General features: G+C 40.2%; 1 protein-coding gene across 1 annotated transcript; it reads right to left on the bottom strand.

Moving 5' to 3' along the window:
* Window positions 1-11219: 11219 nt before the first annotated feature.
* LOC104360371 (chondroitin sulfate proteoglycan 4-like) lies at window positions 11220-53804 on the bottom strand. Its single transcript, XM_042804843.1, has 10 exons — window positions 53536-53804; window positions 42697-42860; window positions 38517-42086; window positions 37193-37663; window positions 36185-36361; window positions 31015-31213; window positions 27388-27519; window positions 22067-22239; window positions 17493-17676; window positions 11220-16979 (listed from the first exon to the last, which is right to left on the bottom strand). The coding sequence occupies exons 1-10, from the start codon at window positions 53621-53623 to the stop codon at window positions 14926-14928; spliced, it is 7212 nt and encodes a 2403-aa protein (XP_042660777.1). The 5' UTR covers window positions 53624-53804; the 3' UTR covers window positions 11220-14925.
* Window positions 53805-72089: the final 18285 nt, after the last annotated feature.

Genomic DNA, 72089 nt, shown 5'->3' on the forward strand with positions numbered 1-72089 from the left:
CCTGCCTTTGCAACCCAGGATGCTGCTGAGTCCCTTGCAAGGACCTTTGCTTTCACACCAGTTTTTACTCTCACTCTTACATTCCCCTATTAACAGCAATTCACTTTCCATAATTTCCCGCTTTCCCAAGAGTGGAATATGCTTGAATTCCACTGCTTTATTCAAAATAAAGAACTTCAAAATCCTTTTAAAAACATGAATGTATAAACTTTTGTGTCAGTTCAGTGAAGATGAAGATTATTGCTCAGAGTCAATAAATTTGGGGCAAACAGAAGATAAGGCATAGGTGTTTATTTAGCCATGTGTTTGATATCTTCATTTTTAGGCCCTGAAGATGTGTGCAAATGGTCCCTCCACTAAAGCAATTCACCTAAAGACATTGACTAAATCCGTGCCAGTTAGGATTAGAAGCTAGGGTTTCTAAAATATTGATCTCCATATTTAGCGATCTCTTATTATCTAGTTTCTCATTTTCAGAACATGTGATCACAGAGGAACCATAGATCTACACACTTTTCAAATGATGTTAAAATAATGAAAATACTTGAATTTATATTGAAGTGATATGTGAGGAGCATATGGACAAAATTTGAGTTGCTTCCCTTAACGTTCTTGCATGCTACTAAACTTGAATCCTTGAATCCTCCGCTCTCTTAATTGACACTAGGATATGAAATGTTCTTTTTGTTTAAAAAGTCATCGCTACATCGACTTCAGTTGAAGTAAGCATGAATGAAACAGAAGTATATATATTCCTGTGAAAGCAAGTGACCGTCAGTAGTTTCTGGGTAATGAAAGGGGTAGGTTTCATGATAGAGAGATCTCAGGCAGAACTAACCACAAATATGTGTCATTTATTCCCCACTGTGACGCTGAGAGGGGAAAGCTAGTCTGCCTTTCAGATCTGAAAGCTAAAGGTCACATTCAAAATATTTTCAAGTTATTAGTAAAATTAAGGTTCTTACAATTGCTAGAACCTCCCAAATATATAAATACTCTGCTTTAAATATGTACATCAAAATATACAGTTCTTGCTATTACCAATGTAATGTGAGTATTTCAGAGTGTTGAAAAACACCTCATTTGGAGTAACTTATCTTTCTAATTGAACTGCAAATAGGTTTCTGCTGGGATGGTATTATCATCTAATGACTCTAAAAAGCATAAAACTACTGAATTACTGAATCTAATTTAAATTCCACTTAGGAAAAAAATAGAAAACCCACTACAAATCTGTTCTTGCTCAAAATATTTTTTTGTTGTTAATTTGTGATTAAAAAGTTAGAAGAATTTTCTCAATCCTGATTTTATTTATTTTACTGGCATATCATGCTTATTAAGATACTGCATATTTTTTCTCCTGGGAAAGGATCACCTTTTTGACTTCTTAGGCTGCAACCTAATAGTGTCATTCCCCTGTTACTTCTCCTATTACAATAATTTGCATTGTTTTCACCCTAACAGTTTAACTATCTACAATTCAAAATAGCAGTGTTGAAGGATAAGTGAGCTTTTAAAAAAGGAATTAGCTTGGGTTTATTTGTATTTTGGCTCATTTAATCTGTCATGTGCATTTGTTTCCAGAGTATGAATCTCAGGACAGGCATACATCACCCATTCTGTGTGTCTTAATATTAGAAATACAGCAATACCAAAAACTTGACATTAGGGTCTCACAACACTTTTGCCTGAACAAAATAAAACAAAACAAAACAGAAACCCTCCACAGGTTATTGGTCTAAAAAAATAAATCGAGACCTTTCAATATGGAAAGGTTAGTTAGATTGGATATCCTCCAGAGATTCTGGCCTCTTTATCAATTACTCTGGTAATTTCCAACGATACAGACACCTGTTCCCTAGACACACAGTTCATACTACCATCCTTATTTCATCGAGGACACTAAACAGCAGCCAGATGGCTGCTTATTATAAGCCTTTTAGAAATTTGAACCCAAACTGAGAAACAAAGTGTGCCTTTCTCCATTTTCCAACAACATCCGCTACATAGATACTATGAAAATGGAGGACAACACAGCTATAACATTTTCCTCCAGTGTCATAGACATTTCCTTGCCTTAGTCTTTAAAGTAAAGTAAGAATTTCATTCAGGAACAAATGCCAGGGTCATATCCTTTTGAAAAGGAATATTAATTTAGTTTGTTTAGAAACGGGCAAGCACCTAAAGTGCCTCCACATTGGGCAGTAGGAGAACTGCTGTGCTCTCAGAGCATGGCACTGTGAGGACCGCCCTTGCTGGGCTCTGCACAGGAAACTGGATGAAGCCAGATGGTTCCTTGATTCTTCCAATAAAAGTATAAGTTAGCAAAAGCCTAAGGAAGTATAAGGCAACCCTTACTGCTCTGTTCTTTCCTCCCAACCCCTTAATTCCCATCCCAAACCAAAGCCTCACTAGATTTTGAGAAAAACATCTGCGATGACACAGACTGAGTGCACTGGGGCCAACATTTAAAACCTAAGGTATCTTTTGTGAAACTTCAAAATGCCTAAGAGGTTAAGAACATACTACAGTTCTTTTGCTATTTTAGGAGAACTTTAGGTACTAGTCTGTCTGTCAGAGCAAGGTAGGCAAGACCCTAATGATCATCCCACCACCTGAGAAATCCATGTATTCAGGCAGGCAGTATCCACCACTCCTGAAGCCAGAGACTGGAGGCTGTTAGGATGGGAGAAAGTAGAGGCCAGGAAGGAGAGACTTGATGTGCTGTGCCCAGAAGGATGTGCTTGGGCATCAAGACAGGGCAGCCCGTTCACTTCCCCTTCCCCAAGGAGATGAAGTGGGTAAGGTCTCTTTGTCTGGCCGCAGGCATTCCTTTTTTTACCTTATCCTTTCACCAGGGCACTTCTGCTCGGCAAGGCTTGACCTAGTCCTTGAGTTCATAAATTTTCAGACTTTACATCTGTTTAAGCCTATTAATGTTGTTGGGTTACGGTACATATTTAAGAAAGACTTTCAGGCTTAATTTGAAGACTTCCAAATAAACAAAAGCACAATGATGTTCCCAAGTAAGTTTTTGTAATAGTTAAGCTGTGGGCTCAGGAATGTTTCCTGCTATTTCTAAATTTCTTAACAGTCAGCATTAAAGTTCTCTCTGCCTTTTTTTGTTACCTGTGTTACCTGTTACCTGTTAACCTTCCGTACATCATCATCAAGCCAGACGTAAAAGCAAAATAATTGCAGCTTATTAGTCTTCTCATAAGAGGGAGAGGTTTGATTTTCTCAAATATTCCCCTTCGATCTGGGTAAGTTCTTTTCCTACTTCAATTACTTTTCCAAACATAGATATCAGTACTGAAAAATCTGCTCCTTTTTGCTCCCATCAATGCAGTACCAAGATAATACTTCTTCCTTAAACTGCCAGAGCCAAGGATTATCCTCTTTGATCTAAAACACTGTACTGCAGATCCGGCTGAACTGGTTTTCTGCTGTAATCAGTAGGTATTTGTAGTTCCTGTTCAGTGTCACTTCTGTGTAGGATGAGGCAAAATCCACTTTGACTTACAGTCTTTCCCCTCAGATATAGTTGTATGTGAACACGGTTCGATGTTTTCCAGAACCCCACTCTCCCATTACAACTGAAGCACAGCAAAGAAAAAAGGAGACAAAAGTTAAAAAAAAAAATTTAAAAAGCCCAATAACTAAGAGTACCACAAGGAAGAGGAGGAGGAGAGAGAGGAGAAACTGTAGCAGGGTGTAATAACATTTATCTTTGACAGTCACATAACATGTTTTAAAACATAATTCCTCATTCTTCAGTTATCTACAAAACATCATTTTACCCAATTTCTTCCTTGAATTGTTTCACACTTTTCAGTCTTTCAATATATGCAACACTGGAAACTTCTTTGAACTCTGAATTAATCTTCTTCCTTTCTAGCCCTGTTTTCCAAGGGAACAACCCCTGTGCAACTATGCCATCTGCCTGTCTGCCTCCCAACTCCGGTTTCAGTGCAACAACTAGCTTGAGCCAACTTTGAGAGATGTAAAGTTCTCAAAGACGATAAGTTCTTACAAGTTCTCAAAAATTGGCATCCAAAAAGAGGAAAGAAGCCCAATTTAGTACATCATGGTGAGTGAAAGACAGACCCAACTCAGCATCTTCTCTATTTGAAGAGGCAGCAGCCATCTGGCCAGTGTGTAGGCACATTTTGGCTGTTTTGCCAGGACACATGTAGCTCCGAGTCAATCATAGGACGCACTGAAATTCTTCTGTGTAAGATATGTGGGAAGGTGCTGAAGGTGAACCTGAGGAAGAGCAGAACTAGGGCCTATAAAATACACATCCATGGGAAAATAGACTTGATTCATCTTGTTGCTCCTCAACTTCCAGTGATTCCTTTTAAAGAAATGACCACCTTGTTAATGAGGACAAGGAGAACCACTGATAATTGTGGGGATCAGTGCCAGATCATCAGTGATTTTCATTAGGTCTTTTACAACAAGGAGTATTAGCACAGCCAAGACACTAGGAAACACCACGAGATCCCAAAAAAACTCAATGAAGAGATGACAGCATTATACTAACACACAATTTGTGCCATCTTGTCCCAATGCATACTCATCACTTTACATTATCCTCACCATATGTAAAAGATGACTGTGTAGACTGCACGAAATATTTGAGGTGATTAAATTTCATACCAGCTTCCTGTTAAATACGATTCTCATTTATACTTGATATGGGGCCTTTCTTTGTGCTTAGAAATATTGTCCCTAACGTATTTGTAGCTTAGACACATGCAGCTGTTTGTATCACTTTCGGATGAATACAGAACCAGGTTTTGAAATGCCCTAGCCTGAGAAACCTGATGGCAAATCACAAAGGATTTTTAAGTTGAGCCCTGCACCCCTACAGTAATTCCTACACTCTTTAAAGCAGCATTTAATAAAAGTTAGTTCTGCAGCAAGTTCGGGCAGTGTTCTGTGAAGGCTGTCTCCTGAATTTTTAAAAACAAGCCAAAATACCTTCTTGTAAAGTGGTTCCAAAACATCATAGGTTATAAGAAAGAGTGTGATTTTGTGTTGTACACATCTGAGAAAGAGAATCTGCCAGAATAGATTCACATCTGCTGCCAACTGGGTTCTTTTATCAGATGTTAGAATAACAGTAGAAGCTGGAGCAGCAACAGGGAAACAACTCATCAAGACAGAGCAGGCATAGATTAATATAACTCATCAAAACTTGTAAATAAACTAAGCATTGTTGTAAAAGGAATGGAAAAATATGTCTGTCAGGTAAATGCTGTGTGATAGTAAAATGTCAGAAAATTTGCCTTACCTGAGACTACAGAGAAAGACATTATATGGTTTCTGTGGGACTGTTTATCTGAGAACTGAAAACAAAACAAGAGACCCTTGTAAAACAATAGGAAAAACCCCCCTATCATTAACATCTAAGGGCAGTTCTCTGAAGAAGAAAATTTATGCTATGTTTTTGTCCGAGAGGATTTGAATGCTTAGATAACACCACACAGGGAGTCAGTGGTTTATATAAAAAAATCAAAAATAAAAATTGCGAGCTATTGAGTTAAACACACAAACTCATCCGTACAGTACAAAAGAACATTAGATACCTGAAAAAGGTTTTCAGAGTAGCTACAGAAATGTGCCTGAAGGTCAGTTAGCAGCCGCAGGCTGCAAGACAGTGCCAGTCTCCACTCAGCACAGTCTCCCAGCACTCCTCGGTCAGAGACTCAGGTAACAGCTAAACCAGGTCAGCTCTTTTCCCCAGAAAGCCCAGAAGGTTCCCCTGTAGGGGAACATACTTTTCCCTTGCTCTTTGCACAGAGTAGTGGAAAGGGCAGATCACTCACCTGACTTACTGTAGTGCTGACCCTACTTCTCTGGAAAGCACCCCAAATGATGGCTTCGTCCCTGTCTCCTTGTTCATTTGGTATTTTTGCAAAGAGCACCTACGGCTCACAGGTTTGGGCCGTCTCCTGGGATTAGCGGGGGACACCTTTCTCAGTCAGAGAGGAACAGGTTTAAACCTGGATTTCTGCAATATTATATGAATGCCCAATCGCCATCCTTATCTGCCACCAACTCTTCCCCAGAGTGTCTGAGGCTTGCGGACAGAGTGGTGAGTAAACATGCAGTTTAGTTTATTAACCTAGACAAGTTGTAGGCTAGAGCCAGATCATTTTCTACCCTGAACTGCCAGCCCTGGGCTCCCTCCTCCATCACTGAGGAGAGTGTAAATCCAAGGCAAGCCCAAAGAACAGCCAGTCTGATTTTGGCACCTCCCAGTCAAACCAGGCACTGCCTGGACTACGGCTACTGGAATTGTTGAAGGTTTTGTGAATACTGATGTATGTCATCAGCTAAACAGGTGTGGTGATACTCAATTCCTTGTGATTTACCTTGGAGTAAAAGAGATCACTAGATGTTTTTCTTTTTTCTCATGGCAATGGCCAACCCACAGGATTCCACAAGCTGAGCAGCATCCTGATGCCAACAGTGTTTGCCCCCCTTACATTCCATGTGAGAGATCCCTCTATCCCTCTCAGCTAGGTTTGAAGAAGCAAATTAGCACAGAGAATCACTTCCAACCAGACAGGCTACAGATATGCTGTGTAATCATCTGCACTTCCAACAATCTGTTATTTTCAGATGATGTAGGAGTCCTGTGTGTCTGCCCTGAAAGTAAGAGAGGCTGCGCTGTTTCCTGTGCCTGGGGAATATTCAAAGGCAGATTGCAGAGACTTTGAGTCAGGCATCTTCTCTCCAAATCACATGCTTGTGTGGAAGCTATTAGTCACTTGTGTTGTCCATTCCAGCATGGGACAAAAAGTTGAGCTCAGTGCAGTACTTTGTAAATAAAAATATCTCCTAATAGGAAAATAACAACTTCCATGGCCCTACAGAAACTGTAAACAAGAAAATAAAATAGCTTATTTAGATGCTTGCTAGATCCACCTCTGGTATTTCTTAAGCACGTGTTGTCCATGTAACCAGTAGGCTGATTTCTCCATACAGCCTCCAAAAGACATTTCAGGTACAGCTGCTCTTCATCTGCTAGAGAAAGGCAGTCATAGTCTCAGTGGACCCTGCACTGGCCACACAACCAACCAGCCTCATCATTTTTGCTGCCTTTTGTTTATGGTGTCAATAGCTAAGAAAGAAACAGGTCCATGTCCCATGTCATCAGAAAAGAGTGTGAAGAAGATAGGGCAAAATATATTTTTCTATTTATTTTACACTATTCTACAGTGTTACCCATATGTAACAGCAGGGTTGTGTTTTTTTTTTCCCAAAGCAATAAAAGCTGGAGAAGTTGCCAACAGCAGCTATGCTACTCCTTGAAACACACTTATCAGCTCCAAGAGCTCTTTGAGCTACAAAGACTTTCAACCACTTGAAGTACTAGAAACATCCTGTTCCAAAATCTATGTACTGGAATAGCTTCTTGCTGAACTTTGCCATAAACTAAAGAAACACACATTGGTGACTTGAAACCAGTGAGCATTAAACCACGTAACAGTTCTGTAACAGAGACAAGTAAATCTCCTAGAGAGTCAGACTTGTTTGAAGAAAATGACATCCATAACTGCCAATGACATAAACTGACATAACGGGCAAGGCTGGGTTCAGGTGTGTACATCTATCTTATATAGATTGCAGCTCTAATGCCTAGCAGGTGACGCACTGTTTACAACCAAATTATTACAATTGCTCCCGGCAGAGACTCTGATTTATGTATGTGCTTATATATTCTTGTTCTGGATTTATTTTTCTTAAAAATATATATTTTTTTTTTTCTTTTAAAAAAGGAAGTTAAAACTCTAAAGCAGAACATGGGTATGTCTAGGTTTCTTAGCAAAGTACTGCCCTCTGCTCACAGCTGCCAGCTGAGAATTTCCCAGCAGGGTGGAAGTGGGGAATCTGTGAACCAGAGCAGAGCTCCGCTACCCAACAGCCCCTGAGAGCAAATCCTTCTTCTGCAGCTGTGCTCAAGACACAAGGGAAGACCTCTCCCTGACAGCCGAAGCAGTGCAGAGAGGCCAAGCAGAGTGAAGGCTCTCGCCCTCTGTCTGTGACACAAAATAGGGTGCCCAGTGACCCAGGCCTGCCAGGCACAGTGCGTGCTGCAGCTGAGCTGGGTGTTGGGGGAATAACCAGATACTTCCTGACCTGTGGCATCACCCAGGGGTATCATTAACCCACTGCTTTAGAAACTTTCAGGCTTTCTGGGGAACCAGTGAAATTGAAATGGGTATAATGTGTCTTTTTGTGGGTTCAGATTAGAGTGGGCCACAGCACAGATCAGTGCTGACAAACTGTTACCACCCCACTGCCTCTTGAGCAGCACGCACAGAAGTACTGGGCTTCTGAGGGCAGGTCCCATACTCAGAAGCAAGGACCGCCAGAGAGACATCTCAGAATCCCAGAAATTAGCACAAGGAAGGCTAAGTGAACCTCGGTCCTACAACCACTAGCAAGGTAATTCAGGGAAGGAAAATGGGCAACCTGTCTCACTGATGGTTATACTGCAGCATCCCTAGCAGCATATAGGACCTGGCATAGACAATACAGGTTGACTATGACATGCTACGAAGCAGGCAGTTGTTTGCTTTTCTAGCTAATTTGTCCCACTTCTGCTTGCTTCTACACCTGGTCTAATCTTAGTCCTAGAGCTGCTCTTCAACAGTATTTTTGTGCAGCCATGTGAAAAGGAGATCAGTCCTCAAGCTACTTTCATTTCTTTCAAGAGCTAAGTTCAGGTCCATCTTTATCTGCATTAGTTAGCTCTGCTCAAAATAAAGACCTCTGTTGCCTTATTTATAAATACTTTTCAGAGTCTGCAGATAACTAGATTTAGCATTAATCATTAATTGAGATTACAATGACTCAAAACCTTGGGCAAGTTCACCCTGTTCCTTTCTGCACTTTGACCAAGACACTAAGAACACTGCAGCTCTATTTTTAAGGCAATATTCATACCAACAGGCTTTAATATCTGGGCCACACCCCAGGCAACTCAGTTTAGCCAAACTGGGAAATGGTTATATAAGGAAAGATTTTAGTGCTCTGATCTGATGAATCCCCAAAACTAGACTTCTTAACAGGCTGACACCTTTGTAAGCCAACATTCAAAATGTCCATGCCATAGATTTACTTCTACTAGGTCTCCTGCCAGCTGCAGAGGAAAGCAGAAGAAAAAGCAAAGAGAGCTCACCTGTTGGTGTCTTGCTACCCTCCACCCACAGCACAACTGTCCCCTCTAATGGGAACAAAACTTGTCATCTTGATTCTTGCTGTTCCCTTTCTCTGGCAGTGAGGTGAGTTCCTCAAGCAGCATGATCGATCATAGCCCGCTTCCCAGAGGCACAGCCCAGCACATCACCTGTCTTTCAATCAAGCCCATGGGTCTGCTTCCGAATGACCTTTCCCTGGTTTTTGAAACTTCAGCTAACCCCAGAAAACTTGGTTCTGTCCCATCCTCCTATCTTCCCCGGCCTCTCTAATCAACCTCCTCCTCAGCACCCACTGCCAGCAAACCAGCTTCTTTGGTGTCTTTGCATGTCTCAGACCAACTTCCTATGTGCCTCTCCCTTATGGCTTCAATTTAATTTATATGTACTCAAATATGTACTTGTATACGAAATATGAACTTTTGATTCCTCTAATTATTTTTTATTTTCTTGACAATTTCCTCATCAATGTTCTTTCATGCACCTTACATAAAATTTGCTATGAAAAATGGAGTTGTACAAAGTATTAGCTGGAGCAAATCACTGTGATCAGTCACACTCTATAAACTGCATATTATTTATTCTGATCTATTGCCTGTGTTCTTGCAGGAAGTTCTGATGCTTGGTACCATCACATACCAATGCTCAAACTGCTCAGTCTTCATTCTCCCCAACAAATTTATGAGACCTGATGTCCCTTTCTCTGTGATGCCATGCAAAGGTTTCGCAGCTAAAAGCTCAGTCCATGAACAATTTAATGTCTAAGTAGTGTTTACCAGCACATACAAATCATTGGCACAAAAATAACCAAGCAGCAAGACTGGAAATGAGGAAATGATCACGTAAAACAAGCATTTCACCATACAGAGTCTCCCTACAAACAGATGTGAAACTATAGATTTCACTAGTTGCAATGAAAGAACATTTTGTTCTGGGACTGCATTTGGGATATGCAAGCTCTGGCAGGATTTAGCTTGAAAAAAGTGAAGATAAATTATAATAGAGTTTCCATTGAATATGCCAGGACAATTATTTTCAGCCTGTTCAAAAATATTCACAGAATGTACTTCAACATAACATCACAAAGACTGACTTGAAAAAAATGGTCCAAGCAGAATGGAGGCCTGTAGCTCCGGACACATAAGCAGATTCACTGCTGAATTTGGCCTTGCAGGCAGTAACAGGCTACTGCAGCAAAACTAGTAGCTGGCCCTTGCTAACATTTTAATGAAAGGAAAAACATGAAAGCTTTATGACATTTTATGTCCTACTTTCTTCTCTTCCCAAACCAACATTTTCTGAGTTGTAGGAGGGCTAGGGGAGGGGGACACAACCCTGGGACTGAGTGCCACTACTGCTGACACCGATTTCTGCGCTCAGACACTGAGTCATGCACAGGGGAAGCTGCTCCCCCAGGTCACCAGCATTTCTGACGTCTCAAGAAGAAAGTTCCTTATTTCAAGTTACAGTAACAACTTCAAACCAGCTAAATTTTGATTAACAAAAAGTAAAAATCACGTCAAACAATGTATTTAGTGTGAATCTGGAGGATGTGTTTTTGATCAAGGATACAAAATAATCTGATGAACTTTAAATATGAAAAAAAAAAAGTAATTTTTTATGACAAAACAGCACTAATGTATTAACATTGAAGAATTTGTTATTTTAAAATCTTCCAGGCATGTGTATTTAAAAAACAGAAAAAACTTCCTGAAATGAACCCAGTGCAGTCTTGTTTGAGCAAGTTCAAATCAGTGCATCTATTTTGATGTTAGATTCATGCAAGTGCTGAAGAGGTGCATGAGACATGTCTCCTTTTCCAGTCATATGCATTATGTTAGAGGCACAATGCTGGGCACAGCACAACAGTGCAACACACATGCAATTTAAAAAATAAACACCAGAAAACTTGGAAGAATGCTGTTACTGGCAATCAGATCCTGTTGTGTTCCTACACTGACCACAATACTTTACAGGTCTTTAAAGAAAGCACAAAACCGTAAGTGTGTGAATTATAAACAAAACAGTTTATTGATTTTATATATGTTTTCAAGGCACTTTCATGCTGCAGTTTAGAACTCCCATTTGGTAAGAAAGGGAATCCTTCATATACCCTATCTTCACTAAATAAAACAGAACTTCAAGGTTAAGTGAAGCAACCAAAAAATTCAAACCTGATTGACCATAAACTATGCAAGTTCCTGGAATCACAAAAAGAATGTCTACGTACAAAACGTTTTTCTTAGGCATTTTCTAATGGATTGTTATTTGGGAAACCCGGGATGAGATTCCTCTCAGAGTGTTTTCACCATCTCAAAGCTGGACTTCTAGCTAAGTCAGTGATCTTAGTTCATCCAGAGTTAATTCCTCTCATCTATATTAAATAGCTATGTAAGAACAAGATGAATTGTCCTCTGCCACAGACCATCTCCACTGGCCACAGGGAAAGCTTACATTAAAGCAACTAGATTTTTCATTTTTTTTTTTTTCCTGGGGATTCAGGGTAGGATATTAAAGCAAAATCTATACATAGTTTTCAGTAATAGTATTACCTTTGCACTTTGTATGAAACCCATTAATCACTGATACCATATGCTTATATCCATATAAAGTTCTCATCAAAACATTCCATAACATGGCAGACATTTTGGCACAGTTGTCTCACAGCAGCACCAACTGAGGGAGAAAACTGCTGGCACACTTCTCTTATTAATTAGGCATTTAGGCTGTTTTTATTTAAAAAAAATAACAAACCAAAACAAAACCAAACAAAACCCCCCCTGAATGCTTTAAAAATTTAGCCCCATGCTCAAAATAAAATTCCATAATGCCTGACTTGAAATGAGCACCTGTTTTTAACCAAAAGCATTTTGGAAACAGAGAACAAGAGTTCAGCTCATTATGCTGAAGCCAAAAAAGCCAGCACAAATTATACCACCTTTTCTGTATTTTTCATGTACGGTTTCTTGCTCAGAGCATGCAAATGCTAAATCTCATGAACGCCCATTTGATTGTGGAGTTCTGACTGCACTGCTGTTTTTTTGACTCAGTCACTATTATGTCATGGTCCCAATTTTTATCATTGTCAGCACTACAGCAGCCCTATGTTCCATCTCCACTGCGCACTGAGCACCACAACTTTGGGCACACCCACCTTTACGATACATTTAGCAAAATCTTACTAAGCACACATTTCACTTCCATGTTTCTGTTCAGCCTGTCACAGGTCCACAGCATGGATTCTGTCACCAGACTCCAGCAGCTTTCAGCATGGCAACATTTTGGTAATGAATTGGAGGCATATTGCTTGGTCTCCCAGAAGGTATTAGAGTATGACACCTCTTTTGCTGTTGACAGGAAGGTCTCAGTGGTAAGGAAATAACAGACAGGCTTCTTCATGTGCCAAGAAAGTGTTGGGGCTGTAATTCTTTACTCCTCCTTGGAGTGAGGCTTTGAAGGAGTTATAAAAGGACCAGGTTCCTGCTACCAGCTGGAAGGCACTGGAGGCAGGCTGTAGCTGACAGCTGGGATCTCGAGGAAGCTGCTTTCTGCTCAGTGTTAGTAGAAGAGGTCTCAGGAAATGGCAAGAGATGTACGGCTGCACCTCCACAAAGGATCCTGGGGTGTCCCTGTGATAGCTGGCAGCATCACTACTCTGGCTGAGAGTTTCTAAAAGCAGTCGAAAAGATTTTCTTTGGAAAAGCAGAAAAGGTCTACATGCAGGTCTGCAGCGGTCCACCCAGGACACCTCAGTGCCCCACAGCCTTTATACTGACTACACTGCTTGAATTTAAATCTGCTCACACTGCCATCAGGAAAAAATTGATGGCATATAATGACAGGGAAATAAAAACTATGTATCAGGGTTCAAATATATTCTAGTTTAAGCATACAAAGGGTTCGTATCTTCAGTCTCTAGTGGCCGACTAACTTGACCAGCTGAAGATGTGGCTTGTATATTTTTCATTGACATGCACTACTGTCCTTGAAGCGGGCTCTGAAAACTGCATTGCTTCAAAATGCACCGCAGTCACAGCTGACCTTGGCAGAGGTGGTAAAGATGAGAAACAGTCCCCACTGCTCCTGTGGTTAGTTCCCAGAACACAGCAGTAAGCAGAGATTCAGTCTGGCCCTCCTCACAGGTGGAAATTTCCCAGAACTTAAATATATCACAGAAACACAGCTAGTCATCATCAACAACAAAAAAAAAAACATCCAAAGTAGGGTGAAATGAATAGCACCAAGGATGCTGAGGCCCAGCCATCTGTTCTATAAAAGAGAAAACTGCAGTACCTAAGCTCAAACCAAAATGGTATTTCAGTGTTAACTGTGTGGTGCCGAGACTGCACCCTGACAGTAAGCGTGGTGTTTTTACAGAGAAGCTATCTGGAAGCTATAACAATACAAAATTACAAAAATAGACAAGAAGGTCAGTGTTTAGTAAAAGACTGGTTACAACGAAAGCACCATTCCCTTTAAGCCAGTTTGTTCTCTGAAGTCAACAAAAATTTTGCTGCTGTCCTCAGTGGAAGAAAGACCAGACCTTAACCAGGGACTGCACATCACTATTGAGCTTGGATTTCCAAAAATAGCAAAATTCCTTTGCAGGGAAATTATTGCACATTTCACCAACAAAGCAAACTTAGAGTAGGTAGTACTTGTCATAGTGTGTAAGGCACATGTGTTCAATGTTCTGGGAGGTGACAGGGTAAACCGTGAAACTTTAGAAGGGGATACATACTTCCTCACAGGATTGTTCCTCTCAGTAGCTCCACAACACATGACAGTATGCAGCAGTGGACTTGATTCTACTGTCATTTGCTTGAACGCCCAGACTCCAGAGAGTTGTGTTTGGTTCACTGAAGACACAATTTAGCCCTCTGTCAGGAGCAGGAAATTCTATATGCACTTCCAGACATAACCAAAGCCTAAAGATAATTCAGCAGACAGGCTGACTGGCAGATAAACAGTTTTTGCCATGTGGACTAGAGGCCATGCGTACATTTTAGCTGTCTGCAGACATTAAAGGCTAGAGTTCAATATCAAATGAGGAAAAAGAAAAACAAAAGAACAAACAACATCTCACAGTATTTTACTGGAATCCTTATACACTGTCACTGTTGTACTGTTGTTGCTAAGCTGAATTCTAGATTTCCAGTTCAGTGACCTGAATGAACACCTGTCAAAATAATCACAGCTTTGTTTCTTTAGTATTGGCCTCTGAATAACTCCGGGGTCAAAATGACATTATTGAGATTAGCACCTTGGCAATTACTTACAGAAACAGCTGGAAGTCCTTCAAATAGAAGTGGTAATTCAGGAAAGAATACAAGACCTTCATAGCAAACTTGGTTCTTCAAAAAAAGTAATTATATTAAAAACATATAATCCATGACAGAACATTCTATTTTACCCCTGTCATGGGAAATAAAAAATATTGCATACACAAGTGCATTAAAAATCTACGGGGCCAAATTTTGAGCTGAATTAAATGGGAATTTTGCTGAAGTACCAACTGGAAATCTTATTTTATGGCCACCATAATCAGTAGGACTATTATTATTATTTCACAGGTATTTAGATTTCACCTAACAAACAGTGTATCATTTGACTTACAATAAGTAAGTGTAATAATGAACAAATTATATGTCAACAGCGTATACTCTCTTTTCCATACAACATAAATTAGCATGACCAAAATGGGCCATAACTAGACCCAGTATTGACTGCGCTTCAAAGTTGGGTTTGTTTTTCGACAATACTGGATCATTTCAGGATCGAGGTTTAACCAGCTGTTTTGCAATGGCCGTTCTACAGTTGCAGAAACGACTGCAGGAAGCAGGTGTTCATGTCTTACTGCCGTGAGTGTTGAGGATGTACCTCCCTCAGCCCCCTTCAGGAGAGGAGTCACTGTAACACTGGGTACAGTCAAGCTCCGTTCCAGACATCCATCTGGACTACTGAGGACTTCATCTGTTTGACTTCGGACGAGTACCTTTGTCTTTGCTTTCTTCTGACATATTAACAAAATACACACAGAAGTAACAGCAACCATGAGTAGCACAGACACCAGGACCAGGGAGATAATGATGTACCAAGGGTTGCTGCTTTCACTCGCCCACTCTCTGGGACTCCTGACATTAACCTGAGTTGAGGTCTTAGTCCCTGCAGATCCACTTGCTCCCATTGCCAGATTTAGCAATAGACCTTCCTCATGTGGATTTCCCCAGTGATTCTGCTCTGGCCACATGGTTGGCTCAGTCTTACGTGGTGCTACTGCAAGCTCTTCATTCGGAGAGGAGGCTGGTGCCTTGTCCTGTGAGGTAGTGTGAATCTTTGAAGTGGTGATGCTGGTTATGGAAGGCACTTTGGTTGTAAAAACCTCCATGAGTGCAGGACTGTATGGCACAATGGAATACTGAAAACAGCCGACAGCAGGCTGTACAGCATCTGCCCTGAGTATAAATGTGAATGAATCATTTAACAGATCAATGCCCGTCATATTCGTATCTATGTTTAGAAGCACAACGCCACTGTCAATGTCAGCCTGGGTGAACGTCTGAATATCTTCAAACACTGCATCATTCACAAACCTTTTCTTTACAATCCTTCCATGAGATGGGGGCACTATCACTTCAAATCTAGGATTACTATTTGTCAAATTAGCTAGCTCAGAAGCATCCAGGTCACTGCTTCTGAATTTGTAAGCTGCTTGATTTGAAATCTGCATGTCACGTACAACTTGTACTAAAGGCTTCACTGTGATGTTCATCACTTGTCCTGTTAGATTGTCTTCCGCAGTGAAAAGCATAAACTCCAGTACTTCTTTGGACACAGTGAGATCTGTCAGGTGGTAAGATAGCCTTCCTGAGTACAAATCTGTCTGCTCAAATTTAGTAACCTGCTCATCTCCAATCATCAGGTGCCCGTATTTGAGTGGCTGAGTTACTTCATACATGATATTAGTGCTCCTTCCATTTGTGACAGCTGAAAGCTGCACGTTAGTAATAGTGACAGATGTCTGGCCCTGTGGAAGTGCAACATTGGTAAGGTTGACCAGGACTAGAGCAATTGGTATGACTTCAACACTGAAGAGTTTGTATAAAGGGCGATGTTTACCATCAGTCACACTGAAATAAAACACCCCAGAAGATGAACTTCCATCCTGTACAAACCAAACGTTACCACTGTCGACATCAGCTTGTGTGAAATCTTTTATAGAGACACTGAGATTGCTCTTCATTGCTAAATAACCATTATTGGGATTGCTAACAATGGTGTATTTGAGCTCGGATGGGGTATTATCTAGGTCTTCAACTTTCAGATTTTCTGACCCCAGCACTGACACATCTCCCTGCAGGACTTTCAAGTGCAGCCTTTTAGTCTTCAATTCTGGAGGTTGGTCATTCACTGGAACAACAGTGATATTAAACATCTCCTCTAAAACTTCACTATGAGGCTTTGTTGCAGACTTGCTCTTTAGGTTTAACCAAACAGCAAAAGTGAAATTGTCATTAAGAGATTCAGAATTATCATGTACGTACACAATTCCAAATTTATTCAGTATGTATTGGGAGAAGTTAGGTTTTTCTTTGGTAATGTTTCTTTCTCCAACAACAATCGTGCCATGTTGGGGTAAAGATACAACTTGATACCAGACTTCATACATGGAGCGTTGTTCCTCAGGTAGCTTAATCAATACATTTGAAGCATCTAAATTTGTTTTGTTGATCAATACTCTACCTCCTTCCTGGACTATGGCACCTATCAGGAAGGAAAACAGAATCTTAGAAATTGACTATTTTATAGCTGCAATGTTTCAGAAATTAGATATAAAATGCTGATAATGCTCAGAAAAGTTTCTCTGTCATGGTATCCTTCATTTCCATACGTCATAGCTAAAAATATATTGCCACAATTTAAAAAATAGAGTCACATATAAGAGACAAGATTTTCTATTGATGCATACATTAAGATTAAAGAAATATCTCAAGAAATATCAGTATCTCAAAACTTTTAATGCTGCTTTCACCTACTGTTATAGCAAAAAGGAGAATACCCGTTACAGCAGTAGGAAGGATCAAACATAGGTAGTTAATCTCATTTTTAAAGACACAGTGGTGCAGTTTTTCAAGATTCTATCTACACTACATTCCGTAACAAAAGTATTCTGGTCATTTGTTACTGAAGAGAAGGTAGTCTGTTTTTTCACATTTGTTCATTGGAACCCTGACAAATCTAAAGCAGTCTGGACCCCAAACAGCACAGCAACTTTACCTGTATTTGCCAGAAGACGACTGTTCCGATCATGCCTGGTAATTTCATATGAAATGACAATATGGAACACCTGGAGGTCCAGAGCCGATGGTGGAGAGGAGACAGTAAACGTAAAGATATCTTCTGCATTCCAGCTAGCTGACTCAGCATGCAAGTGCTCATACATGATCACACCTTCATCCAGCTGGTTTGGGTAAAGACAAGCCATAGGTATAAGAGGACAATAATTTTAAACACAGACGTGTAAAGAGAGAAAAAGTATAATCTTAAGAACATTGTTCAAGAGAGGCCTTTATATCTTAGTCTATGCACGGTATGTATAGATGAACAGAATTGTTCAGGTTGGAAAAGACCTTTTGGAAAAGATCATCAAGTCCAACCATTAACCTAACACTGCCAAGTCCGCCACTAAACCCTGTCCCTAAGTGCCACATCTATACGTCTTTAAAATACCTCCAGGGATGGTGACTTAAGCACTTCCCTGGAGAGCCTGTTCCAATGCTTGACAATCCTTTTGGTGAAGAAATTTTTCCTAATAACCAATCTAAACCTCCCCCGGTGCTACTGGAGGCCATTTTCCCTCATTCTATCACTTGTTACTTGGGAGAGGAGACCAACACCCACCTCAAGACAACCTCCTTTCAAGCAGCTGTAGAAAGCGATAAGGTCTCCCCTCAGTCTCCTCTTCTCCGGGCTAAACAATCCCAGTTCACTCAGCTGCTTCTCATAAGACTTGTGCTCTAGACCCTTCACCAGCTTTGCTGCCCTTCTTTGGACATGCTCCAGCAACTCAATGTCTTTCTTGTAGTGAGGGTCCCAAAACTGAACGGAGTATTCAAGGTGCAGCCTCACCAGTGCCAAGTATGGGGGACAATCACTTCCCTAGTCCAGCTGGCCACACTATTTCTGACACAAGCCAGGATACCCTTGGCCTTCTTGGCCACCCGAGCACACTGCTGGCTCATATTCAGCTGGTGGTCGACCAACACCCCCAGGTCCTTTCCCACCAGGCAGCTTTCCAGCTGCTCTTTGCTGAGACTGTAGTGTTGCATGGGGTTGCTGTGACTCAAGTGTAGGACCTGGAATCGAGCCTTGTGAACCTCATACAGTGACCTTGGCCCATTGATCCAGCCTGTAAGGAACTTACATTGAGATTATCTTGTATTTCTCTTTCTCTTAAGATGGACTCTGTGTTGCCAGACAAGCTTACTTGAAGGTAGGTGAAATGCTACTGGGCATCAATGCTTAGTAAAGGTCTTGTGTGAAGAACAGACATATAAAGCATTGCGAAACTCATCTCAAACTAGCAACGGTAACGGTAAGCATGAGCTCAGCTGGACTGTGTCTTTAATGAACCAGAGTATCATAAGTCTAGGGTTTTTTCTTTATAAGGATTCCAGCGGCGCTGGACTCATTGCCCTGAAAAAAGCATATGAAAGACTGAAGGCTTGAAAATTACTCTGATGCAGGTATTTCATGTTGAATAGCAAAAGATAGTTGGTAAGAGACTGCAGAATCCAAAAGGAGGTGTAATGACCATTAAAATATACTCTCCTTTATAACCAAAGAGCTGATGGGATTATTCAGTGGAAAATTTCTACCTCACAGCAAGAAGGGGATTCCTAAGGGACAGGAATGAACTTGACTTGCCCTATACCTGCCTTCACTGACCTTGCAGATCATCATACCCAAGAGAATCCCATCAGTCCCACTGTGAGGATTTAAGATCTGAAGTACTGCAAAATACTGCAGTAAATCTTCAGAGAAACACATATGTATACAAGACACAATCATTTATCTCTTTAGGCCTCAAAGCAAAAGGCAGTATTTTCAGACTAGGATTCTCACCAGTTGGAACTACATCCGAACTTTAAGATCAATGCCATAAGACCGTGAAACTGCAACAGGATTCCTAATAAAAGCAAGGCTAGAACACCTACTAAATCTCATCCAGGAGATTCAGCATGTGGTCTGCTTGACAATTCATTCACTGACCTGAAGAGAAGACAGCTATACCTATCAAATCCTTGGCAACTTCCCAGACAACTACTGACCCAGCTGGCATGTGTTAGTTTATAATTGCCAGAGAGATCCCTGTCTGAGATGGTGCTGGTTCTAAGTTTAATATTTGTAACATGCTCTACGTAGCTTGCAAACACCCTGAAGGAACTCAATTAGCACATGTTCCTATCACATATGCTTGAAAAGTGTGACAAAAAACAAAAAAAGCCCTGCTGCTTTCACAGATGAAGCACTTTAGCAGTATAGAATCTGAGCTGTGACCACAGAGAGCTAATCACAAAATTACTGCAACACACCCCATTGGCATCACTAGGGAAACCGTGCTTTCAGGGTCAGTTTTTTCAGCAGCCTGAAAACCATCCCATCTTATTGTCTAAAAAATTCAGACTGATGTGACAAAATCCTATATGCACATTTCCAGGTTTATTATTTTCCTATACTGATTTAATTCTTAATGACTATTATAGGACAAAACAAACAAAATTGATATTAAAAGTTGGTTCAGGATAACTTTCCAAAGCATGCCTCTTGGACTTCAAGTTGGAGAAGGCAAATATTTGTAACAAGAACAGGCAAACCATGCATTCTTTAAATTCAGTAGCATTTAGTATCAGTCTTAATAGACTTTTTTTTATTTTTCAACTGCAAGCCCATGCTAACATCGGGGCTAAGAAAAGCATGGCATTGGTGAAGATTTCTGTGTTTACCTCTGTAATGACTTTAAATATGATGAAGAAACGGTGGCGTGCTGCAAGATGAAAATACTTATAAGATACCATGGAAAACACTGGCAGAGAAAAGAAAAACAAACACCATGTTGACAACTACTGTGTCATTCAAGTGTGTTTAATGGGCAATTAATTTTCTTATGCTGGCTGAACAATAGCTATCCATGAAAAAATTTCTTGGAATGTAATAACAATTTAGATTTTTTTTTTTTCTTTTTTTCTTTGACAACTAAGCAATAAACAACAGGGCATAGGGAAGAGTTCAGAACCATAGCAAAAGTGCAAACTACTTTTATAAGCTAGCTGCCTAGTACTTTTCAGAAGTGAAACTTCAAGTTCTACAATACAGAATGAAGTCAATGAAAACCCAAAGAACTAAACTAGCCCTAAGACTTTTCAATTCAAATTAGATTTACAAGCTTATTACCAGACAGAAATTAAATGTCTTATGCTCCATTACATGGAAAATACACAAAGTTTGTATTAGCAATGTCATTTTCTCACTGATATTTAACTCCGTGTGACTACAACATGCTAGACAGTGAAAGTTTATTTAAGATGTCTTTTCTCTCCCTTATACCTCATTCCCTACCAGAAAAAAATAGAAAGCTGGTTAGGATACTTTAATTCTACATTCAATAAGTCACTTGGTTCTACTTGTCTGAAGTGAAAATGGCCAATATAAATACCTCCGACAGTGAAGAAAAACATACACATTTTTACAACTCAAATCCTTATACAATTTACATAGTTCAAAGGAAAGTTAACTATCCATTAGTAAGAACTAAAGCTATAGAGTGGCATGTTCTGACATTGCACTGTCTGATAAACATATGTAAAGATCATATCCATAGGCAAAAAAACAGAACTTCAAAACCTTAGCTGAAAGATTTTCTGACATGCTCAACTGTTTCATCTAATGCTCATAAAAATCACACGTTTTAGGAACAGAAGGCAACAGTGTCATTATACAGTTCATTGCCCTCACAATGTAAAACAAAACTCAGCAACTATTTCAACAAGATCAGTAACATAATGTCAAACTTTTTCCAGGTTTTATTGGTCAAGTTTAAATTTCTGGCCAATAGATTTTCTCATTCCTTCATATACTAAATCAAACAGCCACTTTTAAAATCTGTAACCTTAGATTAAGACCAAATTATCTCTTAATTTTTCCTGCAGTGAAGTGAGAAGATTGAGCTCCTTTCACCTCCCCCCACTTAGATTTTCTGAGAACAACTTACCGCATGCAGAGCAGTTATATTCAGATTCTGCACACAGACATAAGCAATTTCTTTTCAGTTACTTAAAAAATGATGAGCTGCCACGTTTTAGTCGCTCAAGTATGAGACCTTGTATCACTGTTAAGATTCTTTAAACACTTTACATGACTGCCAATCAAGACAATAAATATCCTCTTGGGGACACCCATGAGAACTGTGTTCAGCTGAAATTAATACGATACTTGAACTTTTCATAGAGTAAAAGGCTACTCCTTCTGTAAAAAATGAAAGGCTTCCAAACTCGGACTGCTGGTTAATGGCACCGGAACAGCTCTTCTTGAAAAATACTGTTACAAGAAAAACAGTGGAAATTGCCAAGACCCTGCTAGTATCCACTCAGAGGGGAACAAAGGCTCCTCTTGCATTCATAATTACATGCCAGATACTTAATGACATAGCAAATCTGTGTGATTGCACTGATGGGTCACATATGCCTGGTTACTTAACAGATATAAATGGATCAGACAAAGAACAAGCAACTGAGATGCCCTTTGAAGTAACAATCTACCCCTAAACTTGTTATTATAAAGTAAATGCTTACCATGCACTGCGTAAAACTGAAGATTTCCTGAGTGGTATTATCAGAATTTACTCTGATCAGCCTTCCAAGTTTTGGGGAAGTTACAATCATAAAAGTTATAGTTCTGTTTCCTGCACTGGCCACATCATTGGTTACAGCTTTCAGATCACGTTGTGAAATAGATTTCCTGGAACCTAAAAAATGGTAATTGTAAGTAACATAAATTTGCAACAGCAATTTTTGCCAAAGGATAAGTTTTGTATGCACAATTCACTCTCTCATCTAGGTATTTTACTTAGCATTTTAATAACATCTTATAAGATCAGTAGGTCTACTAGTTACTTTCTACTTACAACTCTTTCACAGCTTTTTTTAATCAAAAAGCCCATCATTAGGATGTACCTTTGTTTTACAGATGAAGAAACTACAGTGCTCTTCAACACATGTAATCACTAAATACTAGCCTCTGAAAAAAGCAGAACAAAACCAACCCAAAGTAAGGAATAGAGCATGTATAACAAGCCCTCTTCGTATCTTGTATGTCTAGAACTGAATTCAAACTCCAGCTGAAGTCACCACTGTTAATGTTTTTGGTAATCCCAGCTGCCCACAGAAGGCAGGGCGATTTGTCGGGGAGAAGCCTTAACAGACTGTAGTTTCTAGTGAACACACAAACCAAAACTGATTATTACCAGAAGCTTGAACCACAGTTTATCAATATGAAAGATGATTTTCATTAAAGGAAATTTAAAAATACTGAATTAATCTAACTAGGAAGAACATCACACAACACAAATAACAGCCTGAGCAGAAATAATGTAGTATGAAGATGTATGGAGACTGGGGGGTAACAAAATCCTTTTAATACATAGCACCACACCAACCAGTATCTTCTGGATTAAATATTATAAAGAGCTTTCTGGCATTTAGTCATACCAAGACAAACTCTGACATAACTCTGACAAAACCAAACCTAGTAATTTCCTAAAAGAGAAAAGAAGTTTTATTTGGCTTCTTTTTGATGCAGTTTCATGGTACACACTCAGCAAACTAAATCTCATGTTTAATGATACTTTTGGAGGAGCAATAGATTCCCATAATCCTATTCCCTATGCCTCCACTTCTGCGTCCATTTTCCCGTTTTCCTTCTTTCTTGAGCAACAAGCTTTTACAGGTATCAATACATAATTTCAGATACTAGAAGTATATATCCTTGAAATCTGAATTATCAATCCATCTGCAATAAAGCATGAAGTTTATACAGGAATAACACTAATAACGTGTTCCTGCTATAATATTCAGAAGAAAAAGTAAGGTAAACAAACTGAAGAATGGGGATGTTTCGCAAGCCATTAGTAATGTCATGATTCTGCCTCTTTACATGTAGTCATGCCCTGGTTCAAACTACATCTACTCTGAAAGAGAGTTGTTATAAAGGAGATAAAGATATGAGAAAGAGATAAAGAAATGAGATCTTCTGGCTCTGTTTGTTTAACCCTTTTTACCTTCCCATGCCTCTCTATCAATACTGCTTTGGGAAGTGAAGCAGTGCCTCAGGTCTAGAAAGATTCTCCCACACTATATCTAATTCTGTAAGTCTCCCTGCTCTTCCTCTCCCCTTTTCCCTTTTTGTGTGACAGGAAGAGAGGGAAGCACGACCATGTGTTGTGTGTACAGCAGATGTGGTCAGGAATGTACAATTGAAAGCAACAGTTAATCACACCACGTGTATCTGCAAACACAGTTATTTCTCAATAACCTCCTAGTTATGAAAATCAGGCCTCATTGCCTTAACAGAGTAAGACAGAGTAACTCTAAAACATGGTCACGCTGCAGTGATGAAAGTTAGTGCTCCAATTTTCCATAACCATACCAGGTTATCATACCACCACCACCACAGTACAGAGACAAGGGGACAAAGAATGTGTGCCATAAAGCCCCCATTTGTTCCTAACAGACCTGCTCTGGTCTGACATCACAACAGGGAGATGAAGGTTATTTGCCAGTCCACAGACTGGATGGAGGAAAAGGGAAGTGAGAACACCGCCTGCTTGTTTCCAGACAGAGGAGCACAGAGGTCACAAAACCAACCCCACCCAAACACAGGGGAAAGGAACAGAGGGTGGGGAGGAAGACACACTACAAGGACAGGTGATGCAGAATAGGGCCAAGCTAATCCATGCAAGTAGAAGGCAACACCATAAGGTTATTATCAGTACCTAATAATAACAGTATCCATTTTTACTGCCTACCTAGAATCACAGAATAGTTTGGGTTGGAAGGGACCTTAAAGATCATCTAGTTCCAGCCCCCCCTGCCATGGGCAGGGACACCTTCCACCAGACCAGGGTGCTCCCAGCCCCGTCCAGCCTGGCCTGGAACCCTTCCAGGGAGGGGGCAGCCACAGCTGCTCTGGGCACCCTGGGCCAGTGTCTCACCATCCTCACAGGAAAGTATTTCTTCCTCAGATCTAATCTACATCCACCGTCTTTCAGTTTAAAACTGCTACCCCTCATCCTATCCCTACACTCCCTGATAAAGAGTCCCTCCCCACCTTTCCTGTCCCCCCTGTAAGCACTGGAAGGCCAATGTTAAGGTCTCCCCAGAGCCTTCTCTTCTCCAGGATGAACAGCCCCAGCTCTCTCAGCCTGGCCTCACAGGGGAGCTGCTCCAGCCCTTGATCATCTTCGTGGCCTCCTCTGGACCCCCTCGAGCAGGTCCATGTCCTTCTTGTGTTGGGGTCCCCAGAGCTGGACACAGCACTGCAGGGGGGGCTCATGAGAGTGGAGTAGAGGGGGAGAATCCCTTCCCTCAACCTGCTGGCCACACTTCTCTCGATGCAGCCCAGAGTACAGTTGGCTTTCTGGTCTGAGAGTGCACATTGCTGCCTCATGCTCAGTTTTCCATCCGCTAATACCCCAAGTCCTCCTCCACAAGGCTGATCTCAATTCACTCATCACCCAGCCTGTATTTGTGCTTGGAATTGCTTTAGCCCATGCATAGGACCTTGCACTTCACCTTGCTGAATTTGAGGTTTGCACAGGCCCACCTCTCCAGCCTGTCCATGTCCCTCTGGATGCCATCCCTGCCCTCCAGCGTGTCACTGCACCACACAGCTTGGTGTCATTGGCAAACTCACTGAGGGTGCGCTCAGTCCCACTGTCCATGTTGCTGACAAAGAAGCTAAGCAGCACCAGACCCAACACCAACCCCTGAGGAACGCCACTCGTCACTGCTCTCCACTTGGACATCGAGCCATTGACCAGAACTCTTTGTGTGCAATGATCCAGCCTATTCCTTACCCACCAAATGGTTCATACACCAAATCCATCTCTCCAATTTAGAGACAAGAATGTCATGTGGGACAGCGTCAAATTGTTTGCACAAATTGAGGTAGATGACCTCAATTTAGATTTAAGATTTGGAAAGTGTTTTGGCATTAGCATTCTATCACTGCTAAATAGTTATGAATCATCTCACCTAAGGACTGTTTAGACAGCTCTGCTTCTGAATACCTGCAAGTCAGGCTGCCTCTCCTTCTCAAAGAGCAACTCAGCTCATTCCTTCTTTGAGCAATTGCTTCCCCAAAGAGAGCAAATCTTCACATTGTAGATATCTAGCATACATAAGAAAAAACTCTTATGTCTAGCAGTCAATTTACTGAGCACACTGAATAAAACAAGTTTCTGTTGAACAGAAAAAAATCCATAAATTGTATAAACAAATCTGGTATATCAAACACAAAAGAAAACAGCAGTACATGCTCTTACAAAATTGCAGAGGAATATGCTTGAGAGAATAGTTTATGCCCAGTCATGACAACATGACAAATTCTTCATGATATATTCAATTTTTACTTCCCTAGAGAGATGATTCTTCAAGTTGTCTCAAAATTAACTTGTCCTGCAGTGCTACAGAATGTAACAGGACACTGGCTATTGTTTTCATGTGTATTAACCATTTGGCACCATCATTGTTGCAACATTCATTTAATTATGAGAAAGTACAGCTGAAACCCATACAGCTCCAGAATGTCTTTTAAAAGTATCATAAAGAGAACAGATGAAAAACTACTAATACTTTTTAACACCAAAAAGGAATTTTGCTAACCCAAAGTAAGCAAGAATTCAGGAAAAACTGTAGGCTTAGATGAATACAGCTTGCAGTGCTGAAAGGAATACCGTATTTTGCAAACTGGAAAACTGATTGACAGTCTAGAGACTCTGCCTCCTGTGAAAGTATCAGATCTACTTTTCTTACAATTATCTTTGATTTATGATAGAATGCCTGTAAATCCCTGCACCTGAGGCAACCTTACACACCAAAATCACAGATTAATAACCTTTGTAAGTGGATTTATGTGAATCCCATTTATATCAACTGACTTAGAAGATCATGCTGCTCCAATCTCATTTTTTGTTGCCTGTGTTTAAGAGGCTTTTGTTGCAAGCCTTTGCTTATGCACCTTATATTCAGGAAGTTTAAGAAACTAAAGTATTCATCTTCTGTATCAGATTAGTAAATCAAGGTACATATACCTATAAAACTTTACCAATTCTAAATCTCTCTTTGGCTGTACAGATCATACTCGTCACAAAAAGAAGGTAGCACAAACAAGTGTGATGCAAGACATTGCTGAGAGAAGACTAATCTTCATTTCTCCTTTAATCCTGCAATTAACATTATATTACTAACTCAATGAGGGGTTACTCTTGCCAATGTAAAGCAGTAAATGGCTCTGGTGACTATCTTAACACATCAACTCCTGCAGGAGTAGGATTTCATTAAAAAAACCACTCAGCTGATGATTCAACTAATTCCAAATACACAAATATGAATCAAAGTCTTCAGTACTTCTGTTTCATCAGTGAGTCTCTGTCACTCTCCATAACTCAGCTCAAACAATACGAAAGTGAACTAGCAATCTGGCAAGCTTACATGTACTATTCAGAATCTGGCAAACACAAGCTTCACTCTGCTTTTACCAGGCAAAATCACAACCAGCTAAGACACCTCTAAATAATATTAATATACAGCTTTTAAACAAATCTGAATGGAGAATGTTCAGACCTTAGGCAGGTAAGTGTTATTGTCACACTGTGCTTATGTATTTCACTACCATTGTCCATGACTCCAAGCACACACGCATATCAACAAGTAAAAGACATAAAACAATAAAGCACTATGCTGTCTGAGAAAACAACTGATCTTTTAAAATTCAGACAGATAAATGTTCCCAGGTGCAGTTTTCTACAGTTTAGCCATCTAGCTACCTAACAAATAACTGTATATTATGCAATTTTCTCAAGTGGATGAAATCATGATAATATTTAAAAACAGACCTGGAAAAACTCTGAGTCCTTTGTTCACTTCAAGACTAATGACTAGTGTTCGAGCTGTGATGCTGAAAATTTGTCGAGGCGCAAAGTTCAAACCATCTGTTACCTGAAAGTTGAAGCCTCCAGACATTGCTCCTGTAGAAAACAAAAACATAAATTTATTCTTGCATTATTGTTTGTTATACAAACATACACTGGATTTCTTTTGCTCTTAGCTACAGTGAAATATATCCAAAGTCATCCTGAAGAAATTTTTGATCAGTACCTTTGGATTGTCATTAGAATTAAATAAATTAATAATGCTGATAACACCTTCCCAAGGAAAAACTACTGTCTGTTGTTTATACTGAAGGCCAGACATCCCTTGGATGTTAATCAGCAGGCTGCTCCTTCATTTTTTCTTCACTGACTCCAGTGGAGCTGAAATCAATTTACACTTAGGGAGACAATGACTCCCAGATTTCCTACTCTTTTTGTATCTTAGGAGGGACCGAACCACTTAAGCAGTCACATTTTGGCAAAGAAGGAATCTGGGGAAGAAAACAACTAAAATGTTCTTTCATTTTGATTTACACTTAAAGGACTGAATAAATTCTCAGGTTGTTTCCTTTGCCTCTTCACTCCATTTTAGCTTTTCTGAAGAGTGTATGTTGTCACAGCTTAAACTATTTCAGAGGTTATGTGTACTCATAATAAATGCATATTTTTTTCTTTAATCTTAGGATCTGTATGTACTTTGGCACAAGCAATAGCAGAATACCTCCAGGAGTCTGAGTGGATTCCTGTAAAAATACATCTCTCACAACTGACTTACTGCTTTAAGTAGAGGCTCCCCAGATTGCTTAATTAGTCAGAAAGAGAGAATGAAAATTTGAAACATTAACTGTTGTAAACCTTTACCACTGCTCTTCTACTTGCTTTGCCCAGTTTAGCCATGAGATATTGCTACATGAAAATATAGCCTGAAAGTGAGAGGATGCCATGTACTTTCACATAAAGATCAGCACTCCTTCCCTAACTATAAATTAACATATCAGAAGAATAAAATGTGGGTTCTGAGTTTATAGTTAACAACTCCCCTAGGCAATGCTCTTATATCAAGGCAGGCACTGAAGCAGCTCTGGAAGATGAGGTCATATTGGTTTTATTTTAAAAGCTTTTATTCCCTGATGTTTTCTCTTGATAAAAATGCACAAGTAGTTGCATATTTCAAAAGGTATTGAGCAGTCTATTATTTGCCTCAGTTTGGAAAAAAAAAGCTTACCTAGCCTCACTTGCTTTTTTTGCTAATGCAGGTCAACTGTCCGATTGACACAGACATTTTGTCACTGGCAGAGTCAGGAACAGAACTAAATCTTGAAGTGCTGCTTGGGTGGAGCATGTATTATTTTATTGCAATTAATTTTTAAAGGCACATCAGATCAGAGGTGATAAAAAGGACAAAAGAAAGAAGATTGTAAATCTGCACTGAAAAGACACTGATACTTCAGCACCAGCAAGAGTTCAGCTTAGTACTGCACTAAGGAAAAGGTTTAAGGGCACACCCCATACTGTAAAAGCGAGATGGGAGCACACTGGAGTAAAGTGATTGTGGAAAAGGGAAGGAATTCTCACAATGAAAGAGGAGTACAGAAAAGGAAAGGTATGTTCTGGTGTTGTGTTTATGCTAGTGACAGCACAACTGGGGATTACAGAGGCAACAAACACAACATTTAAGGTGAAAACATGAGACCAAAAATTTGTAACTCACTGCACTGAATAAGCAGTGTAATGTAACTTGCAAGACTGAGGAAAGATGAAGGCAAAATTTTGTAAGGTCTAATGTTAGATGCATAAAAGCACAGTATGGTAGTACTTTCTCTGGCAGGACAAAAGACCCTGAGGATGAAGAGTCACTGCCATGTACAGATATAAAAGATCTGTGTTGCCATGAGGAACAGACAGGGAATGGAAGAGCTGCCTCAGCCAAGACAATGCTGTTCTTCCACTTGGAAAGGGCTAGAGTGAGTAATGAAAGAACTGGCTCCACCAGGCTGTGGAGAACATGAAGTAGAGGTACTTTCCAGGAGGAGCAAAAGAAGCTAGCACACACTAGAAGACTGAAGATGAAGGACAGAGCTACTGAAAAGGGGTAAAAAGCTGAATGCTAGCAACCAGACAAGGAAAGGTCCTGGGACAAGTCTGGGAGCAAGAAAATGAGAGTAACAAGTACACTTCTAGCAACAGTCCAAGATCAAGGAGGAAAGAAAATCACAGACTGAGAAAGTAAAAGGAGCAAAATGTCCAAAGTACTTTCTGTAACACTGGAAGCCATGAGGCTGAGTGGATGGCAGAGCCAGAGCAGCTGCAAGAGCCAACATATGACTCGGGCAATATTATATTTCAAATTTACTGTATAACCTACACTCCCACTCACTGGAAAAGAAAATTTGCTGTTCTTTTTACTCTTATTAATCAAGATTCTCCTCCTAAAACTACAGATGTGCACTTGCCCTTTCTGGAAGAGAGTGGGTTCATTTCCTCACACTGAGACTACCACTGTCCTATCACCACAGGGGTTTTTCAGTGTCAAGGTCTCCCTCAGAACAATTTAAACAGCTTGCCTCACTTTTACCAACCCCTTGACCTTTCATTTCCTGACAAAATTATTTGAGCAGGATACTTACAGCTCATCAGCAGCTGCTTGTAAAGCAATTTCAGCAACACACATACACTCTGCAAGACAGTGCATAGAAGTCAGAGTACTTTAACCTGCACCAAGCCACATGAAGACACAGCAGAGATCTGGAGTGACTGTTGCACCCAAGAAAGCAGTCAAATAATTCCAGCCTGTCTTGGGGCTTGCAAGAGAGTCCTCTTCCATCTTTCCCAAACCCATTTTATTCCTTCTTTAGCACCTCCTTTCTTCTTTCAGCTGAGCTAATGTAATAATAGAGCTGGAGCAGGACAAAAGCAGCTATGGCCCTGTGTTCCTCTGACTGGAACCCCACTGGGATGTTCATTCCTGTGGTTTCCCAGCACTGCCACTCAAGGATGCATAGAGCTGCCTTGACTTCTTTTTATATTGCTCACACATTCTCTCTGCAGCAGCAGCACAAATATCCAATCGCTAGCTCTGGCCACTGGCAGAAGAGAGTCAACGGTTAAAGCTGAATTCCTTCACAGCCTGAAAGGGAGGTTGACATCACACAGATGAAGCATAACCTCATTGCCCAGAGCTGCTCAGGAACACAACTACACTGTAGTGGGTATGTGAAAGACTGTTGGTCCATGAATAGCTCTGCACTGTAGCAAGACAGAAAGGCTTCAGGAGATTCTCAATGGCAATGGTCAAAAAAGTGGATTTTGTATCTCCAAAAGCTGCATGGCAACGTTCCCCTACTGCAAACCTGCATTCCAAAAGAAGACTGCTGTCAACTGAACCACTAATACACCAAGGTTTCTTGGTGAGCACACATTTAAGTAGTCATCAGATCCTTTCCTGTTTAGTTTGTTAGATCATGTATTGCATAACCATTGTTCTGAGATTTTTGTGACATTACAAGGAGATCTTCAAAGGATTACAAACACACATATACTGAATAGGAGCACTATTTTGGTAACAGAGGTGGCATTTTTAAAACCACATACCATTATGTACAAACATCACCTGCCCTTCATTTATATGAGCCTGGGTGAAACTAAGGATGCTTTTATTTGAAGAAGGCTTCAGAGCCAAGTGCCCATTGCTAGGTGGAGTAATGGTATATATAATTTCTGATGGTGAGGAGTCATTGTCTTCTGCACAGAGGACATCGATAGTTATTTCTGTGACTGAACCCACCCAGACCTAGAAAAGCAAAAATAAAAAAATAATAGTAATAAAGAAAATGCATACAAAAGAAAACCAGGAGGAAAAAAAGCTCAAATAGAAACAATAAAGATTTGTGCTCTGCAACATTAGCAGTTATGTCAGGTTTCCTTACTGTCCATCCAAATCTCTGATCATAAACTGGAATAGTTAATGATGGTGAATGGTTTTCAAAAAACAAGACCATGAAATAATACCAGCAAACATTCCCTACACCACTTTGTTTTAGACAGCTGCAGCATGAGTGTTCTATTTGTCAGGCACTATCCAAACTCTTACAAACATAACAAAATTGGATTATGATAACTGAGTCAAGGAGCTCTTTTCCAACACATACACATGAATATTAGTGTCATGTACTTCACAGCAGGCAAGGCATTCAATATGCTCTACTTTCACCAGCAGAAAAGAAAAACAGACCAGAAACAGTGCAATCTCTAATGCAAATGGAACATTTCTTGTAACTGCATTATTTCCTTCTAACAACATGCACTAATGGACCTTTTTTAGTGCACCAAATAACACACAGAGGTGCTCAGTCCAGTGGGAAATGAAGGCATCAACACCAACAGATGCTTAGCACTTTGCAAGGTCATGCTTCCAGACAAAATAGCTTACTGCTTTTTAGAAAGATGGTATAAAACCCACTACTTTTTTTTTTTTTTTTTTAGTTTAAGATTCACACAAGCTAGATGATCCTTCTTTCAGGAAGAAAGGACTGCTGTCTGAGCTTCATCCACATCTTACTGGATAATCTCGTTTGGAAAGGTTAAGCAACAGCCCATTTTACTCTTCATCTCTGCTGTATTTATTAGGAATTACAGATGAAAGTACTAAGACTAAAGAACAATACATACTTATCTCAACATGAAATGGAATTCCTAAATATTCAGTATATGAATACCAACCCTTTCTATGGAGAGTTTATATCATAGCACACAATCTTAAGAGCCTGAGCCTTTAAAAACCTCAGCTTGAACTTCAAAACACATACTGCACGTGCCTTCCTGTCTTCCTAGGGTCTTAGTACACTTAGTAAGTATCTGGTAGTAACATCACACCAAATGGTTGAAGAGGAGAAACATGATCCTTGATAAAGGGCATTATTTTACCTCTGCCAAACCCAAAAATCAGTAATCACAGATTTTTCCTGAAATATTAATTTTACTTTTTAATAAATAACATGGAAGAAGGCCTTTTAAAACCACTGGGATTTTTGCCACAACACTTCAATAGGGGAAAGATTTCAGACTACATTGTCTCACAAAGTATGTGCCATGGAAAAACAGATACTCAAATTAAGTTATGCGTGTTTTCTAATTAGAAAAAAAAAGTGTGAAAAAGAAGCTGTGTTACATTTTATAGTAGCAAGTATCTTGCAACCAAGAAATAGTTATTTTCTCCCTTGAAATATGTATTTCTCTGTAATGTAATTACTACTGCTGATGTTTGATAAAAGACACCACCTATGAACAGACAGGACGATAACTAATAGCAAAGGCTGACTTACAAAGCAGCACCAAATAAGCACATTAGTGTCACTGGTTTTGTCCTGAGACCCTTTAACTCATCTCTGTATCACTTGATTCAGATTATTCTACACAGAAAATAAAAGGTCACATACAGAGTATACAAAAACATAAGAAATGACTATGCAAACATGTTATTACTAATGACTCATTAAATGTCCTAGAGTTTCAAAATCTTTTCTCCTACTAAAGGAAAATAGGAGCTTTTTTTCTATGAAGCCAGTGTTTATTTCTATTGTTCCAGCACACTAACACACAATGCTTTTCAAAGTACTGTACATGACCTGCAACATGATCCTTGAGATATGAAAGGAGATCCAAGAGCTGAAAATGGCTGTAGGAAAGCAAACACTGAGAATACTGCAAATACTGTAAAAGTGTCTTATTTTCCACATCTGGGATCAAGTCCTCCTTGAAGACTACCATGACAACTGTATCTGAACTTCCAGGATGTAGCTTTACACTAATTTTGCATATGCCTAACACATTCCACAGGCATGGTCCAAAAAAAGGTTCATGACCCTGCCCAGTGGGAAATAGTTCATTCTGCTCTACTTACAGCATTCAGCTCATCAGTATCTCCTTGCATGATACATATCCTACCAGACACTCTATACTCACAGTCATTTTAATACTCTGGTAAGTGAGCAATTTAAAGAAAAGAATCAAACAATAAAAATCAGAGTTTGAATTTTTTTTTTTTTTAATCTAATTCTAGGAAAATACAGCCCTCTTGTGGCAACAGGAGGATACAGTCATTTCAGAGCATCACTAGCCATAAATATATTTAAACACATACATAAATGCAGCAAATAATGTCAGAATATTGATTTTCTTAAAAATATCCTATTTCCTTTCCGAATTCCCACCAGAAAAAAAAAAAGACCACAGAACTTGTGGAACTTTTAGGACATTATTAGGCCAAAATTAACTTTCATATAACCATGCCAACACTGCTGGCCACATAATACAGCTCCTCACAGAAGCAATTTCTCAACAGCAGATGCCATATGCTAATTTATTTTTTTTATTGTTCAGCAGTTCTTTCTAATTCTTAGTAGTGAGATCTGCAAAATTTCTGAAGTGTTAGAAGTTCAGTGAACTCAAATGGTCCTACTGGACTTGAGTTTTCACAGTACTGGTCCCTCATTTTATACTTTTGTACATTTTCAACCTTTCAAAAGACATAAAAGAGCTACTGCCTTTTTGAAAGCAACACACAGTTTATTACTCAACATTCACCACTAGCAATGTCCTTGAGGAGCACAGACTGCTTGGCAAGAACATGGGGCCAGCAAGTATCACCCTACACAGGAATGCCCGGTTCATCTCAGTACTTAGCAGGACTAATAAAAATCCATTTTCTCCCACCTATTTGGTATGTGCAAGTTCTCTTTGAAGAAGTATCATCTCAGTGTATTCCCCCCAGTATATAACTTGATTGTTATATATACTGCTTTGTTTTAGTCTGCACACAAATCCACCATATGTGTGCATATTTGTAGCCACTCATGATAATATAATAAAGGTTATTTCTCAGCAATACTTTATGCATGACTAGCAAAACCACAGGCACAAAGGCAGCATCCTGGTTCTGGCTACACCCACTGCCTCCCCAGCAGAGAGGAGCAACTTTGGCTAGGTTAAATTCTGTTATCATTGTTCCTGGGAAGCCTAGACTTACAGATATTTTTAGAAAAATCCATATGCTGCACTACAATGCACTGAATGGCCTCAGTTCTGTCAACAGTTCAATGTCAGCAATGTACCAGAAAGAAGACACAGAAAAATTTCTCACTGGACATATATCACTCTTGTCCATGACTAGACAAACATTACTGCATGCTGTGCTGATGTCTGTAAAGAACCACTCTAATTACTTTAACCAGGGAAGGTTTTACACTGTACTACCCAAATGCTTATGAAGTGAGTCTGCCTTTCTGCTAGCAGTCTCTGCACAGGGCAAGGTGTCTTGCACTGTGGGCATCTGCAGATTATCACAGATTACCTGACATCACTGCAAAGCTGCACAATACTACCACTATCACTGTTTAAAAAGTATTTCTTCTCTCATGTGAAAAGGCTAAATACACAACACAGGGTTATGATCATCTTAATTCATTCTTCATACTTAATTCAGTAATTCATTCTTCCTCTGCAATACACAACTATGTAAAATTAAATGCATGTTTTAGGTGCCACCAATTTGTAAGCTGCATCATACTGCACTTGGGATGATGTAGCCTCAAATTACCCTGCTTAGCTTCTTTCAAACCTATTTTTAAATATCTTCTCTGTCTTAATGACTCTCTGATGGTTTACTGTGGCCACAGGTTCATTAGCTGACCTAAATCCATTTCATTCTGCTTTTCAGAGTCACCTAAATTGTTTTTACTCATCATGTCTCAGACTGGAAGCCTTTACACACAAGGGCTTTTTGGTTTACATGGGCACAGTATCCATAATAAATTGGTTCTGGTTACTGAGTGCTATTACAACACAAACAAATAACATAGCTATAAATCAATCAATCAATCAATCAATCTGAAACTGAAGTGACAGTAGTGACTTTTTTCGATAGCATCAGTCAACAATTTCAACATTTTCTTCAGCAATTTGGGTGGGGTAGAGTTAGAAACAAGCCTGCATGTCCTTTTTTAGCTCACAGTATAACACGGTAATAGCTTCAGTCTGCCCTGTTATTCTGATGACCTCTAACAGCCTAGATTTTCACAGATTGCATTGCATTATTCTTATCAGGAACTTTTAAAGAAGGGAACATTCCTGTTTTGTATCAGAAATATCCAACTCATAGTTAATCCTCTAATGAAGTGCCAGTGAGAATGTTGCTCTCTTCTCTTGTCTCATCCCACTGGGGATCCAGAGAGGAGCGGGCAGCAGTATGCACCTCAGCAGGTCTGACCCTTTGATACACTTAATGGCAAGAGGCACAGGGTCTGGAGGCTGTGCAAAGATGACAGTGAGATGTCTGCACCTTCATGACTACTCTTGGTACTTTTCTAAGCTACACTAATAGCCCTCAAGATGCCCCAGCAAACAACACTAAAACCCAACAACAATTCAGGTGCAAGCCATCCCTCCCCACAAGCCTTACGTCAGTCCAAGAGACTTCATGTATCTTTAAGATTAAAAGATAGCTCAGACAGCCTTCTAGATAAACTCTACATTACAACAGCAGAAAAATGTTCTTCATGATGACTAGAATCTTCCTAAATATACATTATCCATGTATTGCCTCCCTTCATTAGCACTAATTTATTTAAATCCCAGGACCATCGTTTATAATATTGACTATCCCACCAGACACAAACCTAATACTCTGTTAATGAAAGTGCATTAAATAGTATCAGGTTATCAGGTTAGAAGTAATTGTAACACTTCAAAATGTTGACAAACATACCTGCAGAATTTTGTTAACTTTTATAACAGGAGATTCATCATTTATTGCAGTAACTGTTACAAAAACAGTTTGGGGCAAGCTTTGCTTCCACAGTTCTGTGTTATTCACTATCACAGTAAAATTGTCCATCAGTTCCTCACTGTCATCATGAACATAGTAGATTAATTCTTGTTCCATCTGAAAAATAGAACAACCTGAAACATTAAAGAGACTAAAAGAAAATTAATGACACATTAAAAAAAAAAACAGAAATATTTAAGTCTAGTCATGGCCCTCTGTATTTATTGCCTCAACTTTTTATGACTTCTAAGCCTTTATTTATGCTCATATACGATCTGTACCTCCATCTTTGTTCTGTCCACATCAGCAAATTTTACAGCTCATCTGTCCATTGCTCTAGCCAAAATATCTTAACTTGCTAGTCTTGGCATTCCCCCTTTCCTTCTGAAGAGAAAACAGAAAATCCAATCCTGCTGTGTTTACCACATTTCCTGGAATCCATAAACTGAACATAGCATTAGTAGATGGTGACTTAGGATACAGCTTTGCTTCTTTGAGCTAAAAGACTGAAAATTAGCTTATCATGCATATACTGTCTCTCTGTGAGCAAATACAAGACCTAGAAAAATATTTTTTTTTCACTTCCCTCCTTGCTCTACATACCATTTCCTCTAGTCATTTCAAAATGTACCCACAGACTATCTGTCTTAGGTTTCCAGAGTATCAACAACTCTACATGAGTGTGAGCAGCCCATTAGTCTACTGTGATTAGAACACACTAGTCTGTGTGACCAGTGGCACACAAGGAAGTGATGCCATTTGCCACAAGAAGGCACCCTACCTCCCCACCCCAAATGACCAGTTAGCAACTCCAGAAAGATCTTTGGTACAAGGCCAGAATAAGGCTCAAACTCATGCATCTCACCACCTCCCACCAAAACAGCCCATAGCCTTTAGCAATACGAAGAATTAATTGTGACTACAGCTAAGCAGATCTAAATATCTTACCTGTTTTCTGGTAAATGTGGTCAGCTTTATTCCAGGAACACGAGAGTTTTCAACATACCCATGTTTTGGCTGCTCAATTAAAATGAATTCACAGCTGAGTCCTGCAAAGTGTCTACTAGAAATTTTTAGATAGTCTTCCACCAGGGCTTTCGAGCCCCCTTCAGCTACTGTGATGTTCTGTACTTCCAGTGGAATTGTTCTGGGGATGATGTCTACAGAGATCTCTATTCCACTCACTTTTTGGACACCGTTGGTCACATCCAGAGAAAAACAGTCATCTAGTTGGTCAGAAACTGTCTGCACATACTGAACTTTGCCCTCGTCAACATCTTGCTGTGTGAAGCTCAAAACTGGCCTTTGGTCAGCACTGAGATAGCTCTCTTCTGAGGAAAACTTCCGAATGTATCCGTATACTGGAAGCTTTCTTACTGTAAACACAATCTCAGATGGAGAACTGTTTTCATGAACAACCTTAAATTTAAAAACATAACCCAAAATTACTTGAACAGAAACAAGAGAAATTCTATAATCATCTTCTGAATTTTTCACTTTTAATCCTGGGATTGTCTACCTAATTACTTGGCATTCCTTATTTGGGCTACATGGCTCCTAATACAATACAATATTTTAAGTAGACATGTTAAATAAACATGGCATTGGAGTGTTTTGTAACACCAAATACGTTTTGTAAATTTTGAAAAAGAACACACAGTGGAATTAACTAAGAGCCTAAGAACTACAGACCCTTGCTTGAAAAAAGGCTTTCAGCAGCACAGCAGTGTGCTGCTGGAGTCCCCTTGCAGTGGTTGTTGAAAGGCTACATACAAACAAAGTGGAGGAAAGTGTTAACCAAAGAGAAACAACTTCAGGTTCGTGATTCAATGTTTTTAAAATTTTGGAAGTAATCCTCAGACAGTGTTAATTGAGTTAGCTCCAAACTGAATGAAGCAAACCCCTTTCTTCCATGGCATTTCTGACCAGCTCAACTAAGAACGATACATGAAGTACCAACAACTGTCACAACTAAAACAAATATACAAGTGTAGCATCTCCAAATATCAACTTTCTCAAGCAACAATATGTACCAGAATCAAAGAGTATGGGCAGCCTTTTTCTTTAACATAACCAGTTTTCCATTCTAGAAATGGAAGCTTGCTAGTGTCAGCCTCTCCAGACTTAAGCATCCAGAATGCAGTCATGTTAGTGCAAAACAAAAGGAGTTAAAGAAGAGAAGATAGAGAGACTAAAGACACTGCAATGTCTGAGAAACCAGTAAATAAAACTTGCTACAGGGATGGAGAAATGGACAACACAGTTAACTTACTTCCAGTTTTCCTTTACTGATTTTAACTGGTTTTCCTTCTTCAACCAAGAGATTGTTTTTGTTCACAATCCTCGGTGGCCACTGATGACTTTCCAAATATATGCGAACATGTACTCCAGCACCCAGATGGACACCTCTAGCATGGACCGTAAAGTTAAATGTGTCAATAAGGTTGTTGCTGTCATCATGCCTGTAGGTCACAGACCCCCTTACCAGATCAAGTTGAGTAAAGGAATCCATCAATAGATTATTTACATATATTCTTCCATATTTGGGGAAAGAGAATATCTCATATGTAAGCTCATGATCATTTCTTATGTCTTCGTTTGTAACAGCACTTAGGTTAGATGTTGTAACAGTCACTTCTTTCCCTTTTTGAACCAACAAGCCTGTATTATTTGCCAACCTAACATAAGGATCGGTGGCACTAACTTCTAGAAGCGAAGAGGTATAATGCTTGCCATCTGTCACAAAGAGCACAAAACGCCCAAAATCTGCACCATGGTGTATAAACAGGACTTTCTTTTGCTCCAGGTCCACTTGTCTGAATTGGTAGAGTCTGTGCAAAGTATCATTTGCTAGCACCAAGTCCCCATTGGAAATTCCACGTCTAGTATATAGCAACTGTCCATCATCAAAATCAGAATCGGGATCATGATAGCAAAGATCTGCCAAAGTTAATAATCGCTGCCCATTTCTCACTATGTTAAATATCTTCTCAATTACACGTACTGGTTTCTCATCATTCTTCAACTGTACAGAAATGCTGAATCTAATTTCTACTGACAAAGGTTCTACTTCTGGATCAAAGTTTGCCCACTTGTCTGACTCTTCAGTGGAAGCTCTGACAAGAATTTCATCAAATGATGTCTCAGAATCGTCATGCACATACATAAGGCGCTTATCAGTTATATCTGTGTTAGTGAAAGTGGTTAGATTGTCATTACTCTCGAATGAGCCTGAAAAATTAATGAGTTTTAATTTCCCATGCTTAGGAAACTGTATAACTTTATATTGGAAAGTTTCATTATCGGGCGTTTGTACAAACAATCTTGTGTTTGTTATTAACTCTCCTTCACCTTCAGTAACAGTCAGGCCATTGTTAGTCAAAATAATGTTTCTGAAATCTGATTTTATGTAGACTTCAAAGTCATATAAATTTGATTCCAGATACTTTGTAGAAATGAGGAATCTAAATGAATCATGGTTGTCTTCATGGTATCTGCTGATTAATTCATATGCCACTTTTTGATCAGTAATATCTTTCTGGCTAAAGACTGAGTCTTTTTTCAAAGGCTGGTCATTAAGCAGTATCTGTCCATTCTTTGGTAAGGACAGCAATTTAAAATGAAGCTCATCTTCAGGTATTTCTAGATCCACAATTACAGCAAAAAGATTATCTGAATTCAAGTACTTTTTTTTTGATTTTACAATTTCAAGAGGAGCATGTTTCAATAAACTGTACCTTAACCATTTCACTTTGATTGGAAACACATGCTCTTCACTGATTCTGTTTCCTATGCTAACTTTGAATTTAAATTGGTCAGTAACGTTTTCCAGCTGAACTTCTTTAAATGTGCTACAGTATCTCACACGGCTGCGCTGAACAGAGCGTTGAGAAAAAGAGCTGACTCGCTTCCATTCCCCCCTTGAATGCTGCCTTTGGACTTCCCCAAATTGGGGTGGCTCTGTGATCTCGTATCGTATCTCCAGATCCTGAAGGCTTGCATTTGTTTCAACTGAGAGATGACTAGGTGTGATCAGAGCTGTAACACCTTGGAGTAGTTTTATTCCTGAGTTGTTGTCAACTCTGTAATTCAAAGGAACTGCCATGACACGTAACACAACAGTGTTGCTCACCTTCTCACCATCACTTGCCCTTAGAACAATCCTTGAGTTCTTGACACCTGTGTGGACAAAGAAAACAGTGCCTTCTCTTAAGTCCTCATTAGAAAAAGTAGTAATAGCTTTTCCAGGATGCTTTGAATTTTCTAAAAATCCTGCATCTGCATTCAGATTTCCAAGCACTGAAAGACTGATATCCACAGGATCCGTATCCTTATCTAGAACTTTTACCAGATCACTAGTCAAACGTTTCTTTGAGTTCTCTAGGAGAAGCAGCAAGTTTCCCTCAAGAAGTATGATCTCAGGGGCATCATTTACTGGAGTGACAGTAATTCTAAACACATGCTGCTCATTTCCTTGCAAATATGGAGCCATAATCTTCTCACTGCTGGCAGAAATAGAGAAATTAAAATAATCGCAACTGTCCTCAGAGCCATCATGAGCATAAAGAATCTTCCCTTGCCACACATCCTGCATAGTAAATGTATTTACTTCCTGCGCTGGTTCAATGTCCAGTCTCAAGTCTCCATGAGAGGGTGGTTCCTTTATTTCAAAAAGAATTTGTGATTGCTGAATCCCTAATTTCTCAAAGTCTAAGTTGACTTTAATATGTTTAGATTCAAGTGAAGCTTGTCCACCCTCTGGTACAATCAAGTTACTCAGAACTAAAAGGTGGCTTTTGTCTTCTTTGCCCAGAGAGACAGAGCTTTCAGGGGAAATGGCAAACGTTGGGGCTGCTTCCACAGTAGGGTTCTTTACAGCCATCTCTAAAGAAAGATTTGTATTAAAAGCACCCTCCGTTTCACATCCAGCTGAAATGTCTTTTGTTACAAGAACATTCTTCAGTGATTTCTTTTCTGAATTGGCTTTCAGGTCTCTTAAGCAACCTTTGAAGGACCCTCCTCTGGCATACTTCCCAGACACTGAGATTAGCTCCAACTTCATCACTTCTGATCGTGTGCTGTCATCTACACCACCTACGAAGAGAGAACCCTTCAGAAGCGGCAGCTTACTGTGAGGAGGCAATGATTTTTTCACAGTTTCTTCATCCAGAGTCAGCTGCAGATATTCTGAAGTAAATTTCAGTTCAACATAGTGCCATTGACTATCATTGACTGACCTATGAGAGGAAAGTTCAGTTCTGCTTTTATGTTTTCCAACATAGGCTTTAATTAATCCATCTTCTATTTCCATTGCAATGAAATCTCCTGCTTGCCCAGGATGGTAAAGCAGCAAGCCACGTGCAGCTGAGGTCTGCAATGTATACTCCAAGATCCCCTCATCATCAACTTTCCATAATGGGAAAGAAACATAGGATCTGGAACTGAAGAAACTAATGGGTTCATCTTCACCTGCGAAGAATTCATCACTGCATCCCACTGAAACTTCATGGACATTTTTAAAGCCAGGAGAAGGTCTCAGAGGCATCAGAATGTCTAGCTGATTGAACAACACATCATCAATACATCCTCGGAAACCAGGTAGTGCTCCAACAAGGTAGGGAACATCAAGTTTACTAGTACCACCTATGTAGAATCCATAATCAATATTTAATTCATATAAAATTCCAGGCATTTTTGCACTAGTTCTATCATGTTTATCAATTACCAGTGTGACACTATCATGTTCATGCTGTAGTTCAACCAGGTGCCAAGCTAAATCATTCAGCTGAGATCTTTGATGAGAATGCAGTACTTGTTCCCCCATGCCAAAGTTAATTCTCAACTGCAAGAAAAAGAATTTTAACTATCAAAATACAAAGTGGTATTTTTCACAAACACATATTAATATATAGCTAATTTATTATTTTTAATAATTTTTCATTAATTTTAATAAGCAGATAATTTACAAAATATAATTGAAAAAATAAAAATAACATCCCACTAAAACTTTGTGTAGGTTTACTTGCCATCACAAATATGATTTGAATAACTGCAAAACAGGGAATGGTGTCCTCTGCAGTTCTGCTAGGACCAACAACTCCTGACAACCCAAGTGACAATGATCTTCAAGAACTTACCTTGCAGAAAAACTGTTATTTGGATCTAAATATTTTCTGTGACACTAACATCATCAAATTTGAAATTCTGCCTTTACCAAACCTCATGCTCTGAACACAATGATCTTAAGATCTAGAGATCTCAAAGGCTTTGAGAGGCCAATTTTAATAACTGTAATTGTAAGAAATAAAGACCATATTTTGAAATTATCAATTATGTGATTTTTCCATTTTTTTTTAAACATAAACTTTGAGAATTGTTATAAATACCAGCTTAAAGAAAAACACTAAACAATACAGGCTACACATCTTTTTAGCTATAGCTATAAACCATACCTGTAATTTTCCTGAGCGTAACTCCATTAAACAATAATCCTTCTTTCCAGCTGCAAGAAAAAGCAGTCCATGTGGCTTGCTTGTTTGAAACCGCAACTGTAAGGATGTCTGAGAGGATGCCTCCGCCATGTTCAACTCCACAAAGCTGTCACCATAAAAGGATACTGAAAGAAAGAAAGGAAAACAAACAGGAGATTTAGTCACACAAAAAAAGCTCTGTCTTATCTACAGCTAAATATATATAAAAAATTTACATTAACTCTCTACGTACTTATTTATGTATGAATGAAAATGGATCTCAGATATCAAATTTAACAGTCCAAGCAACTAGGTAAGAGTCTAATGGCCATACCAGTATGGATACCAGTGAATATAACACAGTATTCTACCTCCAACAGTGATGACAGGGAATCGTAAGAACAATGCAATCATATTTAATACTTTCCTTCAAAAACTCTTCCAAATACTTCTTTTGTTTCAGATGTTTTCCTGAGCTTATCACAATCAGTCTACTTTGTAACTGTCAAAGGATTTCTCTCTGAAGTACTCCTCTAGTTTCTCTTTGCAAACACCTGAATCTGCAACATGCTCTTACATCTCCATCAGAGACATCCTCTGCCATCTCTGTTGAGAAGACCCACAGGCCTCCTGTCATCTGCACAATTCTTTCACATGTTCCCATCCATCTCTCTTCCAGGCTGAAGTGCCCTTGTTTCCTGTATGCAGCCTCTAACCACCCCTGCTGCCCTCTTGGCCAGTCACTCAGTTGTGTACAGGCCTCCTTCACTCTCTTTTCTGCCTTGAAGAACAGTAATGCCAACAAACTTTATCATCTGACTACCCACTGCCTTTACCATCCTCATTATTACAATATTGAATAGCACAGATCCCAAGACTAAATCCTGAAAAATTCTGCTGGTAACTTGCCCCCTATACAAAAACAAACAAATAAACAAAAAAATCATTTACCCCTTCTCCTACCTTTTAATTCATTACTACAATCTTATTCAATGGCTGCTCACAAGCCTTTTATGTTGAACTTTACCAAACGCCTTTTGGGAATCTAAATCTTAGCCACCTTTCCCACCCCCAACAAAACTCCAAGGGGTTTGTAACACAGAATTTATCTTTAAAGAAGTCCTACTGACTCCTCCCAAGTCGATCCTACTTACTTCTGCATCTTTTATCCTTTATTACAGTATCTATAAATTTGAATGGTATGGATGTCAGGCTGGCCATTCTTTTTTTAAAAACTGGCATAAAATTTGCCACCCTCCAGGCTTCAGGTAGGCAACGAGTTTAAAGCATGAGATCAGATATTACCCTTAGCAAGTAAGCAATTTTATCCCTGAGGTTTTTTAGGTCAACCCCTCTCGTTTCCCTCCAAAATAAGGAATTTTAGTTTGGGAATTTTCCTGATTAGCAGTACATGCTCTTTCATTTAGCTTCTCTGCAGTAGCCATGCCCTTTCTGTGTGCTTCTTTTATACTGAACTTAATCAACTGGCTGCAGGGGTTTTGTTCTTGGTGTATTTAAGAAGGATTTACTAAAAGCTTTGATTCCTTTAGCTAGCTGATACTTAACCCTTTTTTTTTTCCAGGCCTGTCTATTTTCACGTTACATCTGCCAGTGTTTATGATGCTTTCAGCTGTGTTTAGACACACCTCTTTATGGATGATACCAGTCAAATATTTATTTTGCAGCTTCTAGCTTCATTCTGAGACAACTTTCTCATTTTAACACAGTTCTTTTAAAATTAAGCTTAACTGCAGGGGACTTTTGAAGTTTAGTTGTTCCTGTCTCTACATTAGCTGTCTCTCTGCTGAATCTAACATACTTTGATGACTCTTTCAAAGAGTGGCTTTAACTCAGACTCTGAACTGGATTCTGCACATTACAGAGAACCAAATCAAAGGTCCTGTGAACCAGCTGTTTCATGAAACAATCATTAACAGTATCTGAAAATTTGCTGTAGTATACATAAAAATCTGAGGTGGCTTTCCCAAGATAAGATTTCAGCAAACTCCACAGCCAAAAGCTATGTAATACTGTGTTATATTACATACCCAGAGAAACACAGGAAAGATTTTTAGACTACTGAAGTACACATATTTCTTGCTAAGGAAGAGTCACCACTGTGCATAGAAAAACTGGTTCCAAGCTGAACAAAAAAGAAGTCTTCCCCACCAGTTTACTTCAAGCATAAAAGAAGTTTTCATCAATTAGCTTTAATATATACCTTACAGGTCTTCCATAAAACCGATGCAGTAAGGGAATCAATGCAGTCTGTTGTACTTAGAAATGTTATTACTGTGGGGTTAATAATGTAAGATCTTCTTTTAAAGCAAGTATTGAAATAACAGAACTAGAGACAAACCCCCAATATAAGCAAGGACTAACTTTTACTAATAAGCCAGGAAACAAGTTAAATGTTTATAATTTGTATATTATGGTAAATTCATATTATGGCAGTGGCTAGGACTGCCACTGTTCTATCTACCTTACAGACAGACTACCGGAGATTGTCCTTACCCTACAGAGCTTTGGACCCAATAACACAGGTAAGGGAGAGGAGTCCCCTGACCTCCATCTCAGCAAATCAGACATAGAAATACTGTCTCCCTGAAGATCACAGGAAGCATAACCTAACTGTCTGAAATAACCCATCAATCAAAAGATTACTGTTTCCTTCAGCCACTGTAACATCAGAACATCAATATAATGTTAAAGTACAAGAAGGTTTTACCTCGAGAAGACAGAACCTTCTCACCTTATTGAGACTCCGAGAAGCACTTACATTTGTTTGCTACCTTACATCCTAGCATCCCAACAGAACTGGCAAGTAAGAGATTTCATTATAATTTTATCAGTGAAGTTCCTCAGAAGTTAACAAATGAAATGCAAAGTTTTCACAGATGTTAATGTCCTGAAGGTTTCATTATGATCACTGTTAACACAGCCCCCAAATTTGATTGGTGAATTTCTGAATCAAAACTAATGATTGCTGGTAGAACTTGAAAATAATTTTCGTTACTCAAGTATGTGGGGAAAAAACATTAGATTTTGGGGGAAGCAACTGAGCAGAAATATAAACTTATCCACGGATTATTAAGTGCAATTTAGAATAAGTAGAAATGAAGTTGCAGAGTCAGTATTCTGCAGTGTGTCACTGGGAAACAGTTTGGTGTTTATACTATATATGAATTTCTTAGAAAAGAAAAAAGAAACGTAAGTTAAAGCTTTTGCCTTCCATAAAATACTTCGGAGTCAGTATCCATCACAGGAGGTGGGGCAGGAAACTCAACATCAGCCTAGGCACTGATCCAGCACTGCATGAGATCTTGGGCCAAGACCACCTACAGTGCCTTGGCATGATTTCTGCTTTGGTACCCACCAAACTAAGAAGCATGTTATTATAGTATAGGAATAAAGTTCCCCTAGAGCAGGACACTTTTAGAATGATTTCTGCCGGAAACTGTGTTATGAGTGACCTCAAAATGAATCTTGTGCCACAGCTTTTGAAAAGGGAACATTTTGTCACGGACCGTCTGATGTTAATCATACCATTACATAAAGTAAGTGGAGTTCAACCAACGTCACCAGCCTTGAAGCATCCTTGCTACTGTAACAGGTGAATTCAGCATCTGATATAGGGAATTAATTCCTCTGGAGAGCCTGGGCAGACAACCTATTCTGTAGCAGCTCTATGCTTCAAAATGAAAAGACAGGTGGAAGCAGCTGAGTCAGATCTACATCAGCTACAACATCCCTTCAAGGACATGGATATAGATAAATAAAGGCTCAAAAAAACAGAGGCATAATCACATGAGATGTCAGTTTAAAGATCTTTTCAACCTGAGTTACTGGCTAATTTGTGGTCCCCACCTCTCTTCCTTCTCCCTTAGAGCCAACCCGCAACTGACTAGAAATACCATACTGGGGCTATAAATCCTTCCTAATATTTCCATCATAACAGATATCGTTTATATGGGAAGTTTTGAGATTTTTGCTTCAGTAATTTTACTGAAAATTACTGAACAGCTCTGTCCACAACATCTTTCTTAGAAGTAACCACAAGAAACCAGACCAGGCATAGCAAAAGCCTTCATAATCCCAGAGAAAAAGGTTCTTCACTCCTCATCTAGTGATGGCATTAGGCTAGAATTTTATCCTCTTGTTCAGCTTTCATTCTCTAGTGTTAAAAACATCATCAAATTCAACAAAACAGCTACACTTTGAATAATTTTTCTCTTGGTTCCTATACTCAAAGTGCAAAGTAGTAAAAGCTTTGTCTCTTCTCCATTGCCAAAACAAATAACCCAGAAATGTATCCACAAGAAACCAAACTTGGACTCATTATGCAGTTATAATGAGCTATGCACATCCATCCAACAACAAAATCAAGACTAAACAGCTAACTGAAAGAATGGATTTTTTTATTTTTTACCATTTTTTCTGTCAGTGTATCTCATTTCAGACTACATTACGTATCTTCTCAGCAATGCATAGGGATCGTAAGGAAGAACAGTGAATCACAATTCCACAATCACTTCTTAATTGGAAGTAATCTAGCACAGACTTCCTGTCTGCTCAACTCCTTTTGGTCTCCACTGTGGATGGGAAACAGCCAAAGCTCCACATACCTCAATCCTTTCCTCCTTTGGATCCTTTTTACATCTACTTCCCAAAGACAGTCATATGGAAAGGCTTTCCTTACTGTGCCCTACTGAACCTATAACCCAGAAAGACTTTCATACTCAGGTAAGCCATAAAGGTTTTTACATTCATGCCAGACGAAAAAGAGAAGAGGGACATTGTTCCAGATACTTTTCCTGCCCTTAATATCCATCCTTTTATATGAAAAAATTAAAATATATAATTTGACCTTCAAGCAGTAAAGAAAAATTACGTAGTTGCCAAATAAGACAGTATCTGGACAATATTTTTGTCTTCAAAATATTCAGGAGATATCAGCACCAGGGCCCTTTAAAGATAATGCTTTGGCCAGAAGCTTACAGTGTAAGGAAAAACACTTATATATCCTTCTGATGTAGACAAAAATACCTGTTTACTTTTAATAGCCAATATATTGATCTTCTATTTCTAGCACTACAATAAATGTCATAATTAGGCCACAGAATTACCGCTGCTCAAACTGTTCCCATGTAACCTGCTACTCTGATGTGAAAACAGCTATATACAACTTGTTTTATGGGGCAATCTATTACGCTAGTCATTAAAATCATAAAAGTAAAGGATTAAGTCTAACGTAGCCTATATATCTTCAGTCAGGATCCTCTCCAAACTCCAGAAGTGCTGTGCCAGGAAGTTTTGTTGGCTTGTTTGCTGTTCGCTGCAAGCACTAGAGTCACTTCTATGACACAGTAACTCCTCAGCTGAGACCAGAGTTCTTGCAGTGGCCTCACTAATAATCTGTGTCAGTGAGCAATACAGGCTGGCTCTATAAAAAGGAATTAAAAAGATAAAGGTGGGGGGCAAGGTGGGAGGGAAATCCCATTCACTGGTTTTGAACCTGCTATTTCACCATCTACTGTTGTCCTGTGGTGCACTGGTATCTAGGAGCCCCAAACACAGAATCTGCTAGATGTTTGATGCATGTCCCTCCCAAGATACTCCAACTGTACAACGTCCCTTCAAGAAAATAAAGGTACTTCTATGTGAAAAACACGAAGTCAAAATAAAGTTTAACTCATCCATCTTAACAGCACACTCAAAGTGCAACAAGCACACAGAACATCGGTTGTGACGTACTGGCTTCATCACCTCTAGTATATCTAGAGGCAACACCTGTTTTAGTTATTTGAATGAATAAGCTTCCCGTTGTCCAGCTGAGATTTGCACCTTGAAGATTTTTCCTCTGCAGCTCATTCACAAAAGGATAACAGGAACAGAAATAAACTGGCACAGGTGGCTCAGATAATTATTAATCTTTCAAACAACAGTGGTTTTCTATCTGTTGACAAATTTGGATATGTTTTTGACTCTCTACTATTTTGGGTGTTTAAGTAGAAGCTCTGGCTAAGAGTGCAGCCCATTTTTGCCTGTGGTTGGTAAAAAAGGTGTGACCTCTCCTTTTGTAGAGCAGACCTTTTCCCCCCCCCCGCCCCCCCTGCACTAAAGTTAGACTACTGTGTAGTTCTGTGACAGCTCACTTCAGGGCTAAGAAGAAACCAAGGTGGTGTAACTTGTACCCCCTCCTCTGCCTTTGTCTCTCCATTCTCAAAACTGAGCAGTTGTTTTCTGTACTGATACAATTCTTTTGTACTGCTAAGTCTTTTAGAGTGCTCCAGTGAGAGCTGAAGGGGTTGTGCAATCCAGAGACAAAGGCAGGTTTCCACATAGTAAAAATACTTTCAGGCTATACAGAAGTACAGCTTGAAGCCTCATTAAGAGTCCTCATGCACTAAATGCTAGGCAAACAATGAGAGATGCCTTGAGTCCCCAAAAACTTCTGCTCTAAGATAAAATATGCATGTCCCAACTTTGTTCCCCTAAGTCACAGGAAAAACAGCATGCAACCTCCAACATAAATATAATAGGAAGACTCTCCCTTGGGATAGTATTTGAGTGATGGAAACAACTGTTCAGAGCCTATTAATACCAAATATAAATAAGCTGTTATGACATTAATAACTTTTAAAAGCCTTGTTTACTCTGATTGTTCAGCACAAGCGGAGACAGGTTAAAAAGGGAACATTAGTAAAAGAGTACCAAATTCCAGGTACCAAATGTAACAAGCTTTTAACAGCCCTCTAACAGAAAAAAATGCAGAATGAGAGATTACAGAATACATTTGCAATTACTGCATGGGCTTACATTCTGCACTATATACATGCTTAGAGCTGTCCCACAGAACCAAATCATTTCTCTAGCTCCTTCCAGCTAAGACAGCTTTGCACCCAGGTCGAAGACTTCAGTTATTGCACCACCTAAAGAGCTCTCAGTCCTTTCCAAAGTGAATTCCCTAGTGTACAAACGCTGACTCTACTTATACAAAAGTTTTTAGCATTAGCCTGTTTCAGTTTTGTGCTGAGGAACTTAGCTGGAACCATTTTCAGAACAACTGAGCCGAAGTGATTCTTTCACATGCTGCAAGTATCTGTTTTGAAATTTTGTGATGTGTACATTTTTTTCCTATCTCCTTGTATTTCCTTCTTTCACCTTGAATCTGCCAGTAGTATGTTTGAAACCATTGTGACTATACGAGAATCCTAAGTTCAGGGTATATAAAAATACTTTGGAAAAATAGGTATGGGGTTCTAGCTCTCACATAAAATTACTTTAAAAGTCATTTATACTACAGCTTCTGAAAAAAACTTCTCCAAGTGGTATGAAAAAGATTCTGTGAAGGAAAAAAGAATTCATTATATGAAGCTGTCCTAACTGAAAAATAATTCTTTCAGGCAAAATATCTTGCATGGCAAACACTTTGTTGGAACTTCAGAAAGGTCTGCATATACTTTATAGCACATTAGTGATAAAAATCACTATTTTTTAAATATAATACCAATAGTAACAGAAATTGTCATGGGTTTCATGGAGTTGTCAGGAGCTTCATGTTCTGATGATTCAAAGCTCAAGTAAACTAGCAGTTAGAAAAATGAAACTTGACAGCAATTACTTTCTCAAATTGCTTTCACATATGTTTTTTTGCTTCTGAACAGCAGTAAAGAATCAGACTGGTAGCTGATTTTTCTCAAGTTTCTGATTTAAACCTGACCTCATGTTAGGAAACCTTACAGTTTGTGTGACTGCCCATTAAAACTAGATTGGATGAGCTTTTAAGTAATAACTAGACCTTCATAAGCATGATGAAATGAAGACTGCCTTTACACAGGTGTAATCTGATGCTGATGATAGTTCTGTCTTACAATGAATCTCAATGCCTCTCACTTTTGCAGGGGGAGGAAAAAGTGAACCTCATTTCAATCTGATTCAGCAGCAATTACTATTAATCACCTGGGGAAAAAAAACTTCAAAAAACATATCCTCGTAAATAAAAATGCACTCATGGCTTCTTCATTTTCACTTACAGCTAGATGGAACAGTATTTTGAATATTCCTTTCTTCATTCAGTACTTGCTGCAGCACAGATATAATCAAATTCATCTGGTGAGACTGAAAATCACTACCAGTACCACAGAACACCTTAGGTAATACAGTTTGCTTACAAATCTTATACTCTCCAAAACACAGTGCTGATACTTCACAAAACAGGAGTATAGTTAATGAAATTTTGCTGCAAGGACAAAGAGTAGAAATAATGCAGCAGAATGACAGAAAGAAAAATAAGAACCAAAACAGGACACTTCATAATGAAAAAAATACTACATCCATCTTTGTCCCCTTATCTAAACTGGTAGCAGATAACATCAACAGCACACAAGGGGCACAGGAAAAATGGAAGTGGACAAGGGAGCCACCAGATGCACTGGGAATGCCCTTTAAGGCTAATGTAACCATTATTCAAAAGTGAATTCTCATGGTTGATTCATACTTTTTCAGTGTAGGATTTACAGTTGAGATTTTGTGGGTAAATCAACACTATGAGAGTCTGTAAGACTCTTGCACTGACTCAGAATGTACAGTGAGGAACATTTCTTTGTTGCATCTACAAGTGCTTTACACACCAGAAGAGATTACAGTTAGAGGTCCCTTACAACCCAAAATTCTATGATTCTATGAGTTCCAGATAAAAGATAGCCCTGTAGTTGAAGCACTGAACATCAAATGAACAGAGGTGACATTAATTTCTAGTTCTGTCATAGAAACATGCTGATGAGTTGGGAAAACCACTTAAACTGCCAATTTCAGTTCACTGCCTATAAGAAGCTGTTAACGTGTTGTTTTTTTTTTTTCCTTCCAGCCTTCAACTGGTTTTCCATTTCACTCTAAGATTTTTCGGAGCATGAACTCTCTATCTCTGGGTACATCCACAGCTATAGCAGCAGCTGGAGTAAGAGAGGAGAGTTGGAAACTAACAAGCTCATTTGATAGTGATGCCAGACCACATGGCCCAGCACAGCTCAGCTTGAAGGCATCTCAGCCAGAGCATCCTGCACTGCTGCCCCTAGGTTAGCACAAGCAGCAGCAGGCTACACTGCTGATGCCTCTACCTCACAGACTGGAAATGTATCTTCTAGCTCTGGCTTTGCCTTGCACTGCCCACAATGCTAGGGATGGATGACACTACTGCAACATCGAGGCATAAAGTGGTTTGTAAGCTTCAGGTTTTCAAAGCAGTACTGGTTGGCCTAACATCACTACCAGCAAAACCAATGACAAAACCCTCCATCACAACATTTAAGACAACGATATTATTACTAGAGAAATTTCAGTGGCAATCAGATCTCCCTGTCACTCTTGATAGCTCTGAGATATCTCTATGAGCAGTAAAAAAATCCCTCCCTACCCTGAATGCAGGCTTTTTGTTCACAAAACTGGTAAGAACATCACTTAGACCTCCACACATTGAAATTCTCTTGTGGAAAGACAAAAGAGGCTTACTTCATCTCTAATATCTGAAATTAATCCTGTAAGAAAAACTAACAATTCAGCCTTCATCTCTGAAAAACTGAAAACTATTTTTTAAAGTTAAAATTAAATATTAGGTGCTTACTTCTAACCATAGTCTTCTGTTCTAGTGAAAACAGCCACCATACAGTCACAGAAACCAACAAGATGCTCAACACTTCTAAAGAAGGGGAGTTATGGCAACTGGTTTATGTCACGTAAGACTGCAAAGAGTACAAAAAAAGCACACTTCTGCAACTGCTTGCTGGTCCATTATTTAAAGAAGGTATTTAAATAAGAGATTTGATTAACAGTCTTTGATACTCTAATTTATTTGAAGGTGTATCGCAAGGAGAAAAAGGAATTTCCAGATAAAGTTTTTGTCTGTTCCAATGTTTCTGATGACAGCCCAAGACCTGCACCTTAACGTGCATCACCACCAATGAGAGCTGCAGGCCCATGGCATGTCTGAAAAGTCAGACATAAGGCAGCTGAATCTGGATGCCAAAATACAGACACCTGCAGTTGCCAGCTGACAATGTTGCGACTGCTAGTTCATATGCTGGTCAAAGCAAAGGAAGTAACCACTGGCTATATTCTCACATGTGCCTTAGCACTTTTCTCATGATGTATTACAGCTGTGATTGTTAAAAAAAAAAAAAAAAAAAAAAAAGCAAAAGCTGGGGGGAGAATGATTTGATCCATGCTGTTTGGGGTTTGTTTTTATTAGAAAGTCTAGCTCTGTCAAGTCGCAGCATCTCCGCTATAGGAGGGGAAAGAGGCATGAATAGAGGCTCAAAGCCGAGCTGACAGGTTCGGCCTTCACTTTAAAGGAAGGGGACACCTACGCCTCCATGAAACTGCCCGCTGTCCCGGCCACCGGGACGGCTGCTTTCAGCAAAGCCAGCCGAGAGCGGCAAAGCACCGGCTCCGCCAGCAGCCCGGCGGCTCCCGCCCCACGCCCAGCGGCTCCAGCTGCTGCCGGGCCTCTCCCTGCGGGGCCGCCGTCCCGGGCCCACGGCGCTCCCCGCCACGCCGGGGCAGCGGGGCACCCCCCGGGCGGGCTGCTTCCCTTTCGCGGGGCCAGCGGCGAGAATCCCGCCGCAGCGCTCAGGCGAGCCCCACCGCAGCCCGGCAGCGGCAGGCCCGACCCGGCCCGGGGCGCCTCACCCCACCGCGCCGGCGGCGGCCGCTCAGCCAGCGCCGGGCCGCCCCTTCCCCCGCCCGGCGCAGGTGCCTTCCGGCAGCCCAGCCCGCAGGCCGGCGGCGCCTCCCGCCGTGGCGGCGGCCCGCGGGGAGCCCTACCTGCGAGAGCCGGCCGGCCGGCGGCCAGCAGCAGCGCCAGCAGCGGGAGCAGGGCGGCGGGGACGCTGGCCCACCGCCCGCCCGCCATGCCGCTGCCGCCCCACCGCCGCCGCCGCCGGCAGCGGCGGGGCGCGGCGCTTGGGCCGCGGTGGGACGGTGTCACCGCCCCCGGCCCACCGTTGGCGGCTCCGGCGGGGGCCGCGACCCAGCGCCCGCTGCCCCGGGGCGGCCTCCTGCCTCCTCCTTCACAGCGCAGCGGCTCCCGCGTCCCGCCCCCCGCTCCCGGAACACCGGCCCGGGACTGGAGACGGGGCAGCGCCGCCCCGCAGCGCCCCGGTGGCGGGACCGGCTGGGGCGGGAGGCCGCCAGCTAGCACCCGCGGCTCGGCCGGGCCGGGCCGCTCGGGGCCTCGCCGGCCGCGTCTGCATGAACCTCCGAGGAGGGAGGCTGCTGAGGGCCCCTGGGCTGCCTGCCCCCCTGGGCTGCCTGCCCCCCTGGGCTGCCTGCCCCCCTGGGCTGCCTGCCCCCCTGGGCTGCCTGCCCCCCTGGGCTGCCTGCCCCCCTGGGCTGCCTGCCCCCCTGGGCTGCCTGCCCCCCTGGACGCCGCGACTGCCCTCACGGCTCCTGCCTTGGCCTCTGGCGGGAACCGGCGCCTCCGCCCGGGGAAGCGGCCCCGGGACGGGGGGGAACCTCCGCGCCTTCCCCTCGCCGGCCCGGGGCGGCCCCGTACCGCGCGGTGTGCGCGTACTGCTCTTAAAATGCGCCATACCTCTTCGGGGAAAAAGCGGGGAGGCCGAGCATTTGGGGAGTAAAGTGAGATGATTGTAACCAGTGCAGAACCTAAGTTAGGCAAAGCTCTGCGTTTCGCACCCCATCATTGGTGTCCTGTGCTTGAGAGCACAAAGTTTCAGTTTGAAAATGTTTTAAAGAGCACACTGTAACCACTCGTGTATAAGCCACTTATCATACTTAATTAAAATATGCAGGCATGCCTTCAGTTACACACATCATCCGTGCCAGGAACAGCCTTGCAGTCATCAAATTTTCACCGATGTTATCAGCTGGCAGGATGCATTGCAATGTGTCTCAACAGGTTGGTTATTTTTTTAACTTGTTACTCCCTTACACACAAGGCTGGAATCTGTGACCTGAAATCTGACACTAAACAAGCAGAGTAAGTAACCGAGATAATATTCCAAAACTGCACAAAGAAGAAAGATGGTGATGGCATGAATCTCTCTTCTGGGTCAGCCATCTGGTTCTTCTCTTCCTTTGAGGTTTGCAGACATCATTTAGTCTAGATTTTCCTTAGCAGTTTCTGGCAGGCTTTGCTGTCTTTACGTTTTTAGAATAAAGTACGTGGTGGGAGGGGGGATCTGTGCCCAGAGGGGAATCGCAGGGAGTGATCTTCACCCAGATAATGCTTAACAGCTTTATTAAAGATCTCAAAGGCAGAGGCCTAATAAACTTTATTCTCTTGAGGCTGACAATCAAAGATTTGTAAAAACCTGGAAAGGGAGTTGTAAAAAAAGATTCAGTCTAAGATGTGAACAAGATGGGCAAAAAAAGGATTTAACATGGAATAATGATCGATGGTATGACTGAGACTGGAAAAGCAGACCTGCAGCAGTGAAACTCCCTGCTGCTGTGGGGAAGCCTGTGAAAAAATGTTGCCTTTGCACCATTCATGTCAGGTCTGACTTCTAGTAGCATTTGTCAGCCCTAACCCTGTGCAGAGAAGTTTGCCATGAGAGTCCTTGGGTATGCCTCAAAAGGAATAGCATCACTTGCGCTGTAGGCCTTGGGAAGTAATATTCAAAACCACATCAGGATAAAAATAGCACAGAAGGTTTCATGGATGAGCAGCAGGAGGTAGGTAAATAAATGGGTGTATCCCATACCTGCATGGTGTTTTGGGGCTAAATACAGAGACAGTAGGACAGGGAGTGCAACAGCCCCCGGTATCACACGCGGGCTGGGTGAAGCCACGTGCAGGTTGTCATGCAGGCAGGGACACTTCTGTGCTGGACCAGGTTGCCAGCTGGAGGTCTGAGTTCAGAGAAGGAGAAAACAAATGAGTAATGTGGTTGGAGGTATCACAATGGACACTGAGCTACCAAACTTTTGTGAAAAAGAGCAAGACTTTTTTTTTAAATACCTTGTGATTCATGGTATAGGATGAAATTTGGGAATATGATACATTTATTTAAGGGTACATGAAACTTAGTCTGCACCAATACAGTCACAAAAATGCAATCAGTCCATTAATAAGTTATATGTAACTCTAGTGAGTAGCTCAGCAGTCACTGAACTAAAATTTTCCTTAAACAAAGTAATCTTTTTTTTACTATGCTCGTTTCAAAATCACCTCTCACCCAAAGAAGGACAATCCACTCTGACACAGAAGGGACTGACAGAGCTGGAATTGTTCAGCCCAGAGAAGGCTCAGGGGATCTCATCAGTGTCTGTGAACAGGTGATGGAAGCATGTGAAGAAGAGGGAGCAGGAATTCTTAGAGGTATTTAGTGAAAGGACAAGAGCTAATGGGCACAAACTGAAATACAGGAAATTTCATTTAACCACAAAAAAGTCTTCCTAACATTGGGGGTGGTCAAGCACTGGAACAGGTTGCCCAGTCAGGCTATGAGATCTCTATCCTTGTTAATATTCAAAACTTCACAGGACACAGCTCTGAGCAACTTGCTGTAGGTGACTCTACTCTGAAGAGGGTGGTTGGGCTGGACAATCTCCAGAGGTGCCTTCCCACTTCAACTGTTCTGTGATGCTGTGACTCAGACAGAAATCTCCATGGTCTTTTAAAACAAACATTAAGAGACTTCTGAGAAGAGAAAGGCCACATCTTGAGAAAGGCCTAAATGCCCTATAGCTTTAAGCCACATTTTCTTAAGTCATTCATTAGCTTCCAAGCCTGAGTACTACTTGCTTTCAGCAGGACTTAAGTTTCTTAAGAAATGTAAATCTGAATTTTGTTTCTGCATTTCCATGGAGGGGTGGGATGGGGGGGTGGTGATTTAATCATCTTTGGCTTTTATTACTCCAGGATTTCTTATGTTTTGAAAGCATAACAGGACTTGTTTCCTAAGCAAAAAATCATGGTCATGTGGTCAGACAAGCAGAAATCCGCTATGTAAAATGTTCTAATTTGTGGTTTTTTCTTCCTTGTCTGTAGGATGGTTCCTGTGTGCCAGCTGCACATCCAATAGTTGACCTCAGTGCTGAGTGCAAATGTGAAAAATCATTCAACTAGTTGACAGATTCTTTCCTATTAATGATGTAGATCTGATTGTTAGCATCTGACAGCCTCTCAGTCTATTAGTTAAAACAGAAAGCATGATGTTACTAACCACTGTAATAAACTACACATCAGTTTCTTTTTATTGGGTTTGGATGGAGAAAGGTTCCACTGAGAAGAAAGGAGTTTCATGCAGTACTACAAACCACTTTAGAGATTAGTGTCAATTTAATTTTCAACCAACAATACTCTGCAAATTGCTGCTGCAACCAAAACTTCCTTAAGGTTCCCACAGGATTTCAACCAATTAAAAACCAAAACAAAACAACAACACTCCCCCACACCTGTCCACATGTTTTGAAACAACTTCTATCACATTTCTTTAGTTTGAGTTAATTTATGCTAAAATTACTGTTGTAGATAAGTAACAAACACTCAGAAGACGTCTGGATAATTCTGATGAGAAAGACTGAATACTGGCTACAAGCAGTCAGGTGATTTCCTGTGCTAATAACATAAAGACCTCCAGTGAAATAGAATAAATTCATAGTCTTCAGATAAAGCAGTAGTAACCCAACTTTAATTGAATTAAAATTACATTTTAATTTGACATCTTAATTTAACACTGTATCAGAAGGCAAACATTCGATTTGGTTTTCCTGAGTGGAGGGCCAGCGTAGTGGACCAAAGTTTCTTAACATCTCAGATACAAATAAGAAGTTACAGATGTGCGCTCTGTAGTCTTCATGAAAAGCAAACACAAACCTGCAGTGGTCCATACAAATGCCTGGAGAGCATGGATATAATGACACTAGAGGGAGTCCTGATGCTGCAAGAAAATCTTTTCCCTGTAACAATTTCTTAAGTAAATTGTGCTGTATAAATGAGAATGTTGAAATATAGCTTCTAGGGAAAGTGAAGGAGCCATTAAATTCAGATGAGATCAAACAGTATTCAGGTTCTCAATTCCAACTGTTCCAGCGCTTCATAAGCAAGCCAAGAGTGAATGAAAAAAAAGGCATTGGTAATAAGGACTTTATTTTTTCAGTAAAGATAATATTTAAAGTCAGCATTCAAAATGAAGTAAAAGAATTAATTTATTTTTTTCAAATCTCTTAAATTATTGTTCTGGTAATTTAAATTATAAGGGCCCTGTTCAACAAAATCTGTGTTCTTCTTGTGATCCCTCATTGAAGACCTAAAAGTGAGACCATGTGGTCCTGAGTTTTCAAGTTAGAAAACTGAATTTTTACTGAAGTCAGTGGCAGCTGTCAATGCTTAGCACCTTGAAGTTCAGACTACACACTTGCAAGAAAATAAAAGTTTTCCAAAAGTGCATAAGTGCATCTGTAAGTAACAGTGGGATTCTGGTCCATGAATGGTCCTAAACCACCTTAACAATTCTGAAAATTGTGGGTATCTGAAAGAGGAACTTCACAGGCACCCAGAACTGGCAGTGCTCACTGGCTCAGAATGATAGTTTATCCTGTGCCACTGGGACTATGAATACTGACTGTGCTGTGGGAGGTCACAGTATGCAAGCCTAAAGCAAGGCAAGGCTTTGTGCTGTGAACGAACAGGTGGAGGGCATTGGCATTCACTAGGGATCCAAATGCTTCCTTTCTTCACCTTGGAGGCCCATGCCTCAAACCAAGACCTCTTAGCCTGCCTCAGGTATTCGCCATACAAAACCTGTCCCTTCCAGGATATCACAGAACGAACGCTCAACTCTTGTTCCTCTCCTGATGTTGGGATTTATTATCCTGAGATTGCATTCGGGAACAGGTCATCCAGTAAACTAAAATCTTTTTCAGCCAGAGTGGCACAGCCTGAGGGACTCAGCACAGAAGGCTGCAGCTGCTGCTAAAAGGAAGAAGTTTGACTGTTGGAGGACCCAGAGGAGACACTGGTGGGATGACACTGGTGGGTAGCGTTGACCCTTACCTGCATGGCAGTAGTGTGCCTTTGAGAAGAAGCTACTGCGTGGTGGTAAGCCTTACTGGATTGCCCACATGGCCAGCCTAATGGTGATCCAGTGTAGCAATGTTACTAGGGCAAGAGGAAAATCACAGCCATGTAGCCAGTCCACCTACTGCATTTTCTCCCTGGAGCTATCCATGAGGCGAAGGCTTAGGCATACTCTTCTTTTTCACCCTGTGGGTTGTAAGGACCATTGCATCAATTTGCAGCTGTGCACATCCACAGGCTGTGCAGTGAAGGACCTGCTGTCCTAAGCTTCTGTCCTCATGTTTGTGCCTGAATTGTTGTGGCTGCTCAATTACACTAATAAAGGCTGTTCTTTCTGATAAAGCAATACAGTTTTAGAAAAGACATGCCACAAAGAAGCATGAGTATAAATTATGATGCTGCCATGGTGTAGATTCTGCCTTATTCCCTATGGGATACATGCTAGCAAACACAGGATGCTTTCCATGTGGTCTTTCCTAGTCACAGATCAACCTCTCATCATTTCTTAGCAAAACGGTTCCTTAATTTACAGAATGTAATGATGAGTATATTAGCTTGCATATTAAGTGTTGTTGAAATCAAACTATGATTATTAAAACAAATGTGGCAAGTGTACCGAACAATGCAGTAGCCTTAGTTTGTATTACTTTTGCTTGTTTGTTCAGTTTCAGTATGTGGAGATGTGTCTCTTTATGCTGGGTATTTACTGATATATGTGTGTGTAAGAGTCTGAACTGTCACACTGGCCTTAAAACAAATACTAATTTGCCCCAAGTTCAGTGTTAAGTGTTGTAGTTTAGTATCCTGTCTTCTGCAAATCCATATACAAGTCCCAGGTCATTTCTTTCAAGGGAACCTATTTAAAACTTCCAACTCCAGAAGCTTCCTCAGAGGTAATCTGCCAGAACTGGGAATCTTGAACCAGATCTTCACCCCTATCTGCCAAAGCAAAACAACTGTCAGTCAGCCAAAAGACCATCAAAGAAAAAACAGAAACACAACTACAGCAAAACTATGCAAGTTATCTTAGCCCAGGGAGGAGGCTAGAATCTGGCTTTTGTACAGGTCAAAGGAGGCAGAGGAACTCAAAGGGATGGTGCTGAAGAAAATGCTTTCATGTCCTTGGCTTCAGTGCACTGAAGGGGAAAAGCAACTCCCCAGAGAGGGCCTCACTTCTAGGGCAGTGGCACGTGGTGTCCCTCAAGGCATTTGCAGAATTTATGTTCTTAGGTTTTAGTGAAAAACATAATCTTATTCCATGGCGTGGCTGATTTAGAGACTGCATAGGGATCAGACACTGCAGCAGCACATTTACAAACAATATATTTCAGAATGCTGAATAACAGTAGTGAAATAGAAAAAAAAAAACTTTAATACAGTTTTCAGTTTTGTGGGTTTTTTACACACTTTGCTTCACCAATTATGCAGTTTTACTAATCTCTTTTGGCTTCAGTAGGTTTTTTATGCTACTCCTGCTGATCAGTAACTTCATAATTGTTGTTTGTAGCTTAGTCCTCTTTCTTTATACCCTTATTCTCTAGGAAAATCATTTCTATTCATCCACACTGATCTGTTTTTCTCATTTGCCTGTGCAAATGATTCAGATTCTTCCAAATTTTTCTTTCACCAAGTGAATCCTGCATTAGTGAGAACTGTCCTCAGCATCATTGTTTTTACTCTGAGCATCTGGTGCTTTTTCATGTGCCACCTTTAACATCACTAGCCCACCTGCTCTGATACTTATCTGGTCATCATTCCTGCTGCCTACATTAAAAGCTGCATTTGCAAATGCATTTTGTACTGCTTTGCTTTTGAAATTACTTATCAGATTGCAGCTGTAGTAAGTTCACACCATTGCTATGCATAAAGCTGCCTCTTCTTGTAAATCAGTACCCTCTATTGATAGTTGCTGTTGCATCTGGATTGGATTCCTGTCTTGCATCAGTCTTACACAGGTGCTGCTGCACTTGCTAAATTGTCTCTGGCTCATGCCAGCTATGTTCACAGCTTTCACAAATTGACCGTTTTGCTCTTACTAAAGCACTTGCATTAGAAGTAATGGGAGCCTCCCTTTTTTTTTCTGTTGGCCATGTGTAAGAATTATGTTGGCTGCAGGTGTATAATAATGTAGGATAGAAGGGACCACCTGAATCGTTAAATTCCCCCTCTCAGCTACTGCAGACATTACTTCATATAATAATCAGTTATGCATTTGTTGAGCTCTTAAAAACACTCAGATGGCTTAGTGTCATCCCTGTCCTGTACCTGATTTCCCTTTTGCAAAACTGCCCCTGAATGTGATTAATCTAATGGTTTGGAAACTTCTGATTTTCAGCTGAAGTTCTTCATTAGCAGCTGATATCTCATCTGTGCCAACATTTCTTTTAATCTAAACAGTTACCAAACCCTTGGTGCTGAGCTTTTTCCTCAGCGTATTTGTAGATGGCACTCTTTTCCCCCTCAACACTGGCTGAACAAGCCTAGCTCATCTATCTAGCTTCTTCTCACAGATTAGGTTCTCAATACCCTCACTGTTCTCTTCAGCCTTCTCTTGTTCCCTTTGTGGTTTGAAACCATCTTTCAGAAACACAGGTGACCAGCCATCCATAGTCAGTCACAGAAAGGCCTTGTCTCACACCATCCCCTTTTTCATGCAGAAGGTCTACCTTTGCCTTAGTCCATGGACCAGATTGTCAGATGCAGAGGAGACGCACTTACCACGAACCTGGCAAGGGAGGGGACAACTACAACAGCTGGAACACAAGATGGATGTCATCACGCTGCTCTCCAAAGGCCCCAGCTGTCTCTCTTTGTGCTGTCTGATAGCGACCTCTAAACAACTGCCCAAACCAATAGGAACTGCTGGACTAGCACCTATGCTTCACCATGCCAGATGTGTGGAGCACAACCGGGATGGCCTTGGGCCCCATGCCACAGCAGAATTTACCACTACTCTCACAGTAACCTGGAGCTTGTGTAGTATGCAATATGTTATGTTCACTGTTGTGGCTCTTTATTCCATAGAATTTGGACATTATTGATTTCACACACCTTTTAGAAGTTGTGTTTTGTTTTTCTCATGTCTAAATAAGTTGCCTCTTTACAGCTTTTTTTTTTGAGGACTCTGCCAGTTCTCTGTTGCTTCATCATTATCATTTGTTTGCCTGGGGTAACAGAAGTGCTGCTCTTCTCACTGCTCACAAACTGAGATGAGGTGTGCTGAGCTGGGCTTCAGAAAGGACATTATGTAGAACTGCCTCTAGATTTTGAATAGTTTAGTGATATGTTTCTGTAATGGTTAATAGTGTTAATACTTTATATATCATGTAGGTTTTGCCACAGAGTTTGGAAAAATGGGATATGAAGGCTGGGCTGTTGGCTTGGTGCTCAGGTGCTTGAGAGCGTTGCATCAGGTAAGTAGATTTGGGAAAGTACAGGAGGGATTTTGAGTGAAGATAACATCAAAAAGACCATCAAAGCTAGTGTCATTGATGAAGCAGATGCCATAAAGTCCATGATATATGTCCTTGAATGGAAAGTACTAACTTAATGGCTTACTAACACCAGCAAAAGCATTTGCATTGAGCTTGACAGGGCTGCAATTTCATCAAAAAAGTTTTAATCTAGTATACATAGAAACATGGAGACATGGCAGGTCTCAAGGTTACTTGGTCACCAGTAAAAGCTGATTCCCAGTGGCTACAATTATTGTAGACTGGGGGGACAAGTCCTTACATAGCTTCAGTTTTTGTCACTGTGGCTAACTTGTCATCCAGCCAGGTTTCCCAGTGTTTCGCAGCCAGGACAATTCCTTATACAAAGAAGAGCAAGATTGTTCTAATTTTTAATCCATTAATTTTCTAAGACAGAGGTTGTCAGTTTGAAAACCTACCTCTCAACACTTCAGGCGTGTTTGATTCATCCTGTCTGGCCGATCCCTCAGTGCCCTAATAAACCCAGTGTGAACACTTTGTTCTGGTGTGTGGTATTTCAACTCAGAGACTACATTTTGGAAGCAGCCTCGTTATTGTATCCCACTTCACTGTCCAGACCAACTGAACTGGAGCCAGTTCACTCTGCACTGTTACTACCGAGGAATGTTTCAGTGGTTTGGGTGGCCCTGTGGGAGCTGAGAGAGAGAAAGACATTCTGAAACCAACATGAGCTACAAACTTACCCATCTGTAAATGGTATCAAAGATACCTATTCCATTTTATGAAGTGCCTTCACTACTCAAGGTAATACGCCTGTAGACTACTGTATGGGAGGCACTGGACTCTCACCCCCTTCCCTACCTTGTGTGTAAGCAGGCTGTAAAGCTAACCATTGCCCACCCACTGGCAGTGCACATAGCTCCACATTTCACTGCACATCTGCCCAGCCACTCATTCAGACAGGGGCTCCAATATCAGTAATGCTGCTGCTCCATGATTTTTTTGAACTGTCTGATCACATGCTATTCCTGTGTATCTTTTTTAGACTGATTACTGATGAAAGCTTGTTTCTTTGCTGCCATTTAGCTAGAATAACTCAGTGCAAAAGCCATAGGTGGCAACAAGATCATCTGAGAGATATCAAGCTTCTCCCTTGACAGCTCATGTTCATGAAGGACTGCTTGTAAGACAAGAAATATGCATTCAGGCACTGACCAATCACAGGTGATAGTAGGGCTCATCTGCAGTGTCTTTCGGTGTAAAATCTCTGTCAACTGTTGTGAGGGCTAGTTTCTCCTTCCAGCTTTTACTGACCATCTCAGATCTACATAGTGTTGTTGTTCTTCAGCTGGTGCTTTGGCGTTCTGCTGGGGTGGGAATCACTTTTCTCTTCAGCAGTTTAAGAATGACAGCTCCCATTTGAGCAGGATTTCCCCATGCTTTCCCACTGATCCAAACCCAACAGTAGCACTATCAGCACTAGTAAAGCCTGTGCCATTGTTTGAGACTGCGTCTCTAAACTTGCAGTGACACTCTAAGCACTAGGTATGGTCTGCCCAGCCAGGGCAGTCTAGTGATATGTTGTTTGAAAACAGTAGCTGGGCCTGGAGACCTACCTTCACCAAACCATGGCATTGGTACAAGTGGAACTGAGTTAGCACTAAGAGCAGAAATAGGGCCAGGTATGTGGTGTGCCACTATTACTTCCCAAGCTATATCCAGGTTGCCCCAGGCTGCTTTAAAGATATGTCCACTCCCTGGGGCAGTTTCAAAGTAGAAATTCTTCACAGCAGCATCACTGGAGTCAAAAGCAAGCAGAGGAGAGTTGCTTCAAAAAAGAAGAGTGCTGATGGTCAGTCCAAATTCCATCAGCAACCAGGAAGACGTAGAAAGGATTGTGAGAGATGGATAAAGAATAGAGAGAAAGGAATATTGACAGACAACAGACAAGGAAATAAAAAAAAAAAAAAAAAGTGTAAAGGGAAAAAGGGCACAAGGGAAAGAGAAGGGAAAGAATTTCTTCCTTGCTTGTACCTGCCTTACTGTCTGTCTTGCAGACACTAGGTAGCTATCTGTATATGTGTGGCTGGGATATACCAGATATCCAGATGTCAGAACAAATAGTAAGTATCCTAATGAATTAAGAAAGAGGTTTCACAAATCATTTATCTTTACAGTCTGTCAGCATTTTCCCTAAAGCCAGAGTAATCCAAAAAGTTTATAATTATTTCACAGGCAGACCCCCAAGCTTCCAGTTGCAGTCCTGTTCCCCTTCAAAAGAGGGGAGTCTCTCTCCCCTCTTCTTTATGCTCACAATGAAGTGTGATTTTCTAAGGCTCTACATTTGTATTATTTGCACAGAAGAACAATACTTCTTATTGTTATATACTCTGGCCGTGCTTCTTCTGCAAACACTTTAGCTTTTAAACACAGCATGTCTGGTTTATTTTGGCTTCTTTGCGCTTTTAATCCAGCATATGAGGAAAATAGACATGCATCTCCTTTGCACTCTGCTCATCTCTGTATTCACAGCACACTGACCTGTGCCATTTTCTGGAGACACTCTCATCTTCTGGCAGGGTTGATCTTGTGCTGCCAGTAAGAGCACTTTGAGGTAGACATTGAACAAAACACCCTAAAACTAGAAAAAGTTTTGCTTTCCCAGTATTGCCCCAATTTTCTCATTAACAGTGGCAGAGGCCAGCCAAATCTAATACAATTCTTGTGATGAGATCTCAGGCCTAACTACTTGCGTGGGTGTTTCCTGAGGAACAGCTTGCCCGCAGAGAGCCCAACTCCCATCTCACTCCTACTGATGTGGCACCACCAAATCCAGTTGAACTCCAGTTTGAAAACTGCTGACAGTGTCTGCAGCATCAGACCCACACGATGGTGTATGTTTTATAGGTCTCTGTAATTTTTTCCAACCCGCTCCTGACTCCGCTTCAGGGCTGTAAAATTGATAGTCATAAAATGTAATGCTTGATAGATCAAATGAGATTTTTTTTGTAGTTCTTAAGGAGTGTAGAGTTTTGAAAGAAAGTAATCGGTTGCCTTCCTTTGTGCAAATGCAGTTTTTCATATGGAAAAAACAGAATTAGTCATTTGATAGCTGACATTTGAATAGTGTTATGTTGCAGATAGTAATTTTTCCCTTAAATATGGTGTGGAGGCTTTTCTTTTTTGAAAAAAAGCAAGCTGCAGCTTTTTTCGTGTGACCCAGTGAAAATAAACAGAAGTAGAAAAGGGACTCTGTATGGATCTCAGTGATCCAAGTCTCTTTGACTACACTGGTACCTGGAACTTTGACCATCAGAAGCCATCTGTTGTAAGAATGTCCTTAACATTTGAGTTTGCTCACAGAGGTAGTTTTAATCCTCCACCTGACAGCCAAACAGGGATTTTGCCAATATAGGCAGTCTCAGAGTTGTACTTTGCAATGGCTCAGAATTCTCTGAATGCAGCATGACTTCAGAAATAGACCCATTGAGAGCATTACTTTCCCTGATACATAATCTTTTTTATAGGATATTCCCCCATCTGTGCAGCAGTCCTCAAAAGGGAAGTAATAACAAAGGGAGAAATTTACTTGTTCTGTTGTTCTCCTCCTTTGATGCTATTGCTGTGCAGGGTGTGCATGGCTGAGCTCTCCATCCTCCAGCAGCAAGGATTTCCTTTGTTCTTGCAGACCTTTTACCCCAAAGTGTTGAGCATCCAGCACCTCCTTTCAGTTCCAAGACAAACTACTGTATGGCCAGTTGTTTTCAAAAACCAGACAGCCTGTTCACCTGCCTAGAGAATGGAGTTAGGAGTTTTACACATCTTAACCAATGGACTTAACATCTTGTCTTTGTCTTGAAACTTAATACTCCTCAGTTGATGCTGTTTTGGATGAGCAGTCTAAGCAATTATGTTATTTTGACTGTTTAACACTTCCGTCATTATGTTAATTTTCAGTGGATAGACCTGCAGTGAAAGGTCAATGTTTGCCAAAGAAACCACAAAGTCACCAGTTACTTCTATTTGTGAAATTGGAGAGTAACTGTGGAATCTCTCATACACTGAATAGGGAGGATAGTCACATGCCAGCACCAGTGTGACAGACGCCACAGCAATATCAGGCAAAGAAGACTTCTGAAGTGTGAAGGGAGATGGTTTGGAGACCATTGAGACTTATGAATAAATGTCCATTAATTAATCACTGGAATATGAACACTATAGTGATTTGCTTTTCCATTAAGAACTTGTGAAAGCTTCTATCAGACTGACCAGACCCAAGTCCAACTGAGATAAAAATTGACTCAGTTCTGCTTCAGTGAGTGCAGCGATGCTGATTTACACCATCTGAGCATCTGAATTTGTGTTGCTGCTTGTAACAATGGTGAGAAATGTATATTCCAGTGAGCTGACTGAATAACATAGCATGCTGTGGTTTAACTCTAATTTTTTTCTAGTAGTACTGTAACATATTATAGAGCCTTCCTATAGAAAAAAGAGAGCTCCTCATGTTCTCTTCATCTGATTAATGTTATAAGCAACAGCAAAAGTAATATGAGAAAGATATAGAAATACAGATATAATTTTTTATGAGTCACTTTTAAAAACTTGGATTTGTTGAGATGGGGGTGACAGCAAGATAATATGTTTATTTGTCTGCAAATATTTTGGTAAATTCCAGGAAATATTATCTACCATTCTTGTCAAAAGGTCAAAATCTTAGAGTATTATATACCATTCATTTCCCACCGTGAATATGATTCATTCCTGATTTTTCTGATGACTCATTCCCTCTTTTCATCTTGGCTTCTCCAGATGTAAATTGGAAAATACATGCAGTCCTTGTCTAATTCTCAGGGCTGTTTTGGTGCCTTGGTAAAGTTAGCTAGGTGTTTTAAGTAATTCTTAGGAAGCATACAAGGCAGTCACATTGTTCTTGCAACAATGGAGAACAATGCTTAGCTTAAAATTATCTGCTATGTTTCTTTGTTAACAATTTTCTGAAAACAGAGAACAGTGAAAGAATCAGTTAACACTAAAGTATTTGGGTTTTAGTCATACACTTGTAGAACAGTGTGAATTATTTGATTTTTCAATTAGGGGGCCAAACCAAAAGAAAGCAGGGGGAAATACTTTGGGTCTACCTTGGAAAAGAAGTGTGGTAAAAAAATGTGTTGAAATGAAATATCTTATTAGATCCATAAACTAAATATTTACTTCATTTTCAGCAGTGCTGCAGTGCAAAAAGAGTAAAACAGGGTTTGATTGCTTATAGGCATGTGGATATTGAAGCATTTTTCCTAAATAACAAGCAGATGAGTTTGCTCACTTCATCACAAGAGCACTGATTTCTTCTTTATCAGGAGCAGCAGGGAGAAAAGGTTTCTTTAAAACTTTTCTAATTTCATTTAGCTGAGCATGTCTTTTAGCTTTGGTTTTTAATCATAATAAAAAATCAATTGAAAGAGTATTTTTAAGAACTGGTAAGCCAAAAATAACAGTTCTACTGCTGACACCACCTCCCCTTCCCATCCAACTCTGGCAAGTATTTCCCTTCCTCTCTTGCTCCTTTTATCCAGCCATGTCCTCCAACAGGATCAGAGGTTGGGTTCTGAAAGTATACCAGAAGGCAGCTGGAGAGAGAGGAGATAAATGCATTTTAGGTATGGAGAAGATGGAGATGTTTTTTCCTGATCCTTATATACTTTCTAAGCATCCTGCCTGCCTTTGAAGGATAAGACACCTTATCTGTCAACAAGCTTTAATATCATTTAAACCAATATCCTTTTCCTAATCCAGTATTTGGAAAACTGTAATACTAACTGAGAGTCCTGAAATGTCATTTCAAAAGGTTTGTTTGGAAACTTTTTAAAATTACACATCTTGAATATTCTAAATATAAATACATTATCTCCTCTTTTTTTTTTTTACTCTGAAACTGTTTACAGAATCAACCTGAACTGTACCGATAGCTTCACCCAGCACCAGCAGTACCTTTTTTTATCAAACAATGTCTATAACCTGCTTTATCAAATTCCAAATGTCATCTGCAACCTGCCAGGCACTGACTTACATCTTGATAAACAGTGTTTTTCAGTCCATGTGAACTGGGTTTTGTTCTTGTTTATACCCAGTGGTATAGAACAGCTCCTATTGTCCATTGTTCCCTTATGTACTTTCAGAAAACCTGTTTGTTTCTGGCAGCCTTCTCTTCGAGGAATGTGATGCAGAACACAGATAAAAGTGCAGGCATCTGTTAAGATGATTGACATCCCAACAACAGTGTAGAAATTGTCTGCTTGGCATGGCAGGCAGGCATAGACAAACAAAATTAACAGTAGTTTCAATTTGCAGTTGGTATGATAAAGCATATGCTTTAATTCAAGGAGACTGTGCAAAGCTTGCTGCTTATTTCCTATGCTTCCTATGCATGACAGTTGTGCATATGCTGATTCATTCAGCAGGAGCTGACACTTACATATGTACTAAACTCCAAAATACTTTTGAGGATAATAGTATGGCTAAAGGCAAAAAAAAATAGAGTTCTTCAAATATTAGTTCATTCTTGAGAGCTTCAGAAAACGTTTGCAGTCCTAGAAGCTGGTACTTGACAGACTTCAAGTGTTGATGCTTTATTTCAGTTCTGAGTGATGGAGGAAAGCCTCCTCAGTCATAGATGCTATTTCAGGCAACACTAAGAAAATTCTCAATGTTTTCTCGTTCAAGCTTTGACCTGACCTGACCCCGCTTAACTTTAAAATCTGACAAGCATGGTCTGGAATTATTTTTCTGTAGCTAGGGGTTGAATGCATATTTAAATGCTTTAGACCTGCTATCAGTGTTAGTTCTCTGTTCAAAGATATATTGTTCTGTTTGGCTTTCACATAGCTGACTTTGCCTTGGCATCCTTAAAAAATAGTTCTGGAGGGAAAAAAAATGCTGAAAACTGACATCCCATGTGGTTTTTTATATTTATCACTAGAATACATTTTGATAAGGAACTAAGAAGCTTCACTGGTGTCTGTTGGAATTCACCGTTCTTTTTCTGCAGTGGTGTTTTTTATCATTATTCCTGATTTGCTGGTTAGATTCAACCATATAACCTTCCTGAAAGAGACCAGCTGTTACTATTCCTTTCATTCTGTCCTCCCGCAGTGTTTTATTTTCAGTTTTGTAATGCAAAATACAATAATTCACTTTAGATGCTCTCAGCGTATACAAGTGTCAAATTCCCTAAATATCAGCAAGTAAAAATAGCTGTGAAGAGTATTCTGCAAGACCCCAGTCTCCAGCACTTTAATAAAATGATCAAAGTGAGATGACTGGTATGCAAACCAGGGAAAGACTCTCTCCCATCACTGATGTTTCTCTGTGGGCTGCACAGAGATATCAGGTTGATACTTTGATAGATTGCAATCTGTTTTCAGCAGCTGACCCAGACATAACATCATCATTTCCTGATTATATTGATATGTGTTTCTATTATTTGCTTATTTTGCGCCTTGAGAAACAATTCCTTTTTGTTGTTAAACTGTAAACAGCATTGCAAGGCCTCATATTAAATCATAATTATTTACCATGCTGTTCACGCACCTTTGTCCCTGGGGAATGTGGTGACGTGAATTTACAGGAAGATCGGGGTATTTCTCACCAACAGTTTCCTGTTATTGATATGCTTTTGTTTAGTTGTGATCTTTTTTTTACCCTTTCAGGTTCTCAGGGGAAAAATAAACAGGCACATTACATTAATCACAGTCCTCGGATATCGTATTGGAGGCCTCACAAATACTTTTGATGTGGAACTGTGAACTACGTTTGGATCTTTCAAAAACACCGATGACAGGTTATTGTTTATTAGCTTACTCTCCTATTCTGATAAATTATTCTAATAATTCTTAAAAATTCTTTTGTGAGCGAGTTCCTTTTTAAAAGTTAGAAGGGTTCAAAAGTTTATGAAGACAACCTTGAACAGTTTCTGTCTGTGTGTGTGGATTTGCATGATTGGGCTAAGTTTCCTTTTGAGAGAAGATATAGAGAACACATAGAGATACAGAGGTAATTCAGAAATTCAGAGTCCTGTCAGCAAATACTAGCAAACATCACCAAAAATCTTTTCTTCAAGGTGGTTTGCCAACTTCTTTTCCTTACAAACAAATGAAGTCCATATTCTTTCAGCAAAAAGGTCGTATATACATTTTATTCACTAGCGTGTCAAGACCCACCAGCATAACTACCAGGGTAGTTATCTAACACATCTAACACATAGTTCTTAAATCTTTATGGGTGGTTTTGGATATCCTACTTTTATTTCTGTCTCTGTGGACATGTGGTACACTCCTAGCCAGTGACCTTTGCATAATATCTTGATTTTGCAATAAGGAGCTGCAGCAGAATGACCAAGAAATTTAATGTCAAACCAGTTTTTGGAGGTTTAGATTTATTTCTTGCAAGGCATTGTGGAAATATTGTGGTAAAAGACAAAATGGAAGTGTTTCCCAGAGAACCCACACCAGGAAGACCACCAAAGGATAGATCTGTTGGCTAAAACAAACCATAAAAGTAAGCTTGCAAGTAATATAGTAGCTATTCAGATTCACTACCAAATTCTCAGGGCTTAATATTTTTATTTCATACATTGTTAAGTAGCATCTTTTTTAGAAACTGTGTTGTAAGATTTAGAGCAAAATATCAGAGTGAGACCTACATGTCCACATCCTATTAGTGGCTGTGGATTTATTGTATTTGGTACTTAATGTTCTGCTTTGAGTGTGTGACACCATTGTTTTCCTTCATTATTGCTGCTAGCATCAAGGACTACTAAGAACAGGCCAACAAAAGTTGTATGTGACACCATACAAATAAAAATCCATGTTATATAAATTCATACAGAGGTTTTTAATTACCTTCTCTTCTCCTTTGGAATATTTATCTTCTGAATAACATGTAGATTTTATTTAAATTCTTAAAATACTCAATTGTTCTCTTTCTAGCAGACTATGTAATTCAAAAGACTCTATAAAAGTTTCTCTATGGTCATGCACAGTCCTGCTCCCACTGGATTTCTGTGAATTTGTCCTCATCTGTAAGCTCAGCCAAGTGAGATCTGGCTGCTTATCAGATGAGGGAATTCTAAGAAATCTCAGGTTATTAGGTTGTTCTAGTTGTGACATTTCATCTTCTTCACTTCCAGACCTTAGAAATCAGTTTGGTGGTTCCATTACTGAATCGATATATTTCCTTCCGACAGCATCAGTTTAAGATTTCACAATCTAAACAAAACATCTTTTTCTTTCTGGAAATCCCAATATTAAAAAAAGAAGTGAAAAAACCCACAGATGCTCTATTAAGCGGACTGTAACAAAGCTTTCTATCTGATTCTGTTCTCTAAGCACATACATCCCTCAAACCATAAAAGCATGCATTTCCCCTAGTCAAGTTCTTTCCAACTCAAGTGAAGCTCAAGACTAACAGATGAAGTCCCAGCACATTAGCAATCTCACCTCCCACTCTGATATCACCCTCGAAGACCCCGGGTGCTGGGTTATCTCCCAGCACATAGACCTGTAGATTATGGTCTCCGTTTATTTTTTTAACAATGCACTGCCATTTTAGCAGCACGTTTTGGGACATCAGCTTCGAGTTCTATACCCATGCACTGTGCCTTGGCTATTGCTGAGCAATTGGGTGGTCTGAACAAAATTGTGGCTTAGTATTTCATTCATACAGCTGATGTATCCTTTCACCTGCCACCAGAGCTGATTGACCTGGTGAAGATGGACTCAGTTACAAGTTTTAGAAATTAATGAAATGCGTGATTCCCTTGTCATATCCGCAGTTACTCACCCACTGAACGCTCAGAGTTTTAACACAGTTCTTCCTTCCTCAGTAAGGGTTTAATATAG

Source organism: Tyto alba, unplaced genomic scaffold, assembly GCF_018691265.1.
Source record: "Tyto alba isolate M040663 unplaced genomic scaffold, T.alba_DEE_v4.0 Super-Scaffold_42, whole genome shotgun sequence".
Classification (NCBI taxonomy): Eukaryota; Metazoa; Chordata; class Aves; order Strigiformes; family Tytonidae; genus Tyto; species Tyto alba.

Bases quoted from the DNA above. Each gene is read 5' to 3' on its own strand.
- LOC104360371 (XM_042804843.1), bottom strand. From the start codon at position 53,623: ATGGCGGGCGGGCGGTGGGCCAGCGTCCCCGCCGCCCTGCTCCCGCTG. The intron at 27,520-31,014 runs GTATGTGGTTTT...TGTTTTCTACAG, and splicing joins GGTGATGTTTGTACATAATG to GAGCAATGTCTGGAGGCTTC. The intron at 16,980-17,492 runs GTAAAGTTGCTG...CCTTCCTGATAG, and splicing joins TCGTCTTCTGGCAAATACAG to GTGCCATAGTCCAGGAAGGA.